The 66,881-nt window shown below is 42.1% G+C and overlaps 1 protein-coding gene across 1 annotated transcript; it reads left to right on the forward strand.

Annotated features, from left to right (window-relative positions):
• Nucleotides 1-30,226: 30,226 nt before the first annotated feature.
• On the forward strand, nucleotides 30,227-59,324 carry CRHR1 (corticotropin releasing hormone receptor 1). Its single transcript, XM_053454110.1, has 13 exons — nucleotides 30,227-30,964; nucleotides 49,499-49,577; nucleotides 51,448-51,567; nucleotides 55,065-55,150; nucleotides 55,315-55,421; nucleotides 55,538-55,658; nucleotides 56,408-56,561; nucleotides 57,035-57,095; nucleotides 57,552-57,624; nucleotides 58,145-58,230; nucleotides 58,386-58,521; nucleotides 58,864-58,905; nucleotides 59,165-59,324. The coding sequence occupies exons 1-13, from the start codon at nucleotides 30,926-30,928 to the stop codon at nucleotides 59,303-59,305; spliced, it is 1,245 nt and encodes a 414-aa protein (XP_053310085.1). The 5' UTR covers nucleotides 30,227-30,925; the 3' UTR covers nucleotides 59,306-59,324.
• The last annotated feature ends 7,557 nt before the right edge of the window (nucleotides 59,325-66,881 follow it).

A 66,881-nucleotide genomic window follows, 5' to 3' on the forward strand; every position in this document is an offset into this window, starting at 1 on the left:
GCTAAATTGTTTTAAATTAAAATCCTTGAGGTATACTCTTGCTACATCGAAAGTGCTCTTGAGGTCTCAAAGGTATAATATTAAGGCTGTCCTGTTCGGGGAGATCCCCTTTATCACCGAGGAGCCCCTGAGTGCTTCATTGAGTCATAATGCTGCCTCCGACACCAGTTGGATATTTCGCCAAATGAATGGGAGAACCTTTTTTGCTTATACTGCTCCCTACCTGGTATTTATGCACAAAAGCAGTCATTATTCATATTATATTTCGAAGAGATTCAATTTATCCACCGACTTTTACTTCTAATGGAATTATAAATCAAAGTCAACGTAGCTTCCCATCTAAATATAGCACTGAACTGGTATAGAGTGTAAGAGCGAATAGTAAGGATGGAGCGGGGGGGGGGGTTGTAGGTAATTATCCCTCCTCACAACCACCCACCCAAAGTACATAGTTATCTTTCTCAAGAACTTTTAACTGTTTGTCTGCCAGTTGGCTCTCATCTATCTTATTGGTTAGGTGTCGATTCTGTAGAACACTTTAAACATATGTTATCGGTGATGGAACTCATCACCAAAATGGCTAGACCAAATGGCTAGCTTAAGATCATGGAAGCTGTGGTGTCCAACAGAATGCAGTCCAGAGGTCAATCATAATTGATATAAACAGTTTACAACATTGTTTGGCTTGCGAAGGGTTTCTGTGTAGAAGTCCAACTCCAGCTGAAGGTTGGTAGGTCGTCTACTTTTGGGTCTGCCATATGTGACATTTAATTTACAGACGGAAACATTTTGTATGAAACGTAAAAGACAAGAAGCTTTTAGAATCTTGTGAGTTGTAAGAGGTTAAGATCCAAAAACCGAACCTCGTAAGAAATTATTCACGGTACCCTATCACTCTTGAGATTACAGTCAAGCGTTTCTGATCCGCAGATCCTGTAGATCTGAAGACAAGATTTGTGAGGTGGGCAAATGGTGAATACAAATGACATCTGCGCGGTGCTAACTGGGTGCTCTGACTAATTTGTCAAAATCTACAACGTATCTGTGGCGTGTACTCAAAATAGCTTCGCCTGCAGACAAATGTCTCACGGGGGAGTTGGTAGACCTAGCGAAGGACGCGTTAAGTATTAATAAAAACCATAACTGGAAATGCTGTCTGCAATGTGTATGATGTTCTAAGGAGCCTGTATGGAAAGGTGTCCAGAACCTTTGTAAATAAGACTTTATACAGTAATACAAGACAAGGGAGTTGAGGATCCGTGGGTCTTTCCATGAAGGACATGTCGAAGGTTTCCACCCATGGTCTATCACCACATGTGTCCTCCATTCTACACCTTGGTTCTTCTATGAGAAAGTAGAGGTCCTCCAAAAACTAACAAGGCCCCCACGTTCTTTGATCCATGCCATGCATGGTCCCACGGATCAAGAAAGCTTCAAGCCATGGGGTTTTTCTTTTACCCCATCGCCCTTTCTTGTGCCACCACCTTGTGTATAAAAATAAACAGACCGTTGTAATGAAAATTGATGCTGGGAAAGAAACAGAGGATGCAGCGAAAGATAAAAATACTTATATGGCATCGCCCAGGGGGGAAAAAATCAATAGTAATACATTAAAGCATTTAGTGTACGCACATATGTAAATCACGCAACACGCTATGAATTCAGATGTATCTTGACTGTTCGATTCGATGCCAACCAAAGCGACGCAGGAGAACGTTCTCTTGAATTGACAGTAACGTCCAATAACTTATTATTGGAATTCAGCCCTTTGAACTAACACCAGCGAGAGTAGGATTTATTAGACACTGTCAAATTAAAAAGACTAACGACGCTCCCCCATTTCTTCCTGACGGATGTTGCGATCGATCGATACATTTCAGGGTTTAGTTCTGTGTCTGTAACCTCCTCTATTCCGAGGGAGAAAGACAGTAGGAGATGCAACGACCAGCTCCGTATGCCACTTGGAATTACGGAACCGGCACCGTGGTTGGGTATCTCAAAGAGGGATCATAGAAAGGGTCTAGGTATTACCGGCAGTGGGCATTACTGAAACAGTGTAAATGTGATCAGAACGTTGGCAGCTGCCGGGGGATCATGGGGATTGTAGTTCTTTGAATGGCTAATGAATGTGGTCCAATAACGGTCTATGGCAGTGTCGGATTGGCCTTACAGGACCCCCGAATCTGTCAGATACTATAAGGGTACTTAAAGATCAGGCATTGAAATTGTTCCCTTTAATTGGGTTGCACGGTTTGGTAATTTGCAGAATAAAAAGCCCGCTTTTCCACGCTGGTGCATGATGGGTACGGGAGGATATATGTCAAGGAATACATCAAATCTACATTCGGTCTCGGGAATACGTTTTGACAGAGGCCAAGAGATGGCAGAGGGAGAAGCTGCTTGTATTTCCGCGCAGGTTGTGAAGTTTGTGTTAATCTCGTGCCGTCGCTTGTCTCTTCTCTGTCGGCTGAGTTAAGGGTCAAACACCGAGATGACTGCGCAGCGATACGGAGATAGCAGTCTCTACGGGAATCAGATGATGTGACAGTCATCTGTCTATTCAAAGAGATGGATGCTGAACACTGAGACGGGGACATGAAGAGACAGAAAGAGACAGGAGTAATATATATTCATTCAGAGAAAGAAACCCTGCTGTCAGATCGGCCCCATTTGGCCCCCGTCTAGTTGCCCGTATGTCTATCCCATGCATGTTTAACTCCCCTCGCTGTATTAGCCTCTAAGACTTCCGCTGGGATGCTGTTTGACGTATCTACTACCTTCCAAGTAGAGGGTGGTAGAAAAGTGGAACAGCCTCCCAGGAGACATGGTAGAGAAGAGTATTATTGAATTATAAAACTAGAAAGGGCAGGTTCTATTTCAGCTTTTAAGATGCCAAAATCTGTAGCTGTTTTTTTGCAGCTCACCTCTCTGGTACCCAAAGGGTTTAAAAGACACTTTCTCTTTTATTCGTTTTCTCCACATATACCGACTGTAGCAGAAGCCAATGATCCAATCTGTTTTTACTGTCTAGAAACCATTTCTCTTGCTTCTATTCCTTGACCCTGAGAAAATGTTATTCTCAAGGGTATACGGGTTCTGCTGACTTATTTGTGCCGTTATCAAGCACGGTGTACGGGTCTGAAAGCACGGAATGTGTTATCCGTTGGAATGCACGGCCGCCGCTATATAGAAAGTATTATTTTCCCTGCCATTATTTCATTTGCATAAGATTTACCTGCCCGTATTAACAAAAACTTCCAAGTTTTAAGTAACTTAGTAATTAATTATAATTTTTTTTAATATAATTGTGTTTTTGTGATACCATTTATTGGCAAGAATTGTTCTACAGCCATCTCGATTGGGAAAATGTATTTGTAGAAATCTCCGAGACACGCTGCTATGCCTCTTCTTTCCTTTCCCATCCCGGGATTTAGGTAAATGACAATCTCAAGGTCCTTTATCCCCTACGTTGTGTCACTCAGCACACTATTGTGTTTTGTTCATGTCACATTTTGTTACGGATTGTGACAGATGTGCCAGCGGTCAGGGCTGTGGCTGTCTGCGCGTTTCTCGGGGAGCAGGAGGAACATTTGATAGACTGCGTGGCAGCTGTTGCTGAGCAGAACTGGATGGGGAATTAATGTACAGCGCGTTTCGGAGTGTAGGGAATTTTCACGATGGGGTCATTGTCACCTTGAAGGAGGAGGTCCACGTTTCTCAATGGAACTATGGAATGAAGACCTCACACCAGCCAACCCAACCAAGAGGGATGAAATTATGTAAATACATTCTAGAAAGCCTCTCAATATTGTCTAATCAGGTGGTTCTTGAAGGCAATTACATAGAAACATCTAGTCTGCCTATTTTTTTTAGCTGTAAAGACTCCTTCGACTGATTTGGTCTAAAATGTTTTAGCGTATTCCTCCTTTGCAATACAGTACATTGTATATGTTTTGATTGTTCTCTAGATACCTAATTGACTTGTGTAGATTCTTAGGAATCAGTTGAGTTCCAACATGGATTGGACTCCAAGCTGAGGAACCTCAGAATCTGATGAGTTCAGGAGAACACACATCTTAAGCTGGACCATCGGTAGTCAAGAGGAGAGTTGAGTGAAAGTTCAAAAGGTTCTCCTGCTGAACATTACTGTGAAAAGCCAACTTTTTCCACCTGCTTCGGTGGTAACTCTTCATAAAACTATGCGTGCTTTTTGACGTCACACGTGATGAAAATGCCATAACCCTCATGACACAAACGAATGTAGACGTGTATCTGGTGCTCATCTCTAGTCAGGGCAGGGTATGTAGTTACAGAATTGGAGAATCATGGAATTCCGTGGGGTTGATTGTGTTAAGAAAGACTGAATAGTGCAGGTCGTGAGCCCAACAAGATACAAAGTAGATGAAAGATGGAAATTATTGTTATAAATTATTGTTATAAAGCCATGGTACTAGACCCGGACAGGTTAATTAGATGGTGTCTAGAACCAATTATTACTCTGAGATCAATAACAGATCCAATCAATTTCCTTCGCTTATCAATCTGCTTATATTAATTTCTGGTGTTGCCAAGACAGCCCCAGGTGAATAAGCCACATTTCTTTCTAGCTCCATTATCCATTCCCGCCTGTAAGACATGTCCTACGACGTCTCTCCTGCCTGTTTGTGTTAGCGAGTGTCCTCATCCATTCTCCTCCCTCCTCCTTCCCTGACATGGAGCTTGTTTTGAGCAGAACGCCCATTTCTTAATGCAAACTGAAATTAGTCAATTAGGATCCAATTTTCTGCAATTTACTTTACAAAGTAACTACTGTACCAATAACGCGTGATGCCCTGTTCTACAGAACAGTATTACCAGAAATTAAAGAGATATACAAGTTCAGCTAGGGGGACAGGCTTTCCAGATCAAGGTCATTCAAGGACAAGTTGAGCCAAATATGAGTATATTCTTGGTCAATACAAAGTATGCCACCCATGTAACATCAAGGTTTCAGAAAGAATCAAGTGTATATTGTATATTTCCTTTTGGAGAATGGAAGCCAAGTGGATTTCAAGTGGTCTGCAATGGCCCATGGGATTACAGCAGAACCCTAATTCAGTTAGCTGGAAACTAAAATAGTCAAGGCTTTGGTTGTCTCCATGGGCTTTGCTGTTGGTTACCTTTTTGTCCTTCTAACTTTCCAGGTGTACAATGAGTTTACTGTTATGTGGCAGAATTCTATGATGTCATCAAGATGTAGTCATATGTCGCTTCTCTTTAAAAGGGGAGATGTTTTTTACAATTTATGGACAAAACTAATCACAGTCTGCCTACATGTCTACCTATTCTCAAACCTCAAAACATATTCGGCCCTTGGACTTGTTTTAGGATCAGGCTACCCTTATGTCTTTTCCCATCCAATAACTCCAATCTGCAATCAGAATAATAGCATGAAGTGTACACAGCGACACCATGAATAAAGCTTAAAAAAATTGGTTATTGAGATGAAAAATAGAATTAAGTGAAGAAAAACATCACTTTTGTCCAAGATGCATCAGAAACATATAATGAGTTGGACATCTGTGGAAGCATGATGGTAAAAAGCATGAATGTTATTGGGAATTCTATATTTAGATACTATACATGTATATGGATAAATATAGACAGGTCGGTACTCATTGTACATATGTCATACCTTATGCTTCTTGAAAGTATTTCTTTACAATTCATTTAGAGTTTGGAATTCTGGATTTTGGCGTAATTTAAACGACTAAACAAACACGTTTTCTATGAAATGGACTTCCTTTGTTTAGCTTTAGCTCCAACACAGTAAATACAAACTTATTACTAGAGGTCGTATTTTGAGAAACATCTCGCTCCCGTTTCCCGAGAACCTTTAGTAGCACCATTACGGTCTTCGATTATTAGGAAAGTTGGTTTCTATCTTAATTTTCCCCAGAATCGCAATACGTTTTGGACCAGGTTGCATGAAGGGATGGGTTTGAATGGATAACGTTGGCCATCTTCGAGGTTTTTCCAGGCTTTAGTGACTATTGGTCTTCAAGAATGTCCTTTCCAGAATGTTGAAGAAGACCTCATGTGGGACAAAGGAGCCAGGAAAATGGGACATCCCAAACCGGAGAGGACCTGCAGCCCCTTTTCTTCTGAGAATTACTACTGGTAACAATGTATCCAAAACACCATCTATAGTGCACCCATGCGCCTGGACCATCTCATCTAGGGAGTACACAGATGGAACGTAGCATTTTTGACGGTACGTCTTTGCTTATCTTGGGCTTACATCGACTTGATCGGCGTTTGTCCTCAATAGGACTAGGAAACGCTGGTGGCCGGCATGCATGTCCTCAGAACAACGTGGCAGTCTGTCAGCTAATGTGAGTCTCTTTTCCCCCTAATTACACCTAACAAGGTCTGATTTCCCCAACGCTACATGTAATTGGGGCCTTGACTCTCCCGTTAATGGATCACAATTCTGCTGTTATGTTCCCGGCCTCTTAAAAAGAAGATGATTAAAGATAATTAGTAATAGTGTAATCGCAGACTTACAGAAATAAGGACACTGGGCGTGCAGAAAGATGCTAGTTTTCAGAAGAATGAGAAGAAAGCCTTACTAAAAAAAAAAAACCTATTACAATCTCCATTCCTTTTTTTTTTAATTGGCAAACTGTTGAAAGTTTTGGGCGCATGTAATCTATCAAACGAAACGATGAAATTTGGCACGTTATATTAGTTAGGTGTGCAAGAAACCAATAAATCAAGAACGTAAAACTTTAAGCCCGTGTTAATTTTAATAACATCTTTTCACTGATGTTCGGGGGGGGGGGGAAATCACTCAAAATAAATGAGAACATTTCAATGTTTTAGCAACGTACATAAAATATTCACCAACACGATGGAGAAAACGCTTAATTATAATTCTTTTTTACGTCGTAAAATATTTTTCTAATGAAGATCAAGAAAAGTTATTGGTTTTACGTTAAATTAACTATGGGAGTATAGTATGCTTGGGGAAATATTTCTTAAATGGGAATTGTTGCTGCCATAGCTTTTAGTTAACCTATTTATGAAAACCTACTTTTTTTTGTCAATCAAAATAATTATTTTAGAGATATTTAGCTTAAAGAATGCTGTAACGTGTCATTTTTCCTGTCCTGAAGATCTCTCCCTTCTTCTCCCCCAACCTTACAAGTTTTCCCCAAACCTATCAACAACAACCAGCAACTTAAACAAAAGAAGATAACATGACATTGTAGACTAGTCTTTTCTATGGTAACCGTGTTATGGTTAGTGCCAAATGGTGTTGGACCCCGGTCAGGTGTGGGGTAGACAACAGCCCCAGAAAAATTAAGGGCACCTCACCACGTGTAATTTACCGGCAGTCTGGCAGGTTGCCGGTAGCAGAATCCCTGATGTCACATGAGTGTCTGAGGTCATGTAATGTCACATGACGCCAGCCAAACCCTAATTCTGCAAAGATGGGTATCCATGTAAATACGTAGATTATGCAATCACCTTAATGGTCCATCCAGTAGACTTTGCATACTAAAGGATGTATGTTTGGCTCCGAACGTGGTTGACATGATCAGCGGCCATGGGACCCTCCTCACAGCTGCATCAATAGTGTTCTGCACAATTCTTTTCATTCTAATAGAATGAGGGGGGGGAAAAGAGAACAGGGACTAAAATAAAGCCTACTTGTGCAAAAAAAAAATGTAATAATAGCAATTAACAGAGAGAGACTCAACGTGGCAATTAGAAAAAAAAGCATAAACCCAGATCAAAGAAAAACTTAAAAGGGTAATTTGTAACGGTGTCTTTGGAAAGAAAGTATGTCAGCTCTGAAAACCTCCAGGACCGCAAAAACTGCTCCTCCTCTGACACAAAGTATGTTCCCTTCAGATAACAGGTTTCTACGTGGAAGCCAATTACTCCGAAGGGATGGACGCGCTCTGTGTCCAGATGGAAATGAAGCTTCAGGCTTACAGCGAGAACATTTATTTTAACTGTTTGAGTGGCCCAATCTCTTGACACCCTCGCGGAAAGCAGGCGGTTTAACCAAGCAGAGCTCGAACACACATGTAGAACGTTAAAAAGCGGGGTATATACATTATGGGAGACTTTTGTGGGTCTTCGGGACGTGTTAAGGTTTAAATGTCCTGTGTACACAGCAAATATACCGATCTCTCTCTTAATCTTTTGAAGTAAGCAATTCTCTAGGGCTAAGAGAAACAGCACTAAAGTTCTTTTGTTTCTAAGATACTTCAGCATGTTCGTAGAAGGATAACCAGATTCACTTTAGTTTGACTTGTGCTATTGATTCTTCACTTCCCCTTTGAGGCTCCTCGTGGGCCGGACAAATGTTTAATTTCTAATTGGCTGCTTTTAAAGCCAATTAAAAATAGAATAAAAAACTGTAGGCTCTGTATTATTAGAAATGTTCTAAGCCTAGGTGGCAGTAATTAACCAAATAGCGTCTGCAAAAACCTTAATTCTAGCTTGTAAGATATTGCGTAACCGTCTTGCTTCATGGCATTGCCCAGTGACAAAAGGGCAATAAGACGAAGTTGAGTTGAGTTTGGTTGAGTATTTTTCGCACCCAATGACTGCTGGTTTTGTTAATTTAAGGAGTCAGGGTTACTTGTTATTTTATCTCCCAGACTGTGTCTGTGGCTTTATATAAATTCTCCCTTTATTCTAACATTCCTGTGCCCCGTGTAATTCCTTTTATATAGATGTTTGGATTTTATACTTAATTACACAATTAAAATAGTGAGTGGAACGTGTCCCTGGACAGCAATTTTACTAATGGACGCAGGAAATGATTTCCTGGTTACTTTGTAATCTTGATGACCTTCTGAGAAGTTTAAATAACTGTTTTGACCCCTGTTTAGCTCCGAGCTCTAGTCGTATACAGGTTAACTGCAACAGAATGCTAAGCGAGATCAATCTTCATTCTACCATCTTCTCAAGAGCTGAGACACCGCTTCCAGGAGTGTAGGGTTGCCTCCACTTATAGGTAGACCCATAATGAGATTGCAGCCTGCGTTCCTACATTAAACATTGATTTTCTGGAATATACGAGACGATGGATCGATCTCGGCTCTCTTTCTCTTTCTCCCGGTGGTGTGGATCAAAGGCAGGAGGCTCAGTATGAATCGGAAACAGTTTTCTGGGTATATCATGACTTCGCCGACCTCTTAAAAAAATCTCCATGTTCTGCACGCTGGTAAACTATTGACTAACAGCTCAGTCTGGTCGGCTCCCAAATGTCATTTATTCACTGGTTTTGGATGCCGAGGTGGTTTTTATTTTTAGATTCATTGAAGCTGATGATGTGGAGGGACCTTAGAATTATGGCAAGTCTTTGAAATGGGACATCACTCGCAAGATTGAAAGACCTTGAGGGCATTGTATTATGAAGCAGCTACGTGAGATATACAATTGTATATAAAGTGGAGTCTATAAGGAGAACTAGCATTCTAGACCTTCAAAATCTGGATATATATATAAATAATATATACATTTAAAAAACATATATTAATAAATCCACCTTTTTTTATAATCATGGATTAGGTTCAAAGTAACTAAAACGTGGGCCACAAGCAGTAACTCCCTAAACTGCACCAAAAGTTTGCCCAACAAACACAATGGAATCCTTTATCGCAATGGAAGGGTTGGGAATAGAATGAGTGGCGGGCGGTGGGGTCAAGAGAAGAAGTTGAGAAGATAGATTTGTCCAGTAAGACATTGACGTTCTCAAGCATGCGCTGGGTTTACTCATCTCTGAGTATTGTCTAGATACAAAAACAATCAGTCTTGCTATGACTCAGTCCATGGTAAGTTCCGCCGGGTTATTGCTTGCATTTGATAATTGCTTGTCATAAATTACATTGCCTGGGATGGCAACCCTAGGCAGGCGGCTTCGAAATGTAAACAATTAATTTGAAAACCGAATACGTTTTGATGTGTACATCATCTAGTTGTTCTTCTAACGTCATATGCAGGTCAAGAACTGTGTTCTGTAGAGGAGACCCCAGCCATCTCTGCCTGATGGGTGCACTTTTATTTTCCGCTTCTCTTATAACCCTCGGATGGGAGATCACCTTCGTTTTGAGACCTTTCTAATCCAGCTATGTTGCCAGGCAACATTCCACCTTTGATACAAAGAGACAGGATAAACCTCATTGCTTTGTGTGCGAAGATATCATCTCTGGTTTCTGAAACCTTTTCTTAATCTATTCTATTAATTCTATGGATAAGGAGACGAGACGTTGATGGACTACGAGTAACCCGAGGCATCGGGATAAGCTGGGGTCATGTACGAGAGACGGTGTTGTTCTAAGCAATCAAATCAGTTTTTGAGGGCCACCATTCAGCCAGAATGCCACGGTTTTCTCTCATTTACATATAACGACGCAATTGAAATTTCACATTAATAAACATCATTTTAGGCATTTTGCTAAAAATCTTTCTCAGCATTTTCAAATTTGCCAAAATTGGAAGAGTTTATATTAACCCCTCTAAATATTCCTATTCCTTTTTATTTTTGTAGATTTTGCAATTTTTTTTGCTTTTTTTTGCTTTTTTTTTATGAACTTAGGGAAGTTACGTTACACATTACAGGATTCTTCTTTAGAACTTTGCCAAGCAGTAAACACATTTAATAACCGTTTTTGCTAACTCCTTTTCTGTTCTACCTGAAAAAAATATGTATTTTATTCAATATTCATTTATTGATTTGATGTTCTTTATAACTAAAAGGTCAACCCATTTTCCAAGTGCCGAATTAGTACTTAGCATGCAGGCTTTATAATGCACCATGTGGCCCTTGGTAGGACCCCCTTTAAATTCTTGCATGCCCTTATTGTTACTGTTTGTCCTGTTTATCCATTGTACAGCGCTATAGCATATGATGGTGCTATATATATATATATATATATATATATATATATATATATATGACCCTGGCCAGGAAGGCTTGCAATCTAATGACGTATGGAATATAATATTATATGGCAATCTCTTTTTGCCTACTCTTCATAGTAATTCAGAGGTCCAGCTGCTTGTCTGCCCCTTCTTTGCTCTATACATTTCCGCATCCATTAGACAAATATCTCACGTGCATGTTAACCGACGCATTTCACCTACATCATACGTCCCCCCAACCCCTGTAATTAATAGGTTAAAAGGACTAATGGTGCCTAGACTTTGAATGTAAAGCTTGATCTATACACTGAAGTGTGCAGATCAAGAAAAAAATGTTTACTGGCTGCTCCACTTGGTGACATCACTACGCAGACCCATCTTCAAAAGAACCACCACAACGGCAGTTAGTTCATTTGCATATGGGAACGTCACAAAGTTAAATGTGCAATTGATCGAAATTCTTTTGTTTTCCCTTGATCTACGCACCTAATTAGAATTCTACAAAATGTTTCTTATGCTTTTATATTGTTTGGGCGAGCGTCTCTTCATCTACGCGCTAAAAGAAAAGAGAGGGGGGTGACGGAATGGAAGAAAATAAAGAAAATTGATGAAAAAAAGGCTATAGAAAAGGTAAAGAGCCGAATTCCTAGCAAAACCTCTGGTCCGTGCTCTTTGGCAGCGTGTAAATTCAGCCACCAATTTCTAGCCGTGGAAAAATCAATGCCAATATATGACGGGGACGCTCTGGGGACAGGAATTTAACTTTGCCGGTATTATATGTACTGCAAATTAGCGCAGCGGCTGCAGTCTCCCCCGCCGCCGGTTGGCTGGCGCTGGAAAGTTTATGCTGTTTTGTGTTAAAAAACTGGGGGGGGGGAAACAGGGATCGTTAACTTCTGATAGCCCTGCATGAAGATAAGCAGTCAATTAGCATGGGTAATTAACAATTACTGGTTGTTATGGCAACCACGATGCAGTAAACTGCTCGTTAGAGTTGATCCTAACTGGTTATGTGATATTACTTTATATCATTGGTGTAAATGTGTCCCCTGTAGGAAAATGGGTGGAATTAAGTCTTTTTCCAGTCGTCACAATGGCCAATGGGTATCGATATCGAAGGGGTTAAAAGTCTATTTTATTTGCATGCTACGAGGTCACTTAAACCCGCAGCAGATACTGAAATTGATGAGCGCGCTATCTATGCCCTTTGTTGTGGGGACAGGGTGCAAATTAATTGGTTTTTCGGTCGTTATAGCAACTTCTGCTTGATATTAAAAAAAAACATTACAGGTGCCAACCTCCAGCGAAATTAAATAAATCCCGAAAAACATATTTATTTTTTTCTAGATTAATCAATAATCACGCGGCTATTTTTAGTACATCACATGCAAAGAACGCTGCTTTTCAAACATTCGACCCCAAAGGAAGGAGGTAGGTTAATAACATAGGGGACCACGGATTCCAGGCAGGGGGAGATTTTAAAGGCACCTAAAAAGAGACCGTTTTTTGTGGAAAAGAGGGATTTCATTAATTTAATAGAAGAGATTTTTGTTTGAGGCAGGTTTGGACAGCGCTCTCATGATTGATGCCCACGGGGGGGCCAGCATGGGCTATAGTGGGCCTTGACTGTTGTGTGGAGGAGGGGTAGGCTTTTTGGCGGGAATTTCGGGGGTGGAGTTGGGGGAAGATTATATAAGTGGCTGCTTTCCCGGGCTCAGGAACCATTTTTTGTGGTTAGCTTACCTGGATGCGTGTCCCACCCTCCCTCCCTTTTTCTTTTGTTTGTAGGTTTGTGTCATTTGTCACAGTCTGTGGGGCGGCAGCTTGCCAGGTATCCAGGGGGTTAATGTGGTGGTAAGTGAATGGTTGGTAACATCTGGTGGGAGGTTCTTGGCTGTCAGTGCCGGAACCTCAGGTCAGGGTGGGGGCATCTCGGTATGTCCCTTCCTTAAGTGGTATTTGGTTATGGTACCTGGATTACTTGGCAAGCTTGGTGTGTTTATTGTATATATTTACATGTTGGTGTTTTGAGTCATTGTCCTTGTTAACGCACCTATGTTTATTGTTTCAGGTTTTGGCGTGACAATGACTCTAATAAATAAAATTGGCTGTGGCCTTTTCTCATCCATATTTATGGTGTGGTGTCATTATTGGGGGGTTTTTAATGGGGATTTAAGCCTAGCCCGGAGAATCAAAGCTACAACAGTCATAGCTTTTATTATATTTATTATATTCATTTTAGTATATGTACTGAGTTTTTTGTTCATGGTCTCTACAATAGGTCACATGAACTATAAAGCGTTAATATATATATATTTATATATATTTAACAACAACAAAAACAAATATTTGAATATTAATTCTACCAACAAAGCTGGCTCTTACTTATACTTAACGTATAAGACTTGTTCTTGTGTTCTTTCCCTTTAATTTGAAGAAACATCCCATTCGTGGCTGGTGAAAATTTCCTTTTACCTAAAATAAATTAAAGAATCTTCAGTATTTTTTAATCTTTGGGATACAAAGCTTTCTGAAGACGTCGCTCTGACCTTAATATACTTGTGAAAGTCATTTTAATCTGTTAAAGCTATCACTTACCCAATGCAAACAAAGCCGAATTATTTACTTTTCTCTACTGAAATATTCATAACCGAAATCCTCTTCTTCCTTCCGCGATTCTTTTGGGTGCAGAAAGTATTTTTAGACGCCAGTCCCCGAAGCGCTTTCACGTGTTCAAGATTCTGATCGAAGACTCTGACTTTTAAAAAATAGATATATTTTTATGAATGATGTTATATTATAAGCTTTCACTGCCCCAGCCTGACTCTGAGAACTTTTTCACTCCATAGGCATTGTATAGAAACAATATCCCTTGAAAAATATTGGCATACATTTTTGCGATACTACAATTTAATTAAGAAATAATGAAATATGCATTATCATTTGGGACAACAATGCATTTGGTTTCAGAAAACAGGATTCCAACACCTACAGAACAAACATAAATTCTCAAACACTGGAATGATTCAGTTGAATCAGGCAAAACACATTAATTGCCACATTAATTGTAAGCTGCAGAACATTACTGCGGTATTTTATACTCACATATGTGTTTATATTCAAGCAGAAATACTCTTTGTATGACTTTGTTATCTATGGATATCTATTTATGTAGCCAAGTAAGGCACTTCAGAAGAATGGGGTTTATTTACCCCGTTTAATTTATAAAGCCGTTTCCTGCTGTTTCTATACACATTATCAGGGTTTTTAGGACTGTAGAACCCTGCGATACCCTCATACCCGGCAAACATTCTGACCTCCTAGAAAAGAGGGGCATCAGGTGAGTAAAGAGGGGAATCAGGGGAGGAAAGAGGGACACATGGACAATTGTGAGGTATCCATGGAGCACTGCCATTATTATTTTGAGGAGACACCATAGCTTCATGTTTTTACCAAACCTGTGATTCTCTGTAGAGCTGAAACTTTGACCCAACCACGATCAACAGGCAAGCCCACACAAATTTAACATTTTTGTTGGTGAACTTTCACGTGTAAACCCAAAAATCAAACTATTGTGTAGGGTTAGGTGTAAGAAGAGAAAGGCTTCATGATGAACGTTTCAGTGAAGGTCCCACAGACACAGATGATCTCCACGAGCCTTGTCTCAGACTCCTTCACCTGTCCCTGTTTAGGACTCATGGAGTAAACCCAACAGCCTTAGATCTTTGGAAATGAACCTATCGGTCTGGACTTTTACAAAAGAAAAGAGGACCTATTCTAGAACCGGCCTGAAAATGTTTAAAGTGATTCCCTAACTTTCCGGCGTTCTCTGTAGACTTTGTTAATTTCTTATCCTCGGAGCCTGTAGTGACCCAGCACCTGAGATTAAATCAATACCCCTGTGTGACAGCAAATCTTAAAAAAATCACTAGTTTTCCTGCCTCCAGACAATAATCAGTCAACTGTCCAAACCTGTCACACAAAAGGAACAGCAAAGTGTGACAACCCATAGGTCATTCTTCTGATCAATAATTAAAAAAGACAAGGCAGGATTAGTCTGTTGCTCCGTGGCGTGTTATTGTATTCACGTAGGTGACCGGTACGCACGCTTTTTAATGTCGTTATATAGGAATGCTGTGCGATTGTGGATGTTGTATTTTGCCGTGTCCACGTAACTCGGCTTTGGGCTTGGATGATGTTGTGGTTTCTCATTGTGGTACACTGGTTCTAACTGGACTCTGTCACTTAAATAAGTTTTGCTGCATCTGAACTGACCATTAAGTAGGTGACGTTCACCAACCTACGAGAGTGGTAGCAAAAAAAGTAAACTAAGCTGTACCAAATACAAGAAGGTGTCCATCTTCCTCAGCTAATGGGGCTTCCGGGTCCACAGCAGTTGAAGTGTCGGAGCTTGAATGAAATAAAGAGAATTCGGAAGAGTTTACGATGTTATGACGTTGCTCCAAAAACCTTGCCTTAGCCAACAACAACCTCTAGGTGGCACCTGAGCCCCAGTGTGAATATAAGTAGCTTTAGGGTGCAGGCAAGTCACTGTACATATGGAGCTTGGCTATTTATCGTTATTCTTTGGAGAAGAACCGTCCAGACTCTCCAAGTCTAATACTTGCAATTACTTTCTTGTCAGTACAAAATTACCCCTACCTCCCATCAAGTTAGAAAACTAGAAGCTAGAGAACTATGGCTGAGGATGGGGACTGTGAAGTTCTGTATTGTCCATCAGCTCCTCCATACCTAACTCTGAATGGAATAAGATCATTAGCCTACTGGAGATTCGTAGAGTTGGGTAATCTCTACAGTTGATGGTTCTGGAGTCTTCTGAGTAGGAATTGTGGCAAGTTTAAAAATGTTCCATGGAACTTCTTTAAAGCTTTGTTTTAGTTCTTAAGGCCCGGTCCAAGATACCAACACTCACTTTGGTAGAGCCAACAACCATCACTTGTTCCACCTTCCTCAACCAGTCTGAAACGACTCTCATCACACTCTCTTATTCACTCCAACACGGCTGTATTATTCTATTCTCTTTGCCGACACTCCAAAGTCTCTCTCATTTAAACTGCTTTAAAGTTAAACCCGCATCCCTCTGCTCGCTTTTAAATCACTCAGCCTCTCTCTTATTCAGAGCACACCCCTCCGTCCGCCAACTGGGTTATTGGTATTTATCCCGTGCATTCTATCTTCCAGAGTTTCTCTTTTAATTCCTTGCACACTCCAAACACTCCAGAGTGTCTAATACATCACACTCATTGAGTCTGCAGATCTCGTCTTATTATTCATCAGTCTCTCATTCCTCCGAGCGTCTCTTTCTCATTCATAATAAGCTCCTCTCTTGGACACTCTTGGACCCTCCATTTCTTCTTAATTTTATCTCGCTGCCGGTCGGTTGGAGTCAGTCTTTAATTCGGCGCTCACTCTAATCCCCCCTGAGTCTCGCTCGTCCTGCACGCTAATCCCAGTGAGCCTCACATGCTTAGCAATGATTTATTTTGCTCGCGTCCCGCGTCCCCCTGTGGCTTCCCTTCCTCATCTCCCTCCTTTTTTCTACTGTCATGTTAAACATGCTTCTTGGTTGTTCTGCCATTTTCTCCTGTCACAATTCTATTTAATTTCCCCTTTCAAGTGGAACATTTTATTTCCTCCCTTGATAGATATGTTCTCTCCAACGCATGGTGAGGGGGGAGAGTTACACGAAGAAAAGAAAAATACCTATTAGTGGCAGAAGATTCCCCAACATCATCTCTGCTCCAACTACTCCCGCGGTCCAGACATGGCCTCACCTCCTTGGGTACCAAAGACAATTCCCCCGTTGGGAGATATTTTTTATCAGCATACATTTGCTAGAAAAACCAAACTTTTTTACATTAAAGTTGATTTCATAAAGGGGTATTTTTGTTTTAGGGGTGCGGTTAGAGGTAAGCTGGGGAGGGGGCTTTGTTTCTATACATATTATTGGGGCTTTTAGGGCTGTAGAACCCTGTGATACCCTCATACCCAGCAAACATTCTGACCTCCTAGAAAAGAGGGGCATCAAGGGGAAGAGAGAGGGACATCGGGGATTTGTGGAACAAAGAGGGACTGTCCACACTAAACAGGGGGACTTGGGTGGTATATTTTTAAAATGTTGGTGGCATCTAAAGACAGAGACGAGGAAAAAAAGATATTTAACTTCTTACAATTTTCCCAGGAATGGATATGAAGTCAATTAGGATATTAACCGATAATATTTTTAAGTCCAGTTATTCACAGAGGAGATTGAATTTATCTCCGTATTTGAATTGCGATTTATACATTGGGTACAATGGAACGGCGGCGTTCCAAAGTCAAATATATATTAATTTCTTCAATTAGCTCTTTACTTGTCATAAAGAATTACTTCAACTGCGGGTTCATTCTCCTCCTGGCAGGAAAAAAAGGGTTAATATCCCGGGTTATTGCATCTAAAATGCTCCCCCCGGGGGGGGGGACTTGCCGAATTGACCTGTTTTAGCAAAGGTTTGGGTACCCCCCCCCCGACTATAAATACCGCATGAAACGAGCCGGGCATTTTATTCCTGACATGTATTAGCGTCTCGTACCTTGGGCCCCAGGGGAGATGAAGCAATCTCATCTTATGCAATTACTGGTGGCAAATATGAGGGAGATTTAACCCCTAGAGGGGGTGCGAGACACTTTAAATTGTTAAAGGGACAGGACGTCTCATAAGCCTCTGTTCTCAGAGCATTCTGTGCTGGAGACGCAGAGGCCTCGGATGGAGATCTTGAAGACCTTGGAAGGTGATGGATAGGAGACCTTCAGCCTTGACTTTAGGGTCACTGGTCACGTTAAGGGTTGTCACCATGGAGAACGTTAGAGATAATAGGTAGACCTCGGGCTGGGGTGGAGATACAGGTTCCATGATTTCTCAGCAAGCTTCCTAAAAAAAATCTGGAATTGGTCCAACCTAATCTAGAGTTTTCACCATGAGAATCCATGAGGCATCAAAAGGGGATTACTAATATTAGGCTCCTCCGCTTTTGAATAGGAATTCTATCAGAACTCGGTTCCTGCAAAGAAAAAAAAGTAGGAAAATGTTGCCTTCAATTAATTTCATATCCTGATATGTTAATTGGGGTTCGTTGGAAGTCAGGTGATAAGGATAAGGTATAGAAGGCCTTTTCTGGAAAGCTAATGGTCCCGGAATGATGTATCTTCACACGCCATGGGTTAGCATTTGGTTATGTAAAATACCATGGCGTTCCCCAGGACATTTTTAATAGCAAAAATTCTATATTTTGGGTATTTCTAATTTCTTTAAGGTTCTAAGGTCTTTAGCTAAGAAGCTCTCCTACGTTATAAGCTTATCTCATGCTGTTGCTGTGATGGGTGCTTTGATGGAGCAAAAAATAATTTTTTTGCATTTGTGCTCCCCGCACCCCTCTATTTACCCATTTTTTATATTTAATAGTTTATTTCTTTAAGATCGGGTTTATGGATTCAAACCGTGATGTCCAGAGGAGGCTTTTTTTTTTTTTTCTAAACGTCTCTCGCCGAGACGCTACACAAAGCTTTTGAAATAATGAAAAGTGACACAAATGCATTATTTTGCCTGATTTATAGGAACAATTGTTTTTTTTTTTGTTTTTTTACCATTTTTTAAAATAAAGCCTGCTTGGTAAAAGAAAATTTGTTTAGGGGAATGGTATTTGGCGGTGGGGGTATAAATCCACAAGGGGAGGTGGGAATCAGTATTTAACAGTCTTATAAGTTTGAAAAAGGGTCAAATCGCAATAACACATGAAATACGGCGACCCATTAATTTACGCACCGTGACCGGCCTGGTCCTATCTGATCCAGAGATTTTTCCATTCAGGATCGAGTTTTTTTAATTCGTTTGCTATGTTAACCCTTGTTAACCTCTGCTGACAACCGTTTGGTTGACTCAGAAGCCAGAATATTAATTCCCTTGAATGCCTATTGAATATAGACTGGAGGACAATGGGGTAAAAGGAAGAGCGGCCATCAAAAAAATAAATGTCATTATTCATTTGCTTATTTAATTTGGATTTATGATGTGCAATTACTTTTTCATGCAGTCTATTTACTAACATATTTTATTTGATGCATAGACATGCGTGCGGCCATTTTGGGATACTGATGAGCATTACCTTCCATCTCTACGTGATCGCGCAGCACCTCCACCTCACTTTGTGTCTTTGGCTAGCTGAGACTGAATAATGGTGCCACTTCCATACAAATTTAAAGCATTTGGGGCTAGCCCTGCCCACATACATTATCGGCCCCCCAACACATATCAATGGCCCCACCCATGGACATCATTAGCCCCCCAAACAGGGAGGGCTCAGGGTTGGTTCCCAGGTACGGTTGTGAGTGAAGGCGCCATTAAGATATTAGACGGAAGCCCCAGAGGACCAGCAATCTTCCCACTCCATACAATATACCAGATGGGATGTGAGTGTGTGAATTATAACATTATGTTGCCACTCAACATCTGCAGGCCGTAATCATGAGATTAAAAGGAAATAACTTTCCTTTTAAATCTATCTTTACTGTGTCTGAAAATGAAGCAAAACATGTAAACATAAATCCTCGAATACTTATTCATTTCTAAATTCACAATAAATTAAATCCGACCTTATCTTAAGCTGAGCGGCCTGTGACTGCCCTCGAATTTTATGGGGTCTGTTTATTAAAGGTAGAGTTGGCCACAATGCCCCCCAAGGGCAATTTTCTAATTTTTCACCAATTAAATTTACCATGGTCTACATTTTTAATGAGTCAACCATCCTGTTTCTATTACACCTTCAAATGTTCCAAATATTATCCTCAGGAGAAGACATCTTGGAAGTACTATCTTCGTTCTTCGTATAGTGGAAACACTCCCTGACCTCCCGCTGCTCTGTAATCTAATCCATCTTCTTCTCCCTCTGGATGGCAAGAGGTGAATCCATGGAGGCCTCATTGATAATTACAGAAGCTCATTGTGAGTTCATCATGTAGACCTTTCTATGGTTCTTTGGGCTATCAGTCAAGGGCTATATCACTCCTGTCAATCCTTCTCCTAGATGTTTTATTGCCGTCCTTTGCTTTTAGTGGTTCTCCGGTGCTTCCCATATCACCATGTGCAGCCAAACCTCTTGAGACCATCCATGATGAATTTCCCTAGCCTTTCCTTTCTCGTTTCTTATGCTTACGCAGACCCATTCACCATTTTCAAACAACCGTACGGAAACCTACCATACTGTGTGTGAACATCCAACATGGACAACATATCTTACTTTAGATTCCAAAGCCCTTTGCCCCTCTCTATAGCTGAGTATGGCTTCGGAGCGTATAAAAATAAAGAAATAGGTGGGAAAAGTTTTAATAAAGAGATGGATACTTTAATTCCTGGAGGAAGTTAGTGCACGATTGGGCAACCTATAAATTACACGTGTCCGATATTGAAAAAGGTCAATTTGTCATGACTCAGTAGGGTTCTTTTGGGGCTTTTAACTGGTTTAATGACATTTTCCAAGCAAGAGACCTTTGGCTAATCACAATCCTATCATTAAGGTTTTTGTGAGCTATATAAATAGTTTTAGTTAGTCCCGGGTCTGTACCGAGCGACGTGCAACAGCTAAATTAACCGGTAGAAAAAAAAAAGTTGGCTTCGGAAAGCAAGTAAGTGATTTTACCGCGGTTGGATGTCCCTGGAAGAAGAAAGCTCTTACAAGTTAAAATCTCTACTACTTCATATTCACATGCACAAAAGTTATATGACAATTTATAAATTTATAAAAAAAAATAAAAAAAAAAAACATTAACAAATGTCATGGAAAGTGAGTAGAAAGCCGGTAGCTGTGTAGCATTGACAAGGCAATCATCTGTCTATGGGAAAAAGCAGATGCTGAGGTTTCAGATGGTTTGATACAAGGTGACTAGTAGGTCGTTCTTCGTTTTCTTCACCTGGCAGATAATTGTGTGTCTCCAGGAAGATTAAATAGCGGCTTTGTATTATGTTTATGCATTTGTACTAAAAAGCTTATATAAAGCACTATTAGCATAAAAAAAAATTCTGTATAAGCATAACCCCCAGTGCTGTATACAGTAATATAACCCCCAGCGCTGTATACAGTAATATAACCCCCAGCACTGTATACAGTAATATAACCCCCCATTGCTGTATACAGTAATATAACCCCCAGCGCTGTATACAGTAATAACTCCCCAGCGCTGTATACAGTAATATAACCCCCAGTGCTGTATACAGTAATATAACCCCCAGTGCTGTATACAGTAATATAACCCCCAGCGCTGTATACAGTAATATAACCCCCAGCACTGTATACAGTAATTTCGGTATTGACAAAAACCTGATTTGATCCCATTTTGTCCCAATAACCTCCCTTCATCTTCAGATCTGGAGCCGCCATTTTTGTCAGCCAAGCGATATTTTGGGTGACTTTCTCGGCTCAAACACCACACTGAGCAGATGCTTTATGGCGATGCTAATGAAGTATTTTCCCCCATAGCTCATCAGTAGCCAAAGAGTCCGACTGGGTGACTAAGACTGAGCCATTCTATTCTTTCCCACAGACAGGATGATAAGGAGTCGGGGTATTTGTCTAGAAGATTGGGGCTCAGATAAAAGAGCGAGAACTATTTTTGTCCGATGCTGGCAACAAAACATTTGGTGGGAGCTGGGCCTTGACCAATGTACACAAAGTCATATGTACAATACTCAACCCGCTGCATCACTGGAGAGATACGGGAGGTGTCCTTACTTAAATAATGCATTTCAGCTAAAAGGTTAATGTGGCTTACTATAACTCTTCTCCATATATTTCTTTCTCAGAAATTCTGAGAGATCCTCCCACCCAAGAGACCTTGCTCATAGATAAAGCTGACAGATTTCCTATATACATAAAGAATGTTCAATAAGTAACTCAAATCACATCTTTTGTCTCTGGGGAAAGGCTCGTTGTATGATCAGCTCAAACCCAACGCGCTTCTCTTGTCCACACACCCCCGCATGGCACAGGAACAGATGCTGGATGGGGTTTATGCAAAAGAACACGCCGTGGAATATGGAATCCATTGTCTTGCGGTGGTGGCTCTGTTTAGAAATTCCAAGACAAGGATGTCCACGTTCCACCTGAAGACCACCACCATAGACGTCAGAGCGAAATTATCGAATAATACATTCCATTAGAATGTTAAAAGCTCTCAAAGGGGTTCAAATATTCCATAATAATAAAAAATTTCTGTTGAAATCTTGATTTTCTTAGCCCAACGTCAGAAGATCGATAAGTCGAAACTTTGTGGTGGTTTCTAGTCTATAAATATTTAATATTCTAATAGACCTTTTACAAAGTAAATTAAAGATTTAAATGCTATTAGTCAACCAGAAATGATTTGGGGACTAATTTGTATTTTTATATATTATATAGCTATATATATTATATTCATATTAAATGTATTATTATGTATGGTTTTATCCAATCAAAGTGTCCGTTAGGTGGACGGACCGCAATAAAATCTTTAAGACAATCACGCGTTTTCTTGACACGTTAATATTTTTAGCACCAGAAGAGAGAGAATGGCTTCACAGTCTATATCCCGAATCCCCAGCATACATCCCGTTCTCCGTGAGGTTCGATGAGGTCAATTAACCAGGGCTTATGAGAAATGGAAAAGGGGATTTAGCTAAAGCCGACGACCGCAGGAAGCCCATGACTATTTTTGTAGCGCTCCTCGGCTGCAGTAATCAGGGTCCAAGCTTTTTTTCTTTACATTATGTCTTATTTACAGAGTGTCAGCCGATTCCGTTAGAGCGGTATTAGAATAAGGAGGAAGTGAACAATAACATTAAAATTGACAATATGCAAAGGCTGGTACAGAAGGTGAAGGGAGCCCTGTTCGCATGAGCTTACAATCTATTTAGAAGGTTGAGGGGGAAGGAGACAGAAGACGAGGTAGTCAGAGGTCTGGAGATGTCGAAGGTAAGGAGGACGGGTGGGTTCCTTTAGAATGCAGGTTGCGGGTATGTAGCGGGCATATTGGAAGCTGCTCTGAGCAGGTGGGATTCTAGCGAGTGTTTAAAGTTAGAATCTGTAGGGAGAGTCGGACAGAACAATGTACGGAGTTCCAGAGAATATATATATATAGCACCGGTAAAGGCTGGAGAGTCTTCAGCAGTGACATTTTTGGAAGCCACGTCTCTAGCCTCCTGGGATCTGTAGAGTCATGAATCAGTGGGACAGTCTTCATGATCATTAATGCCGTCACCTCTGGGGTGAGAGCAGGATATTCTAGGGATATTAGTGCCGTCACTTCTGAGGTCACCTCTCTGGGCAGGAATTTTCTTAGTAGACGGTTTTGTGTTTTGACCACATCTTGTCTGTGAGGTCCGTCTTCTGACTCATTCCAGCTCCTTGGCAACCTGCTTTGTTTGGCTACAAATATAGCTTTGTCCTGTGGACGGAGCGGGCGCTCTCCCCACGTCTACTAATTACAGAGAAGGATTGCACTACAATGTTCATTTTCCTTTGTACTTAAAGGTCACTGCAACATCCAGGAACACACACTACACCTCACTGCATCAACCAGGAACACACACTGCACCTCACTGCATCAACCAGGAACACACACACACACTGCACCTCACTGCATCAGCCACAAACACACACACTGCTCCTCACTGCATCAGCCACGAACACACACACACTGCACCTCACTGCATCAGCCACGAACACACACACACTGCACCTCACTGCATCAGCCACGAACACACACACTGCACCTCACTGCATCAGCCACGAACACACACACACTGCACCTCACTGCATCAGCCACGAACACACACACTGCACCTCACTGCATCAGCCACGAACACACACACACACTGCACCTCACTGCATCAGCCAGGAACACACACACACTGCACCTCACTGCATCAGCCAGGAACACACACACTGCACCTCACTGCATCAGCCACGAACACACACACACTGCACCTCACTGCATCGGCTAGAAACATGAACATGAATGTGATGGATAAATCTCCCCAAACTAAATGATGATGTTACGGAGAAATTATGTCCCTGTTTTTGCCTGCAATGCCTGAGACTGGAAAGTACAGGGAACAGAGCTATACGGGTGACTTGGCCAGAAGCACCCAGTATATACACCTGAGTCACAGGACTATACACTATATATATACTATATACACCTGAGTCACATGACTATACACTATATACACTATATACACCTGAGTAACAGGACACAAATGCCACACGGGCCACAGAGCTGGGAACAGAGCGCGACATCCACAGCGGGGTAAAGCTGGCTTTTCTACATCGTAAGTGAGTGAACGTTACGGTCTCCATTGCCGGCTAACATTAACTAGAATACGGCTAGAAGTGTTTTATTAACTTTAATTCCCGTGTAATAATCTCTCCACTAAAAGAGCCAAGCAAAGACGGCGAAGCAAGCCTGGGGCCGAGCCGCGCTTTCCCCGCGCGCCTGTCTATTTTTATACACGTGCTTTGGTCTTTGGCCACGGAAGCAGCAGCCAACAGGTAGGTATTACGGGACATGCCCCGCGGCACCAGAGCTTTGAGATCATTCTCTATGCAGACAGCGTTGTATTGAACGTCCTAAACTACGTGCCTGTCTACCATGTCTAATGCAGGTCTCTCGTCACCTACGGGACGCTCTCCAGTTTGAGAGTAACCCAGGCAGAATGTGAAGACGTCCCCGCAGGACCCAGAATCAGCGGAGCTTCATGAAAAATCCTCTTTTCTACAGTCAGAGGGAGATTTAAAGGAAAATACCCACCCCAAACACTGATTATTTTCATGAATTCTCTCTGAATTATAGAATTCTATCTATTCTGAACTAATTTGTTGGGAGATCAGACCCATTCAGCCAGTCCACTCTTCCTGCAGTAAAGACTCGTCTTAGATTCAGGAGCCATAACCCTATCCCATGCATGTTTAAATCCCATCACTGTATTACCCTCTACCACGTCTGCTGGGAGGCTGTTCCACTTATCTACATAAATCTTCATTACATTCCATCAAAGCCTCCGATCCTCCAGTTTTAGATTCTCTGGTCGTATCTTTTCTCCTTCTTTGAAATAAACTTCTCTCCTGTGCTTTGTTAAATCCCTTTAAGTATTTAAATCTCTCTCCCCCCATATTGAGATCTCCCCGTTTTAGTCGCCCTCCTCTGACCGCTCTCCAGAATGTCAATATCCTTCTAAAGATGGGGGTCTCCAGAACGGTACCCAACGCTCTACGTGCTGTCGGACCAGAGATCTAACGAGCATGAAGATACAAAACAAAATACCGTTTTTTTTAATAAAGCCCCCGCTCCACCGCTTCCACTTTCCTTTGTGTAGAATAACCAGCCGACGGCAGAAAATTAGAAATGTTTAGATAATTAAATGTTCTTTAAAGAATAAAGCGTCTGGCTGCCCTCGGAACCACCGAGGGACTCTGAAAGCAAAAGGGTTCACGCTGATTTACAAAAGGGGTGATTAGCTGAGGTTTTTAGAATTTCGTGTAACAAGGTCCTACGCGGAGATCAAACAGAATATTGATGCGCAAGACGAGCAAGAAAAAAAAAACCACTATATTTCCTGGAATAATAAAGTCTAGAAATTGCCTGAATACGTTCGAATTCAATCAAATAATTCAAGGAAATGTCCAATGGTTCTTCGATTATATGAACTCATAAATATACATAGTTTCGAATGAATAGCCGATTAAGACATTTAAATACTTAAAGGGATTTAACAAAAGTACAGGAGGGATCTTATTTTAAAAGAAGGAGTACAGGATGAGAGGCTTAGATGGTATGGAAGGAGAGGGTGGTAGATAAGTGGAATAGCCTCCCAGCAGAAGTGGTAGAGGGTAATACAGTGAGGGTATTAAACATGCATGGGATAGGCATACGGCTCCTGAATCTAAGACGAGACCAACGACTGATTAAGGTTTGGGTCTTTACAGCTGGAGAAACAGACAGAATAGATGGGGGCCGAATGGGGCCGATCTGCCGGCAGGTTCTTGGTTTCTAGTCTACGTCTCTGCCATTTCTGTATCTTAAGTGTTAAAGACTTCTGATAGATAGTATTCCCACGGCTTGACGGTCTGCCTAGTTCTGAAAAGATACATTCTTGGCCCTGGGCTGATAGTTTTTCCCGACGTATCTCACGGATTGCAGGGGCCGCCTTCGTTCAACAATCAGCGCTCGATCAGGAACAAACTGTTGCGGGTTTCGTGTTAAGAAAAAGCGTACAAAATGTGGCCGTGAGAAGGTAAAAAACAAAAACCTTGTACCACGACCCTAGGCAATTTTTATTCTTCCCCTATGGACAAGACAATCCTATCTGTACACATACTAACACCGGACTCAGAAGTAATGTTTCAATCCCAAAGAACCCCCTTTATCTGCAGACCTGGAGCCGCCATTGCTGTCAGTCATGTGATATTTTGGGTGACTTTCCTGCCCATTCACCACACTGAGCTGATGCTTTATGGCGATGCTAATGAAGTCCCTTCCTCCATAGACTTTCATTAACCAGTGTCCAGCTGGGTGATTAACACTGAGCCATTCTATTGTTTACCACAGGCAGTGTTATAATTGGCCGGGGTGCTTGTCTAGTAGATACTTTAATCATGAAAATAATTGGCTAATTGAAGGGATACCTGGTTGGAGTGCAATTTGTATTGTAAGTGGAACTCCACCTTTAACGCAACGTTTAGTGGGTTTGAAGTGGATCTTGGGAATCATTAAACAGCATTTAGTGGGTTTTGAAGATGGCTGTTAAGAAAAAAGTGAACTTTATCCCATTATTTAAGAATTTTAACATCAACGCTATCCGATAAGGATTCCAGATTATTACGCTCCACTCTCGATTCCAGTTTCTCGTATGTTCTGCGGGCTAAGCGTTGAGCGGTACTCGTAAAAATAATTATATTAAAGCCCAGTTTTTTTCTTTTTTTTTTTAATCCTGTTAATTAACTAACGGTGGAGTGGCCACATCTGCATTAAACAAAACCTTTTAAGATCATTTACTTGTAATAAAGAAAATCTGCTGATTCAGGAGAGAGAAAATCCTCACGGCTCAGAAAATTAAAAAAAAATAAAAAAAAAAACGCCCCGGCCGCTATTTAAGTAAATGTCAAGGAATCTCTCTGGATATTTCCAGAAACGGCATCCGCAGAGAGTTTGGGGGCAAAGGAGAAGGGCACTGGAAGTTTGTCGAGGACAATATCCAGGGGGCTCCTCTGCTACAAAACCCCCAAAGACCCCCAATGCTTTAACGCAGCTACACATCTCCGGCTACATGATTTTGAGATGAAGGAGGCAAGGGGTTAAAAATTAGGGAAAGATAGGATGAGATTGAAAGGATCGGAGGAGAATGAGGAGGTCAGCGAAGATAGTAGGCTGTGGTCTTCTGGAGATAAAATGAATTTCACGGAAGGATGGGGGTGACCCCATAAAAGTATTTTAAGGGGAAGGGGGCACATTCCGGCGGTGTGGTGTACGATGGCGCAGCTCTTGAAAATGCGGCGGCTGCACACACAAAAAAAAAACCAGATATGAGATATATAGGGTGTCCTCGGCTAGGGGAGAGTTGGCGTGTAAGAAATAATTAGAATTTTAAAAGAAATGGCATGCGATTCGGGTTAATTGCGTGGATGGGGGAAAAGAAAAAGATGAATTTGCAGCGTGATACGCGCAGAGTGGGAGAGAGGAGAGGAGAAAAAGATGCAGAGAAAACAGGGGGGGTGTTAGGTGCAGAGAGGGGGAGAGATAAGGAGAGAGGAGAAGAGAAAGGTGCAGTGATGGAGAGGAGGAGGGGGTTGTAGAAGTAAAAAGAGCAGCCACTGGGAGGGGTGAGGAGAGTTGGGCTGAAGCCAACATTAGAGTCAGAGGCAAAGATGCAGGGATGGGGCAATGGCGCTGCTCATTTTTTTTAAGGGAGGGGGAGGTATTCCCCCAATGTGAGAGGAACCCCCCCCCCAGGTAGGAGACCAAACAGCTGATGCCTCTGATCTGGCTGCTGTCACATGGCTGCTGTCCCTCTGCAGTGCGGGGACGAGCGCTGGTATAATATGTCAGGGGCGTCAGGGGCTATAAAGGATCAGCTGAAGACCTACAGACGAGCTGGGGGGGGGTGTCTTTACACCAGCTAGGACAGCTTCCAAGCTCACAAGGGTGAGACCTTAATGCATCCAGGAGGGGCTTTGGTCGTTAAGGAGTTAATTCTAGGCAGGTGGTCCACTACATGTCTGAGAAGCCATCTGCTGCCGAACACAGACCGAAAATAGCTTCACACGGGCATTGTCCCTTAAATAGCAGAACTACGGCTTTTTTTACAGTACGATTTCAGCACTGGGTTTGCCCGCGAGTAGATTCCCGGGTATTCCCAGGGTTCCAAAACCCGGTGCAGCGAGTAGCGCAGGTTTAGGGAATAAACCGGGGGGTTCCTGTGATTGAGCGTGAAGGAATTTTCAGTAATTGGCATGAATAACCATCATCAAGCTGTTGCAAGACATGACATCGAATGCCCAAGATGATATAAACCGCTTTGTTAACGGTGGGAGGACGTAGAGATGGGCGCACTTATAATCCAATCAGATAGGCAGATCTACGAATGGAGTCCTTTTTGGGTTAAAAATCCAAATCTGATAAAAGCTCTGACACTAAATCCAGCTGTTAAGATAACGAGAAGCGCGAGAATCACTCTGGGAATTGGATTCAACCAGAGGCTGGGGTGGGCTGTATGTGTAGGACCTTCTGACCCAACAAACTCAGGATTAACTAAGGAGTCAAGGACAAAGTGGATTTCCAGAGCAGGCTATATCTCCGAGCCGACACAGCCTCGCAAGTAGGGTACGTTTAACCCTCTTCAGCTCTTACCACGTAATGCCGGGTGCAGTAAGTTCTCCAGACAATTGTATCCAAGCACTTTTGATCGAGCAACGTTCCAAAGCGAGTCTTGAGATCTTCTGTGGCAAAGAGCAGTCCCATCGTTTTTGTTTCTTCTTTATCTATTAGAAAAGGCAGAATCAATTTTCAGAGAACGAATCCCTCAAGAAAAGAGCAAAACCCAAAGGTTAACTTGACCAGAGTTAGAGTGCCCTGGGGTACAGTTACTAAGTAACATCTTATCTAGATAACTCATTTCTAGAGTTTCCATCTCCTAGACCTTACTCCACCTGCTTTATAGACACCATTACTCGCTCTATAGACACCATTCATCTACCTGCTCTATAGACGTCATTATTCTACCTGCTCTATAGACGTCATTACTCTACCTGGTCTATAGATACCTTTCCTCCCCTGCTCTGTAGACACCATTACTCGCTCTATAGACACCATTCCTCCACCAGCTCTATAGACACCATTCCTCTACCTGCTCTATAGACACCATTCATCTACCTGGTCTATAGACACCATTACTTTACCTGGTCTATAGACACCTTTCCTCCACCTGCTCTATAGACACCAATCCTCGCTCTATAGACACCATTCCTCCACCAGCTCTATAGACACCACTCCTCTACCTGCTCTATAGACACCATTACTCTACCTTCTCTATAGACACCTTTCCTCTATCTGCTCTATAGACACCATTACTCTACCTTCTCTATAGACACCTTTCCTCTATCTGCTCTATAGACACCATAACTCCACCTGCCCTACAGACAACATGCCTCTACCTGCTCTTAGGACATTATTCTATAGACACCATTACTCATCCATTAACTCTTTTAGTACAAAAAAAACAAGGTAGAGAATGCCTTTCCCAGCCCACTGTCATTCAAAAAGCTAGTTATACCCACATTCAGACTCCTACATGATGTCTCAGTGTAGGCATCTCTAGCACGTTAAATGCCTGTATGGTGACACATCAACTTCTCCTCGACTTTATCAGTGAAAGCGACCAAAAAACTGATCACCTGGGAAATGTATGTATAAACTCTCCCTGGATTAAAATTTTGAGGCTAAATAGATAATGTTCAGTATTTTAACCAAAATGTAAATCACATCTTAATATAAAGGCATATGAAATATGCTACCCAGGAATGGGAGAAACATTCTAATAGAAAGTAAGATAATGTATAGATGGCTTTTCTTACTGGATATACAGAAATAAATATAAGTTTTAGCTTTTAATTTTTTATATTAAAAAAAAAGCTCTATCAGATTTATATTTTTTACGGGAACGTAGAATGCTGCAAGGGTGGGAATTGTGGATGAAGATACAGCTGAAGGAGGAGAGGAGAACAGTGGGATCATACCTTGGGAGAGAAGGGGACAGAGGGAGGGAGAGTAAAGCGGAGGAGGAGGAGGAGGAGGAGAAGAGAGATAGGAGTGCAGAGAGAGAGAGAGAAGAGGGAAGGGAAGAGAGATGTGTATGAAATAAACCACAGAACAAGTGATGTAAGAAGGGAAAGAGACAGATTGCGGGGAAGGTAGTGGCAGCAATAAAATATAGCAAGTAGAGAAAAATAAGGATAAGAGACAGGAGGAGAGAGAAAAGAAAGGTGGTGAATAGTGAATTAGAGAGCAGGGAAGACAGAAGGTCGAACACTGAGAGAAGAAGCCGGAAAAATGTAGGTATAAGGTTTTTTCTAGAAAAAAAAAAGCAGGAGACGAGGAAATGAGTGAAAATATTGAGGATATAGGACTTCCCCGGCTTCTATCTTCTTGCTCCATTCAACCTCCTATCCCATCCATCCTTGGGCACACCTGCTTCAAGATGCTTCTGCTCTTCTGACCCCTTTCATCCATAACGCCTCAAAGTGCTTTTTTTTTACCCCCTTTTCTCTACCCCCCAATTGGAATACACCTGCTCTTCTCTTCACCTGAAACACAAGGACAAGCTCAGCCGGTTCATGGGTTTTTGAGGGTCCATCGTTGAGGAGCACGTTCACCCTTTGACTTTTTCGACTGGCACCATTGTTAAGCACTTAACGAAAGGATGTTGTTGGCCAACGCTCCGTCGCTGCTTCTGGTCCAGGTAAGAAATACTAATATATATCACTCGGAGCGTAGACTTTTCCACTATGCATGTTACCGACAATTTTTTGTCCTGGACGATGAAAATAAAATAATGATTTTACCTGCATACCCGTCAGAGAGACGTAAAGGTATGAAAGCTAAATTATTTGGGGGGGTTTATTTGTCGGGGATACATTGTATGGATTGGGATCTGGTGAAATCCCACGGGTTCCTTCTCCACCGAGAGCGAAAACTTTTATTTCAAACATTCTAATGGTTTCCATGGTGATTTCTCCACATTAAGAACCTCATCCCTAATTTGCTTTTGGTAAATATGGTTTTATCTGACTTATTCTGAGCTTTGATCATTTTGACCCGGAGAAACATTGGTTTAGATCATACAAAAGGTGGGCTATTATACCCCAATAAATAGAAAATGTGATTTCACGTAAGAAATTGAGAATTGCCGATGAAAACAAAGTCATGAGGGAAAGTTTTTAGGTACATGCATTTTTTTGATAAGATTGGTTTTTTTTTACTCATAATTCCGCGTAAAAGTATTTTCAGATATCTGAATAACCCCCAAAAAAGTGAAGGATTTTTTGAACATATCTATATATAAGTTTATGTATACTGTATATAGATCCCGCAATGTTTTATAAAATGTGTTTTGCATATTACATACTGATTTTTATTACTCTGTAACCCCTCCTCATACTCCATATAGCCGCTCCCTATAACCCCTCCTATTACTCCTTTTAACCACTCCCCTATGTCCAATACTTGCTCCATTCAAAGGCCTGCCCACAATATATGGTGGTACTGTGTCTCTTTGATACCCTCTGCCCGTGTCGGGTGGCACCATGACCATATCTGGGAACTCTTCAGGTTTGACCCAAAGTCTCCGGTTGAAGCTCTGCTTCCCTGGGTCTCTGGATGACATTGATCTTTCTACTGGGAGGGGAGCAGCATTTGTCCATGCCCTATTCCCTCCTGTCCCCGCCCATGTCCACTCCCACTCCCTACCCACAATATATGGTATGTATTGTGTCTTCTTGATACCCTCTGCCCGTGTTGGGTGGCACCATGACCATATCTGGCAACTCTTTGGGTTTGACCCAGAGTCTCCGGGTGAAGCTCTGCTTCCCTGGGTCTCTGGGTGCAGGGCAGCAGTGTTTGGCCATGCCCTATCCCCGTCCTGTCCCCGCCCATTTCCACCCCCATGCCCTGCCTACTTAAGAGTATATATATATATGGCTAGCCCTGCTCCACACTTCACCAGGTATAGCCATGTCTTAACATGTAGCTTCACCCTTGGAGTTCACCATTTCCTACATGTACAAAAGGCTCAATCAGAGTGAAATCTGTCTGAAGTTCAAGAAGTAGAAATTTACATAGACAGTTGGGACAGTCCCAGTAAATTTGAGACTGTTGGTAGCTATCTTTATAACCCTATGTGCACGCTCCCTGACATTTCTGCTATGATGTCACACATCCTTTCCATAAATGAAACATTCTCTATAATCTCCCAATAGAGAGAGATTTCATACATCTTATATCTGCATCAATCTAGATGAGTTGTGTATAATACAGATACACTCCCTGCTCTCTGTATAATACAGATACACCCCCTGCTCTGTGTATAATACAGATACACTCCCTGCTCTCTGTATAATACAGATACACTCCCTGCTCTGTGTATAATACAGATACACTCCCTGCTCTCTGTATAATACAGATACACTCCCTGCTCTGTGTATAATACAGATACACTCCCTGCTCTCTGTATAATACAGATACACTCCCTGCTCTCAGTATAATACAGATACAATCCCTGCTCTGTGTATTACACAGATACACTCCCTGCTCTCTGTATAATACAGATATACTCCCTGCTCTCTGTATAATACAGATACACTCCCTGCTCTCTGTATAATACAGATATACTCCCTGCTCTTTGTATAATACAGATACACTCCCTGCTCTCTGTATAATACAGATACACTCCCTGCTCTGTGTTTAATACAGATTCACTCCCTGCTCTGTGTATAATACAGATACACTCCCTGCTCTCTGTATAATACAGATACACTCCCTGCTCTCTGTATAATACAGATACACTCCCTGCTCTGTGTATAATACAGATACACTCCCTGTTCTCTGTATAATACAGATACACTCCCTGCTCTGTGTATAATACAGATACACTCCCTGCTCTCTGTGTATAATACAGATACACTCCCTGCTCTCTGTATAATACAGATATACTCCCTGCTCTCTGTATAATACAGATACACTCCCTGCTCTCTGTGTATAATACAGATACACTCCCTGCTCTCTGTATAATACAGATACACTCCCTGATCTCTGTATAATACAGATACACTCCCTGCTCTCTGTATAATACAGATACACTCCCTGCTCTCTGTATAATACAGATACACTCCCTGCTCTCTGTGTATAATACATATACACTCCCTGATCTCTGTATAATACAGATACACTCCCTGCTCTCTGTATAATACAGATACACTCCCTGCTCTCTGTGTATAATACAGATACACTCCCTGCTCTCTGTGTATAATACAGATACACTCCCTGCTCTCTGTATAATACAGATATACTCCCTGCTCTCTGTATAATACAGATACACTCCCTGCTCTCTGTATAATACAGATATACTCCCTGCTCTTTGTATAATACAGATACACTCCCTGCTCTCTGTATAATACAGATACACTCCCTGCTCTGTGTTTAATACAGATTCACTCCCTGCTCTGTGTATAATACAGATACACTCCCTGCTCTCTGTATAATACAGATACACTCCCTGCTCTCTGTATAATACAGATACACTCCCTGCTCTGTGTATAATACAGATACACTCCCTGTTCTCTGTATAATACAGATACACTCCCTGCTCTGTGTATAATACAGATACACTCCCTGCTCTCTGTGTATAATACAGATACACTCCCTGCTCTCTGTATAATACAGATATACTCCCTGCTCTCTGTATAATACAGATACACTCCCTGCTCTCTGTGTATAATACAGATACACTCCCTGCTCTCTGTATAATACAGATACACTCCCTGATCTCTGTATAATACAGATACACTCCCTGCTCTCTGTATAATACAGATACACTCCCTGCTCTCTGTATAATACAGATACACTCCCTGCTCTCTGTGTATAATACATATACACTCCCTGATCTCTGTATAATACAGATACACTCCCTGCTCTCTGTATAATACAGATACACTCCCTGCTCTCTGTGTATAATACAGATACACTCCCTGCTCTCTGTGTATAATACAGATACACTCCCTGCTCTCTGTATAATACAGATACACTCCCTGATCTCTGTATAATACAGATACACTCCCTGCTCTCTGTATAATACAGATACACTCCCTGCTCTCTGTATAATACAGATACACTCCCTGCTCTCTGTGTATAATACATATACACTCCCTGATCTCTGTATAATACAGATACACTCCCTGCTCTCTGTATAATACAGATACACTCCCTGCTCTCTGTGTATAATACAGATACACTCCCTGCTCTCTGTGTATAATACAGATACACTCCCTGCTCTCTGTATAATACAGATACACTCCCTGCTCTGTGTATAATACAGATACACTCCCTGCTCTCTGTGTATAATACAGATACACTCCGTGATCTCTCCCTGTTCAGATTTACCTCTACCACTTCTGCTGTGAGGCAAATTTGTAAAATTGTATCTCTGATTTTCACATAAGAGCGCTGCTGCACCTGCTGGCGCTATATGAATAAATGCGACATGAGGCTGAATCCCTAAATTCCACGTAGAATAAGAATAAATCCTTCGGCAGCTCCATGTGCAACTCGGTAAATGATAAACACTCTGAGCTGCGTCCCCACGTTCCCCCGGGTGATGCTATTTCGTGTGCCGCCTGTACATCTCTACAGACTATGGTGGTGCTATACAACCAAAAAGCGATGCTGCAAATAATACATTACAGCATTTTACCACCACTACCTGAGATTAAGCGATGGAAAGAGCAGTTTTATCACTTTATTTCACCAAAGAAAGAGTGGCAGTTCGGCTCGGCTATGTATGAAGTGCAATTCTGGTGCAAAATTCTTAACTGGAGCAGGGTTTTTGCCTCGGTTGCTATGGCGACTGCACCGTGTCACACAAGACTGCCCTTTAAATATAATCCCCTAATTCTGTTCACCGGAATAAAGTGTTCCATCGAGATGAGCGTTTCCTGATTAAGTGGAGAATATATTTCAGTAAAACCCAAGTCATCCGATCCCGTCGCCTTCTGCATGTTTATTCCGATGCCCCATAGGATCCCGCATCTGGTTTCCATTCATAACAAGCATGTTACCTGCGCGGGAGCGCTCTCTCTCTTTTTAACCTCTTAATCCCCCCCTGATCTCCGTGCCTTCTCATGTTTGCAGGGACTTCAAATCCAAGCTTTGGGAGCATTTTATAAACGTATTACTGCCTGCGATCTTTACACAAGGAAATTAAAAAGTGGACGTTTTTTTTTTCCCGCCAGCTGCCGAAGGGCAGAGGAAACAACATTAAAAGCTTTGTAAAAAATCAATAAATACATGTTTATAAAGGAAATATCACACCATGAATCTGGGCTTGTTTCTTGTGACCCATAACTAGAGATAGATATTTTTTTAATACACAATATTTATTATATAATAACTAGAATTTCTATATAACCAATAATAATGTATTATATATATATATATATATATATATATATATATATATATTAGAAAATCTATTATTATATCTGATATATATATAAGTTATTATTAGATCTATTCTGTATTTAGAGGTACTATATATAATATACATATAAAATATAATACTTATTATTATTATTATTATTATTATTATTATTATTATTTGTGTTATATAATATCTGTTCCTCGCTCAGTTTTATTCCTCCTACCCAGCTGTCTCTGTTTCAGTTAATATAATATTATATTATTATTATTATTATTATTATTATTATTATTAAAATCGAGACATTTAAAATTGTACGTGAAGGAAAACGGATCCTCTTTAGTTGAAGTTAATACCTTTTATTGGGTAAACATAGAAAAAGATTTAGTTACATAAACTTTCAGGACCTCGGCGGCCTCTTCTTCATATGTAAGAAAGAACACCTGAAAAGGAGAACTCTGAGGTCCTTATGTAAATAATTATTTTTCTAAAGAGTCCATATATTATTTTTGTTACTTTTTGAACAATTAATTTTTAATTAATTTTATTATTATTATTTTTTATATTTTATATATATATATTTATTCAAAATAATACATTTAAGTCAAAATAGTAGCGCTATTAGAATTACATTTCGTTGGTTGCCAATGTTTTTTCCCAACTTCATACCAAAACTGCCCCCTATGCACCCCGCCTCCATTATATGTATTTATCATAAAACAATTCTAGTGATTCGATTCAGGTTCTGAACAGAAATGGTTGCTCCAGAAGATGCTGGTCCAAGTGGACAGACCTGGGAACTTTCTAATGACCCTCCAAATGTGTTACCCAAAAGGCTCTCATACCGGTCCTCATGGAAACCTTGACTTGTCATTATTTAAAGATACACTTAAACAGTCACCTGCATTCAAGCAGGGATATCAACCATAACATACCAGGGGGCAAAGGCACCAATTGGGAGTCTTAAAAATGATCACAGCGGGGGTGGGGAGAATAGGAAGGGGTCAGCCCCTTCACCCTCAGACGCCCAGACTGGGGCAAAAACCCTGAGTGAGGGGGAAAACCTTGAGTTCCTGGGTATGACAATGAGGTAGAAACGTGCGTTATGAGTATTTTCTGTGTAGACTTGCCTTACACACTGGATATGATTGTTTTTTTGTTTTGTTTTTAAGGGTTAAATGAATGTATTTATTTCCTGATTATGGTTGAAATCTTATCATGGCGCTTAAAGCAGTAGGCCATATAATCCTTAAAAAAAGGTATTTCCCATTGATCAATGGACTAAGTAGATCCAGGGAAAAGAGGGCTCGTTGGTCTTTTTTTGGCTTTGGCCTGGACCGTCGCTGATCCCCTGCACACTCCCTGTCCGCATGAATAGAGATAGGAGGCTATATTGATGCTCTAATCCATGGATTATGCCCATCGAATGCACGGAAACAGGAGACGCCGACGCAGAGAACCGATACCCAGCTTAAATATTCCACCCCCAGAGCGTTTATTTAACCCCCGCGGCCCCACGACCCAGTCACAGAGGGCCATAGGAAGCTATAACCAATATTTCAGGCTTCGCTCGTGGAATTATCTAGCGGAAAGATCTTCCTGTTGTCCCTACTGGAGAGAAATTTGCAGTCTAATTACAGAAAGCATCTGTTTCCTAAAGCCCTAATTGGCAAAGTAATTAACCCTTCAGGTTCTGTCGCCGCAAAGCCCCCCCCCCCCTCCGCAGTCAATTTGCTAGCGGCGTGAACGTTAATATATCGGAAACATTGCATTTTCTTTACTTCTCTGAGTCTCAAGTAAAGCTCCCTTACATTCCCTCTAAGCCTCTGATCAATTGGCCAATAGATTCGTTGACTGATTGAAGATGAATAACGATTGACGTCAATACAATAATTCAGTGTAAAAAATGATTCAACTAGAATTTTGCTCTTCAATCCACTTTCTGTGCAATTTGTGAATAAAGAAAATGAAATTTATATAAATTTATATAAAAGGTAGTTTTGGACCCAGACCGCCAATCCCACAGAATGACTCTCCAGACCGTGCCGTCGACTGATTTTACGAAGGGAATCTTGTTTGTATATGAAGCGAAATCCAATTTATCATTATTTCCGCACATGCACAGTATTCACGGAAAAGAAAATTATAAATCAATAACAATTTAAAGAAGAAAAGAAACCCTGTAGAAGACATAAACACTATTTTTCAATATCAGACATTCCTTTAGTTATGTACGATCTGTTTTTTTCCAAAAGCGGTAGAAAGTGTAGAAGACATTGTGGTGTCAGCTTCTGGTTTCCATGAGACTTCTTCTGGTGGCACATTCTGGCCTAGGCTTGGGAGACAGGTTCAGCGAGGGTGGCAGCCATACCTGGGAACTCTCTAGGCTTTGCCTGGAGACTCCGGGTGAAGCGCCGTTTCTCCAGATCTCCGGGTCACCACAGAGAAACCCCGGCTCACGGGAGCGGTGTTGCAGCACGCGCCACCAACTTCTTCTCCAAAAACGTGCAATTTTCAGCAGGACTATCCACCGATGTCAGCGGACAGCCCACCGTCGTGAGTGGGACCGTCCACCAACGTTAGCAGGACTGCCTACTCGCATTCCAAAAAGGGAGGGATGTTCCCTGGTATAGTGGCAGCCCCTCTGCCCAAAAACCAGGAACCAATAAGCCTTTTGGTCAATCAGGTTCCGGGTAGCGCCATTGTTCAATGAGCCGGTGAAAAGTTTGACAGGGGCACCGTAAGACTGTTAGAAGCTGAAGACCTACTGTATGTTCTTGAAGTCTGGTAATCATCACCTCTCCTTGGGTGATTGCAAAGTCAATAAACAGCCAATTACGAATTTACAGACCACTTTAAGAAAGGGCCAGGAACCTTTAGGAGTTCTTTATCTTGTAAAAGCTGTATTCTGCTAAAATTAAACACTGGCATTCCTTAAATTGATTCCCAGCTTGCTGTCGCGTTGGCAGGTCAATTTGAAGCTCGCTTGACCTTTCTGATTGTGGTTCGCCTTTGGGCCATGTTCAAAAGTGAGTTCCAATTTGCAACGTTAATTGCGAACCATGCTACTTGAAGACGCGGCTTCACATTTTTTTCTGCCCTGTGAACGGTTGACCTTATCGCAAGTTGGCCACAGATGCCTTTCTGAATCATATTTTGAGGCACCCATGGACTCTATAGGTGGAGGCCAGATCATCGAGGGGACAGTTCGCAGAGATTGGCAAAACAATTAAGCAATAGACTAACATACACAGATGCAATGGACTAACAGATGCACACGGTAATGCCATATAGTAACACAAACTCATTCTCACCCCATTCGCTCACTCACTCCGTACACCGTACACTAACACTGTAACCCATGCCTACACCACACACTAACACTTCCACACTCTAATACTATACAGTAACACAAACTCATTCTCACTCCATACGCTCACACAATAACGCTGTAACCCATGCCTACTCCATACAGTAACACTTCCACACTCTAATGCCATACAGTAACACAAACTCATTCTCACTCCATACGCTCACACACACTAACACCACACACTAACACTGTAACCCATGCTTTCACCATACACTAACACTTCCACACTCTACTGCCAAAGTGTAACCCACACACTAACACCATACATCATCACACAGATCATTGATACACACACACACTAACTCACTCTAACACCGTACACTAACACTGTAACCCATGCCTACACCATACACTAACACTTCCACACTCTAATGCTATACAGTAACACAAACTCATTCTCACTCCATACGCTCACTCACTCCGTACACCGTACACTAACACTGTAACCCATGCCTACACCATACACTAACACTTCCACACTCTAATGCCAAAGTGTAACCCACACACTAACACCATACATCATCACACAGATCATTGATACACACACACACTAACTCACTCTAACACCGTACACTAACACTTCCACACTCTAATACTATACAGTAACACAAACTCATTCTCACTCCATACCTTTTGTTTATGTATATCCAAATTGTTGAACAACTAATCCTGTTCACCCATTGTACAGCGCTGCAGAATATGATGGCACTATATATATATAAATATATATATAATTTTTTTATGTATTACCGGTATTTTTAAAAAAATAAATAAAAATAATAATAATAATCCTCCATCAAGTTCTTTGCTTCTCTGTTAGTACATTTACTTACTTTGGTATAACAGTATTTGTTCGATAACCCGCTGCCACTCATAGATGCAATACCTGTTTTGTTTTAACTCTTAGCGTCCCAGAATTCCAAGTAAAATATTGTCCAAAAAACACACAATTCTTTAAAAGAATAGTCATGTCTTCCGTTTGATCATCGAGGATATACAGATGAAACCTTAAAGTCTTTGCCACTTAACCCTATGAATCTACCCAATTGTTTTATTTATCTACGACTCCCCTTAAATCCCGAGAATTGCTTTATGATACTGATGGTCTTGAGTTCATTAACCCAGAGAGGATTTTACAATCGATTTAAGTCAAGTTTTCTTACTGCAATGTTTTATTTCGATTACTTTGATATGTTGCCAATAAAAGGTATCTTAATCCAAAAAAAAAGAAAGCGAAGACATCTCTGGTTTGATTAGATATCTCTAGACGAGTTGGCTTGAATCAGGTAACATTGTTACTTTTTAATCTTTCATACTTGACTTTCGAATAACATCATAAACCCTAAAAATTAAGGGGGGGAAAAGCTCATTACGTGAAGCAAAAGAGGAGCAATCAAATTTCCCTGGGAATTTATTTGGCAATCAGGCAATTTAAAATCACTCATCAAGGAACATAGATTAGTAATTCCAGCTTCAAAACACATCAAGGCTTGCTAAAATGAGTTTAAAAACCAAAAAAAAAGGTGAAAACATATCCCGTGCAGAAAGTCATAGACTTTTAAGTCTCCGGCTTAGAGGGACACCCCAGCTATCACATACCCAAATGCCAGACCCAATGGGTTAGGGTAGAGGAGCAACCACGGAAAAAACAAAGATTGTCCAAGGTTTAGGTGGACTATAGATAAGATCCATACCAACGGGGCAGGAATCCATCCCACCCAACAGTCCTGTGTTTTTGCAGAGCATTTTTGATTTTCAAGCTACTGTCCCAGTGTTCTGCTATTGTGGGGCAAAATTGAGGGCATCATCTAATCTCCACTGATCGGTCCAGGAAGCTGTAGGACATTCAAGCACAGAGCTCCATCAGAGGTCCCAAGTGGCTACCTCTCGACATGGAAACGATTTGGGTAAGGCGGTAGGCGGCCATGTCTCTGATTGGTTCACAGGTTACAGGGTACGTGGTACAAAACTCCAAAAATCTAGTATTCCTAAAGCAATCGTCACGGGCCCTACAAAGGGCCACAAGTAGATTTAACAGGGCTGGGTATGGTGACTACAGGCCTGTATTGTGAATATCTTAATGAGGTACCCCACCTCAATATAGTTATTTACAATAATAATGTACTATTTAGCAAGTGCTCACCAACCGATTTGTTAAATACATGTAAAATTCTCCTTGATTTTTCATTTCCGTTTTCCAACATTCCATCAATAGCTTTCGCCATCCCAGAAGCCTCATTAACTGCCATGACATTTGAATCAGCAATTATTATGAAAATACGTTTGCTACGCTGGCTGAGCGCCCCTTAAAACATGCAGAAAAAAACACGAGGAATGAGACATTACTGTTTAGTTAATTTAAAGTCAATAAAACGACTGATTTTTCAATATGCCACGATAATGGTCTTCAAATAATGTCAGAAAACAATTTCATTCTAATCTCGTGTATCAATCCAAACCAAGCTGTGTATCACCCATAGAGACTGAGATGACTTGGGGTCTTCCTACCGTCTGTACAGAATGCCTGGGATCAAATTGATGAATTCACATGAAATAATTTCATCTTTGCATAAATTATTCTGCGTTTTGACGCCAGCATGAAGATCTTAGCCTTTTAAATTTGGAATTACAATGTCCACCTTCTGACATAAGAAAGCCCGCCATCATTTAGTGTTAATGCTTCAGCATACCAAGACATTGTGGACAATGCTCTGCTTCCAACATCGTGGGAACAGTTTGGGGAAGAGCCTTTTCTATTCCAGCATGACTGCTCCCGGAACACAAAGCCAGGTCCATAAAGACATGGTTGGATGAGTTTGGGGTAGAAGAACTTGACCGGCCGCACAGAGCCCCGACCTCAACCCCATCGGACATCTTTGGGATGAACTGGAACGGAGATGGCGAGCTGGGCGTCTCGTCCAACATCGGCGCCTGACCTCACAAATGCTCTACTGGATGGATGGGCAGCAATTCCCACAGAAACGCCCCAAAATCTTGTTAAAAGCCTTCCCAGAAGAGTGGTGCGTTATAGCAGCAATAGGGGGACCAACTTCATATTAGTGCCCATGATTTGGAAATGGGATATGAAGGCCAGGTGTCCATATATAGTATAGGTGTCAACCTTTTATCTGTATTATACTTTGAATATCGTCCAGAATATACCTGTAATTACAATCAGGAATCACCCGATCCCTTTTAAGATGTTGTAGCCTAATACCGTTTTTTTTTTATTTGAGTTGTAAATTTTATAGTAGTATCAGGTCTTCCAAAATGATAAGTAGTGACCAAATGGTAAAAAGACGTAGCTTTTTTCCCGCTAAGTACCAAGATATGCACCGTTTTCAATGGCAATGACGAAATCTATACAATGGGGATTCATGCCTAATGTTCAGGGATTCTGATATGAACTTTAAGGTCACCATTTCTTATTATAAGTTACATCACGCCCCTCCATCTTCCAACCCAAGATGAATCGAGGCTGTTCGAGTTGAGGCTTTCTGGGCCAGTCCATCAAACTCTTCCGATGTTCCATTGAAAAAAATGGAGATTCTTTGGAATTTTGGGAAAACATATATCTGTTCTGAGGGCTACTGTTGTTGGGAGGTTGGATCATTCTTGGAAAGCACAATAGACATCACGCAATGACAGCAATGTCTCCCAGGCATGTTTGTCTCCTGTGACAGCAAAGGGCAAAACCCTGTCTCACTCTACGAATTAATGGAAAAAGGGAATCGGTGATGATTTAATGTAAATTTATGGAGACAACACTTTCAGATGCTCCAGATGTTGTTGTGCAGTCACTGCTGTCCTGAAGAAACGATGACATCACAAAATGTCTAGACCGTTTGAATGTTCATTCCAAATGTCATGTACAGAGAAATGCTTTCATATCAGCCAGCTAGGAATGATATTTAATTACATATTAATTCACGTAAGCAGAAAATTACACTCTCAGGAGACAGGTTGAATATCCATGTTCTAGTGATTAATTTCATGTCAAAATACCCTAAAGAGAAGACTCTGCGTAGTCCTGAAACACTGAAATAATAAAATGTAACACCTTCTAGATGCAGGACTTGCCCTGTTCTACTGGATCCTGTTCCAAAATATGTTGATATAGTTCAATTTAAAGTTATGGTGGCCTCAAAGACATAATGTTTACTTTCTGATATCATCGGGAGGAAAAAGAGCCAATTACCGTTGTTTTAGTAATTCGGGAGAAGCTTCCTAGATGCCTCAATGATAAAAGCCTTTGTACCAGATTTACAATTTCCGATGGAAGATCAAAAAAAAAACCTGGGCGTGGATGGTGATCTCTGGATGAAGAAGCTTACAGGCAATTATGCAGATGGGATTAGCGTCACTCGTTTAACCTTTGACCCTGCAGAATCGGCAAACTCTTCCATAATATCTTCTGTGCTAAATTCCTGCAATCAATATTTACACAGACGGCTTACAATGTTCTTGCCTCGCAGCGTTGGCTAAAACAGTTGAATGATCTTCAATGGTTTTAAGAACAAATGCACTGGGGTAAAGCCTTCTCCGGGTTGTTGATCCAAGGTTCCATTTCTTAAGGTTCCATTTTTCTAAAGTTCTATCACAATGCGATTAGTAGTAGAGGAAAGAAACTGGAAGTGAGAGGATCAAGGTGTAGATGGGCCGGGGACATGGGCCTCCACCTTTCTAGAGACTGAAAGTCTGAACCTGGAGGCCCAGTGATCACAATTTTTATGGGGAGCCCCCCGGCAGATCCAGGAAGCTGTCAAGTAGTAAGCCGGCATATTCCGGCAGACTAATTCACTACTAGATCAGCCCAGAAGGGTTGGAAGGGGCGGCAGAGCTCTGTTCCTTTATTAAATACCCTGCAAACCCACCGATAAAGGATGAAGAAGGAAGTCTCCTTGGATCCTTAATAGTGATCCAGTGACCAAAGGACAATGTATTTTAGTTATTAAACATAACCCCACAATGCTTCCACTTTAACCAGAATAAGTACTCTGTTGGCTCCCAGAAACAAAATTTCAAGTCTAATTGTTAAATCTTCAGAGCTCCTGCTTTGCTTGACACCCCGTGATTTCCAATTGTAGCTCTCATTGTGTCCCACTAGATCTTTGGGGGCGATTGGGTTAATTAGCTGCTAAAAATATCCCTAATAATAAGAGGGAGATATGATATGCCAGCGGGGGGTACATATCCATGAGCTGTACTCGTAGGAGGCCCTCTCTGCAGCTGCCGAACACAAATTCATATCGCACTCCTTAATCTTTGGAACATCTGCTCTTTTCACGTCTCTTGCTCTCCCAGAGCTCTCCAAAAGCCCCATCGCTTACCCCGTCCACCCAGTCATCCCAAGACTCATGACTATTAATAATAATGTATTTTGTGTCTGAGCTTTGAGTTGAAGGTAGAAGCTGTCCTGATGTCCATGTGTAGGGTAAGAGCGGGGTGAACACCAGGGGTGAAAAGTGTTGTTGTCCCTCTAGATTTATCAGCCACAAGTTCTCCTAGCGGGAGGACTTCTGAGCTCCTGGGAAAGAAAGTCCCAAGAAGTGACCGTTCAAACTTTTTGGAGGTATGCACACGTATGCGCTGTATTTTCCGGATTCAATGGATTGATTTGGTGAACCCACAGCTCAACGAGGAAGCTGGGAGATAAGAAACAGAGGCCCGTATAGCATTTGAATGCCGTCTGTGACTATTCTAGACAAGAATAATGAAGCAAAAACACGACAATAGGAATCAAGTTCCCGCCTTGTACCATTTCTACCTTGAATCGTGCTAATTGCTCACTTTCCTCTGCGTCCTCCTACCTCTGTCCTCCTTAGTTGACTCTGTCTCCCACTCATCAGTTCTGACGTTCCCTGAAATCCGGTGTTATCTCCGGCTCTTACAGTTCATACCGGTAAATTTTACCCCCGTTGAAAACCCTCGGAATGACGCAGGTACCCAATCAGGGTGTCTCTTTTGTGTTCAAGCTAATGAAACCTGACTTTGGGAACGCGTTAAGTGTTTGCTAAACATTGTTATTACCTCGTGAGGACCATTTTTGCAACAAGACCACAAAGGTTCGGGTAATTGCACTCTGGCATTGTGAAAGTAATTGCCGTTTGCTTTGTTACGCGTTGGAATCCATCTTAAGTGCTTTCCGTGGAGATAAGGACAAACGCGAGGCTTATGTCATCAACGAAACAAAATGGGAACTTAATTTCCAGCTCGTCATAGAAACCAACTTAATATTTAAAGTTCGCGAGAACTATGCGGCAAATACTGAGCCGAGCGGATCGGTCCCACTAAACCAAATCGATCCCATTGGAAAGCCTCTTGGCGATTTATCTCCTTTCATTCTCCATTGAAAATAATGCCCCGGCGGGGGGCAATTCATACCGTTCATTCAGTTACTGTCTACAAAGTCCACGTGATGTTTAATGTAATCTGCTGATTAAAGACTTCTAGTTTTTTTTTGTGGGGGGGGACTCTTAAAAAGCCACGTTTAAGCCGTTTCCATTTATCAATACAAACTGAAACAGCTATTCTCGTCTTTTTCTGGAGTGTCTGCAAAGCACCACTTTAGGTACTATATTTATTCTAATTAATCCTAATTTAAACTGATGAAGGCGTCGGATCCAGGAAGAAAGCCGGCTGCGGCTCTTTAGAGGCTCCCTCTCTCTCTCCTAAATCAGGCAAAATTATTTCTGGCTTTAGTCTTTTTTTTGACGGCCTTCTGTTTGATTGACGCTCCGGGATGGGGTGACATTCAGTGCGTCTTTTATTATCGCGGTTTAAATGTGGCGCTCTGTATACGTATTGAGGCGCCATCCGGCGTTCTCTCGGTTTGTTACGTGGGGCAGTCAGTTCTCTTTCTATGTTACATGGGGCAGTTGGTTCTCTGTCTCTCTGTTACGTGGGGCAGTTAGTTCTCTGTCTCTCTGTTACGTGGGGCAGTTAGTTCTCTGTCTCTCTGTTACGTGGGGCAGTTGGTTCTCTGTCTCTCTGTTACGTGGGGCAGTTAGTTCTCTGTCTCTCTGTTACGTGGGGCAGTTGGTTCTCTGTCTCTCTGTTACGTGGGGCAGTTAGTTCTCTGTCTCTCTGTTACGTGGGGCAGTTGGTTCTCTGTCTCTCTGTTACGTGGGGCAGTTAGTTCTCTGTCTCTCTGTTACGACACCTGGAGAGTGTTTTTAAGGGTTGCAGCTGTGTATTCAGCACAGTGAAAAGAAAGGGAAGTTATCCTTTATTTATTTATTTAAGATTTTCTCCGATTTTCTAGACTTGGTTTCACTCCTTTTTTGTTAAATATCTCTGTTACGTGGGGCAGTTAGTTCTCTGTCTCTCTGTTATGTGGGGCAATTGGTTCTCTCTCTCTCTGTTACGTGGGGCAGTTAGTTCTCTGTTTCTCTGTTACGTGGGGCAGTTGGTTCTCTCTCTCTGTTACGTGGGGCAGTTAGTTCTCTGTCTCTCTGTTATGTGGGGCAGTTGGTTCTCTCTCTCTCTGTTACGTGGGGCAGTTGGTTCTCTCTCTCTCTGTTACGTGGGGCAGTTAGTTCTCTGTCTCTCTGTTACGTGGGGCAGTTAGTTCTCTGTCTCTCTGTTATGTGGGGCAGTTGGTTCTCTCTCTCTCTGTTACGTGGGGCAGTTATTTCTCTGTCTCTCTGTTACGTGGGGCAGTTAGTTCTCTGTCTCTCTGTTACGTGGGGCAGTTAGTTCTCTGTCTCTCTGTTACGTGGGGCAGTTGGTTCTCTGTCTCTCTGTTACGTGGGGCAGTTAGTTCTCTGTCTCTCTGTTACGTGGGGCAGTTAGTTCTCTCTCTCTTTGTTACGTGGTGCAGTTAGTTCTGTATGTTGACACTGAAGCTTTTCTAGACGGACACTATCTGCTCTCCCCCTCATTCTCTCTCCCTCTCTGTTAATCCATCTTCATTTTCTCTCTCCCGACTTTCCACGTCACACACTCTTTATTCCTCCCCTTTGCCTATACACCTTCTTCTATCCCATCTGAGCCTCCTTCTCCCATCTGCCAACGTCCTGCCCTCGACCACCTTTCTCTCTATTCTCTCCTTCATATCTACCTCTCCTCCTCATCTCTCTCTCTCTTTCTATTCTCTCCTTCACATCTCCCTCTCCTTCTATTCTCTCCTCCTTATCTCCCTCTTTTTTCTATTCTGTCCATCACAGCTACCTCTCCTCCTCATCTCTTTCTCTTTCTATTCTCTCCTCTTCATCTCCCTCTCCTTTCTATTCTCTCCTCCTCATCTCCCTCTCTTTCTATTCTCTCCTCCTCATCTCCCTCTCCACTCTCCAGATCTCTGGCACTTAGACAATCTGTATGCATTGCCGGGATGACAGGGCTATCAGTCAGGCTATGGAGAGAGAAGAGAAATGTATTCATTACCAGTCTTTCTGTTTGCGAGTTAAAGAGAGGTCCATCATTCATCTTCACAACGCTCTGGCAGCTCACCCAACGTACGACTAGCCACCTTTCACCCCTGGGATGGAAAGGGGTTAATGTTCTCTGGTTTACAGCACCTACCGCCTACAGGGGTAGGTTTTATGGAGCGCTTTTAACATTTAGCACTGGATAACAGCGAGAGACGGTGTTTAACACCTCTAGGACTAGACACTTTGTGGAATGATGGATGGCTCCTCACACCTCTATGACAAGATTCGCAATAACACGTAGTCCTCTGTAATAATCCATTTTAGGATGGAGGCCGGAGATGTTGCCTCTCGAGCTGTCGGGTTGGGCATTAGGGCTTTGGCTATTAATCGCGCACCCTGTGCAAAAAAAAAGGTCTGAAATTGGTCTTATCACCATAGCGACCATGTTGCACCACAACCATCTTTTTCTATATAATTCTAGTTTAACTCTATTTTTGCCAGATTGACTCAAAAACGCGACCTGTCACCATTTCAGATCCTCCCCACAACAGAGTAACGTAGTTATTCCTCCTCATTTACTTAACCATTCTACCATTCTGATGGCATTTTTCGGGAATAAAAGAAAAAAAACAAAAAAAATCACAAACCCCAAGAGGAATTTCCATTATCTCAATGGTCCATTTGGGTTGCAAGGTTCTTGGAAAGTTCCTCCAAGAAATCAGGGCATATGAAAATGATCATGAAGGGAAAAAAAGATGTTTCTGTCCATTCTTGGTGTGGATCAGGCTCGTCAAAAATGTTTTATTATGAAGGCTGGTACCATTTACAATCCTTGAGTCCAGTTGGCTTCTAATTGGACTTATTGGATCCGTGTGCCTATCGGTGGTCTGATGGCTCTGTGTGGCTTGTCTGTAGGGCTTACACGGCATGGCATAAGGAGATATGTCTCTCTCGGTGGTGGCAATGCAGAATGAGTCCCTTAGAGATGGCTGCTCATGCATTTCCAAACCTGATTTGGATGATTAGCAAGACGGTGACTTTTAACGTCCCTGTCTGGGTCCAATTAGGGCACAAATTGAGGCTTAATGGATTGATGGGGATGCATGTCACAAACATGTAAGACACTGACTATTTAGAGCACTAAAAAGTGTCTTCTTGTCCATTCACTGTCACGGGAGCCTGGAACAGATTGAAGACGGATATAGAAACATGTAGAGGGCTCAAATATGCAGAGAGATCTAATTAGACAGTAATATATTAGCATGCAGAATAATACGCCGCGCACAGTGATCTAATACCACGCGTGTTATCGTAACATAAGACGCAGTCATGTATCATAATCACTTGTGATATAATAGCATGCCGGGTTGTCCTGAAACATGCGTGACAATTTAATAACATAAGGTTCTATATAACAATAATCACAGAGGCATGCATTGTGGCAATTGTAATATGCATGCGCTGCCATGATAATAGCTTTCTGCGATACTATACAATATCGCTATAGAATAACAGAACGTACAGAGCCAGGGCGACCTGGCCATCGCCAGTCCGGCTCTGCCATGGTATGTCAGCTTAGTTGTGATCAATACAAATGAAGGGTTAATAGTAATATTTCCTCTTTAAGGGTTAATAGTGATATGAATGGTTTAAATAAGTAGAGGGAAATAATGAACAAGACCACATAAAGGAACAGATACCTCAATTACTGGATGATGCCCTTACAAAAGACGACATTCTTGCTATATATATATATTTGGGGCTAAAATCAGAAAATAACAGTTTTAACATGTTTTTTTTTCATCCCCCCTTAAAGCATTATAGGATGTAAGTAATATAACCAAAAGGCCTATTTGCGCAGGTTTAATGTAAGACGAGTATAACTTCCACTGCGGGACAAGGTTTTGGGTGGGAAAATGCTACATTTACATTCAAGTGGTGGAGGCCACTAAAAAGCGACTTTCCATTTAAAATGCTGTGGCTGGAAATTTTCGAATTGTTGTTTATCTATTTATATACAACGTATTACACAGGACATTAATCTTTTGGGTATTTTTGTAGGTCATTGCAGTGGGAGTCAGTCTCGCCCTCACTCTCCAAGACCAATGTGAGAACCTTCAGTATAATCCAAATATTACAGGTAAGAAGACATGCCAGATAAGGATTTGTTTTAGTAAACTCCTTTTGGGCTGTAGGACAGAAACGTCTGGGGAGGATCCTGGCTGAAGGACAGAAACCTCTGGGGAGGATCCTGGCTGTAGGACAGAAACCTCTGGGGAGGCTCCTGGCTGTAGGACAGAAACCTCTGGGGAGGCTCCTGGCTGTAGGACAGAAACCTCTGGGGAAGCTCCTGGCTGTAGGACAGAAACCTCTGGGGAAGCTCCTGGCTGTAGGACAGAAACCTCTGGGGACGATCCTGGCTGTAGGACAGAAATCTCTGGGGACGATCCTGGCTGTAGGACAGAAACCTCTGGGGACGATCCTGGCTGTAGGACAGTAACCTTTGGGGAAGCCCCTGGCTGTGGGACAGAAACCTCTGGGGATGATCCTGGCTGTAGGACAGAAACCTTTGAGGAGGATCCTGGCTGTAGGACAGAAAATTCTGGGGAGGTTCCTGGCAGTAGAACAGAAACCTCTAGAGAGGATTCTCGTTGTAGGGCAGAAACACCTGAGGTGGGATCCTGGCTGTGATATGCGATGTCAGTGTGTCTGCGTTTCCACTGGTTTCGGTGCTTATGTGGAAAGTTTAAGGTGAAGTAGAAAAGTCTTTATGTGTTGCACATGCTAATCCAGGAAGAAAGGTTGACTCTTACCTTGCTCTAAACATGAACATAACACAACACCATAGACCAAGTGAAGCTGAAGGTCTTAAAGCTGGTAGAAAAATGGGCAGACTGGGCTAATGGCTCTTATGTGCTGCCAATTTTTTTTTAATGTCTCACCCTTAGGCTGCTGATACAATAAAGTCCATTCCCAGTTTTGTCCAGCCTGAAGACATCTGTCACTGGGACGCAGTGCACCTGATTCATTTTATTGAGCTTTCTACTGAAGCTTCTTCCTTGCCTCTCCGCTGTAAACACAAGATTTACGACTCGAACATCAAATGGTAGTCTCCGAGACATTGTATCCTGATGATAACAGGCCTTATATTTTTAGTCTTGACTTGCAAAGCATTTTTCTCAACGCACGTGGCAGCAATATTTTCTTGCGTCCTCGCCCTGACACGAAGGCAGCTGCCCCAGCAACTTTGATCTGAATGATGGGCAGTGTTGGGGAACCAAGTACAATTTTTGTGTCCACTGCCCCCTCTCCAGCAGTTTTATAAACCTCTTGCAACTCCATGTAAATTGTTGCCTGAAATTAACAAATTGTCTGAATTTTAGTAAGATGTTATGCAGGTCAGTCTATTCACTAAGATGTGAGTGCTTAAGATTTTTAAAAAAATGCTATATATATTTATAGGGGAGGGGGTACATTTTGTGAGTTTCAGGCAAGTACATGTGAGTTCAGACCTTGCATGTCCTTGCCTGAAACTTGTTAAAAAAAAAAAAAGGGCACTTACATACCCTCCTGAACAACTCATTGACCAGTGAATATATGAGTTGGTTTGTGAGTGTAAGATAAGAGGACATGCAACCTAAATTGTCTGAGCGACCCTGCCTATATTACATAGAAAAAAACCTGATCCAGATTACGCAAGCCGTAAGCAGGCTAACAAACTGAGGTGCACAGTCCTATGTTACTTCTTGAGGCCTAAAGTAGAGCTCCATCTTTCCGACGTAGTAACTTCGTGGTCAACATTCAATGCTTCCAATAAGTGGTCACAACCCAAAATGTTAATACATGGGATCATACAAACTGTCTATGTATATGTCAATAAAAGTGAATAATATTGATTAGTGTGCTTTATGAAAAGCGTGATTATTTATTAATAACATCTTATTAATGTGTATATGTTCTGTTGGTTCCATGTTCATTGTTCTTGTGCCGTTCTTGTTACTTCGCCATAGGTCTTGCCTGCAATAGCTCCATAGACATGATTGGGACTTGCTGGCCTCGGACTGCAGCCGGACAGCTGGTGGCCAGACCGTGTCCTGAATATTTCCAGGGGGTGCAGTATAATACTACAGGTAAGATAGTGCAAATAATCTAAAACATGTGAAATAAAAGAAATGATTGGCAAAGGCTATTAGTAGACAGATAACAGTTATAATACATGACTAACCAGCGAGGTTGTCTAACTGCGGCAGAGGATCCCATATTGCCCCAATACCTGCCCCCAAACACGGGGTCCAAGATAGAATTTTGTACCTTATGATAAATAGCATCAGGGAATTAGGGAGATGAACCTTCATTCCAGCCAAATATTACCCAATCAATAATGTATATCCAACACTCACTCACATAGAGGAATAGTATTACCATCTACCATGTCTGCTGGGAGGTTGTTTCGCTTATCTAACACGCTCTCAGTAAACTTCCTTACATTCCATCTAAGCCTCTGACATTTCACTCCCTTCAAAATAAAGAAAAAAAAAATTAAAAATAAAAAGTAAAAAATAAATAATAAAAAAATATAAAAAAATAAAAAGATAAAAAATAAATAAAATAAACTTCCCTCCTGTTAAATCCCTTAAGGTATTTAAATATTTATGTCATATCGCCGTTCTCCCTTCTTTCCTAAGACGCACTTTCTAAGCAGTTCCTTTCCTCCTCATCAGGAGGAACAGAATGGAAGGTGTGTAGGAGGTACTTGGAAAGGTTCCATTCATGGTGGAGAAGCTTCCTATAGATCTTTCTCCATGTTCCTCTACAACCTAACCCTGACAGCTAAAATGACCCTGAGGACAGAGGTCCAAAGTCTCCAACAGGGGAATCCAAAGACAAATTGCCCTTTGGCAGCCACCACCTGCCTCTAGCTGCAGAAATAGCTACTGGGACTCTGTTTTGTAGGATATAGAATCGTAGGTCAGAGTTTTGGGCAGCAAATCCCATCAAACATCTAAACACTAAGTACAATTACTCTTACGCCTTCCTAACTATGCAAATCTGCGATTGTTTTTCAATGTGATGCTTGGACTTTTTATGTTTAAAATGACCCTCCTGACCCCAAGAAAATGAGACACGACATGCCTTTTCTCATTCCCAGTCTCAATTTCCGAAACAAACTGCCAGCAAAAATACATTTGTCTGCTAGTAATGAGAAACCAAGGCTGACTGGAAAGCAATTATTTCTGCGTACGTTATAGGCAAAGTTTGTAACCAGGGATTCCATACAACGGTAGATATTTATAAAGGGTAATTAGGGTTTGAGGTTCGAAATATGGAGAAGTCTCCATGGAAACCAATATAGAACTTTGCACCAGAAGTATTTCTCATTGTTTGCCCCTTTTTTTCTTCCTCTGGGGCAGAGATTGGTGAAACATTTTAGGTTTGGGTTGGTTGGATAATTTGTGTTTATATCATCTACTTAGCCTATTTAATTAATATTCAACACTTAAGCTGAGCTAGAATCCAAAAAAAGAGTTTGATTGTGGCTATGGGTGGCTGAGCGTTCTGGGAGTTGCGTTGTCCAACGGATGAGGATTCGTAGACTACCTGTGTAGAGTATCTAAGCTAGTATGATTGCTGTGCGTTGTACACTTTGCTTAAAACTGTCAGGTATTCTGTATAATTCCTCAAATATTGTGTAGATACAATGTTGCAGTGCATGAATTATACCGGGAATGGCATGAACAGCATGTTAATGTGCCGTAAATAGCAAAAGATAAATGAAAGATGGCCGCTGGTGTGTGGATAGTTAATGTAGCCTTGATATTTTGTGACACTTCTCCAAATTGATCATGTTCCCATCACAAAGGCATTGTGGAGTATTGAGATGGGAGTGAGGTCCAGTTCTTGCCCCTTTGCTGGACTCGGAGTCTTCCCACACCCATGCTCTTGGCTTTTTATACGTTCAGTCTTGTGGTGATTTGCAAACAGCTTCAATCTTCTTGTCTGGCACATGGACCTACGGGGTCCTTGGCTGCAAGAGGTGACGGCAAAGAGGATGACATGAAAGGGAGGGAGAGAGCGAGCGTGGAATGGAAATCACAATGTCACTCTTTGTCACTGGGTTAGAACAGCCGCATTGTATCACTTCGCTGCCAGGGGTAACGCAGGAACAATGTTAGCGCTATGACAACAAAAAAGAGAAATGGGAAGGGTCCAGGTCTTGGACCCTGATGTCCATGAGCGGTGGTCCATATGAGCAGATACGTAGTTTCCTGAGGCCCACATTCAGAGTATGGAAAAGAGAAACCAAAGCAAATACTCCAAAAATTCTGCTTGGAAGTCTAAGACATGAAACATCACATGGTGCTCTGGATAACTCCATTTGCTTACCTTCTTTGCTGTATAAGAAATGACCACATCGTAAAATAAGCCCAGGCTTGCTAAAAGGCTTGGTGTTGGGAGTGCCTGCAGACCAAAGAGAACTCAATGGCTCATTCAATGAACGGTGCTCAGCTCCATTTACTTTCACGAAAGTGGCAATAGGAGGCTTTTAGCTTCACTTGACAAAAGCAACTGAGAATTACAGCTGGTGAACTTTAATGTGTGCCAGTCGCAGAGGTTGCCAGTGCCTCGGATCCCTTTGTATCCCAGACTCACGTACTGTTCCGAGAGCCTTTAGTCCGGTTTTAAGGTTGCCCAACATACATTAACTGATTACATCAAGAATAAGCCACATGCAGCTCTGGAAAGAAAGAGTTAAGTGGCAAACGCTACAAAAATAGTGAATTTACCAACACTGCGAAAAATCCTTCCATTCAATGTCCCCGCAGAACTGCATAAAACATTCTGTATATGGTTTCTAAGCTTACAGTAGTTTTTCACTTGCCCCTTTGGGGGGCCGATTTGTCATAGTCCCCGTTGTAAGTACAGCCTTGAGGAGAGGGACACTCTGCTCGCCCTTTCTCAGAACTCACTGGACACTTACAGTAAAGCCTACAGTTTAGCTAATGAGCACGAAGACCTGAGGTCGGGACCTCCATTGCATGGTCTGCTAATTAGGAGGAAGCTAATAAAAGTGATGAGTGAAGCCGATATCTCATCCCGCCATAAGCAGAAAATCGCTTTAATCTGCAAATGCATTGATGTACCTCGTTGTCAATCTTCCTGTGGATATGTTAATATGCATTACTAAAATAACAACGATCCTTCCTCATGGTGACCTTGTTGACCCAGATCCCATATTTACCCTCTGGTTCACAGGGTGGTCCTGTGCCTGAATTTATATTCTGTAATAGATGGTAATAGATGGTTGGGACACATTCCACATTCATACTCTGTACAGAGAGGGGTAGTACACATCTTGTCCATTTTGCGGTGTCACGTGGTTGGAAAGTTGGCCCATAATTCTCTTCTGTAGCCTCGTGGGGTGGGATGGTTAGTCCATATCTCAAAATTCTATTCTGTGGGACACCCTATGGTAGAAGTGGAATCCACAACTCATAACCCTTCATATCTCACCCTACAATTGCAGGAAATGTATAGAAGGACATCTCCAGTATTCTGCCCATGGTACCCAGTCAATAATTTAAGGGATGCTCATTGCCTCTCATCGTTCTTCTTCCTCTGCTCCCAGGTAATGTGTACAGAGAGTGCCACCTCAACGGTAGCTGGGCAGGGAGAGGAGATTATACCCAATGCCAGGAAATCTTGAAGCAAGAGGTAGGTGGACCTCTAAAGTCTTCCAATACCTAAATCTGGTATTAGTGAATAAATCCCTAGTTAACGTGTACCTACTAATACTGTAAAACTCTGTCTAAGTAAGGGTTGGCTGAGGATTACGGGGAAAAAAGATTGAAGTTAAGATAGAAGTTCTTCTCTTGCAGAAAAAGACTAAAGTGCATTATCACATTGCGATCGTCATTAATTTCCTGGGTCACTCCATCTCCTTGTGTGCCCTTCTTGTGGCTTTTATCCTGTTTTTGAGACTGAGGTAAGCACTTTCTAAAGCTCTGATCTTACTAACGGTCCAGACCAGCATCAGCCAATCGCAGGCTAAACACTCTCCGTGCCCTAAAGCTGACCCTCTCTAAACATCTTCCTTTCCAGGAGCATCCGGTGCCTTCGCAACATCATCCATTGGAATCTAATAACTGCTTTTATTCTACGGAACGTCACATGGTTTGTGATGCAGCTCACGCTAAGCCACGAGGCTCATGATAGCAACGTGGTGAGTAGCCTCTGAAGATCTATGACCCCCACAAAGAACGTTGGGTCCACGTTGCTTTATAACTCGTTACTAGACATGAGCAAAAACATGCGTCCGTACCCAAAAAACGGCTGAAAACGTGCGTGAAAAAGATGCGCTTCCTTGGCAGAAGCCACCTCTGAGGTCCAGAGACCTTCTGATTCACCATTTTTGTTTCTTTGAACGCGATGGCCCACAGAAAGGTATAACAAGCTACAAAACACGCGTGTAATCGGTGCAAGTCATCATCGTCCTTATCTCTACTTATTTTACTACAAGTGAACTAAAACATCCTGAATATTTTCAATGTAACAATCGATTGCCGTCTCTGTTCCTGGCAGTCTCGCGCTGCGGTCTGCTAGAGATTCTTTCTGTAATAACGGCTGCAGATGTCGCTCAGCACCCCGCAGCACGCTCAGCAGTTTCCTGGGTATATATCAAAAGGAGAATTTGCGCAGAGATAGCGAATACCAGGAACTGGATCCAGAAAAAGGGGCCGGGAGCTTTAGACCTTTCGGTTAATAAAGAACCGAATTACAGGGGTCCTGTTTACTACCGGCCTCAGGGTTCCAGAGAGAGGTGGACCTTCTATTCCGCAGGGTTCCGTTTCTTTTGTAACATGTAAGAAAATGGCCACGCTTTAAAGGGTTAAAAAATGGATTTTTAAGCCTCGATCTCCCACAGTATCCTTTTTTTTTCAAACCCTTTTCTTTCCTTCCCCGTGTCCTCAGGTTTGGTGCCGTCTGGTGACTATTGCTCACAATTATTTTTATGTCACAAACTTCTTCTGGATGTTCGGGGAGGGCTGTTATCTGCACACGGCCATTGTTTTGACTTACTCTACAGACAAACTGCGCAAGTGGATGTTCATCTGTATTGGTTGGTGTGAGTAACTTTCACTCAGGGGTTCTGTGATCATGTCTCATGTCCAAGAACATCCACCAGTTCGTGTCTCATTGAGACGTGGTCCTCAGCCTGATTGACCCAGATTTCATTCTGTGTAACGTAAGAGAGTGAGATCAAGGAGACCCCGTTCCAATTGGAAAGAACTCCTATGTCCCATAGCTTTATTCTGATTGTGTGAACCCACAATAACAACGAGAAATCATATTTCCCTTCGTTTTTTACCTTAATCGGCTATAATAAAAGAAATCCGGTAGCCCGCAGTCCCATTCTTTCTATGTGAACCTACATAGGAAGAGAGAGATTGTGTCCCACAGCTGTATTTTGTCTATACTACGTTGTGGGGTCGGTATGAAGTATGTGCGACATCACATTCAATTCAACTAAGGAACGAGCAAAAATGTATTTTTATTTGAAAAATAATAGTGCATTAAGAGTGCATTCTGCCTATGCAGGTATACCGTTCCCCATCATCGTGGCCTGGGCCATTGGGAAGTTGTACTACGACAATGAGAAGTAAGAACCTGAGAGGAGGACACGGACAGAAACAAATTATTGGGGAACACAAACAATAAGGAAGAGAGAAGAAGACGGGGGGTAGTAGATGTGAACACCTTATATATGTTACAGTGTGGACAGTCAATGGGATTTTGGGGAGAGGGTCAATAAAAGGGGGTAAAGTCAACCACTTAATGGTGGGGTGGAAAATGGGCATGTAGGGGCTTAATAGCTGGATCCATAGCCTACAACAGTTGGCATTCCACTTGTAAACCTTTAAGGATCTAATAGTATGGGATAAAGACAGAGGACCAAGAAACAAGAGTATCAAGTGAAGGTAGGAGAGGTGGTGAAGTGAGATGGAGGGAAAATACAACAAGAGACATGGACATCTAGAAACAGTGTTTATAAGTTTTTTAAGTGGGGATAATAGAGGATTTGGGCCGTTGGTTCTGACTCCATGTGCTTGTACAGGTGCTGGTTCGGTAAGAAGGCTGGAGTGTACACGGACTTCATCTACCAGGGTCCAGTAATCCTCGTGCTGCTGGTGAGGACAACTATCTGTTACTAAGTCCATGACAGATCCGTGGATACAGCCATCTCTCACACCCAACCCATACAGCTATCTGTCTAAAAGTTATGGTATATTTTCAGCATGCCAAGGCTATAGCGAACCTCTAACTATCTAAAAATATTAGCGCTCTGTCAGTCCGGTAAAAAGCCTGTTCAATCCCGAGCTGATTTATCAGCCTTGACTCTCGGACGGGTCTGACTTCTTAGCTTAATTTTAACCACACAATGCAAAATTTGATTGGCAGGGCATATGGTCAACACATCAAATGATGTAGATGTGGATTCCAAAAGGGTAAATGGGAATCATTTTGCCCCCATGTGGAACCCAGAAATTTCTGTTCTACCCCCTTCACCCAAAGGAGACAAAACCACGCAGATGTTGTGCTCCTTAACCATAGAATCCCAATTCTCTGCCACTCTACTTGAACGAATACAGCGCGCTTGACCTGTTACCCGTCATTTTAAAGAATAGCTCATTTGTTTTCTCCTTTCAGATAAACTTTATATTTTTATTTAACATTGTGAGAATCCTGATGACGAAGCTCCGTGCCTCCACCACTTCGGAGACCATACAGTACAGGTACAGCATGAGACTCTCGCTCACCCATCTACCTTCCCTTCCCCAATTCTTCCACCCTCTAGGGCCACCAGTTCCTCCATCTCTTTCACGAAAATGAAGTCTACATTACTTTGTTACTGACTTTTCGTTCATCTCCACTTTGTGCACCTCTCCAGAAAAGCCGTTAAAGCCACTCTGGTCCTCCTGCCTCTCCTTGGCATCACCTACATGCTGTTCTTTGTCACTCCTGGAGAAGATGAAGTCTCCCGCATTGTTTTTATCTACTTCAACTCATTCCTTCAGTCCTTCCAGGTAAATGATGGGACAGATTATTGATAAAATGGTCCATACTGGTAACGGAAGACTCTCCAGCTGCTGTTAACTACAAGTCCTATCAAGCTCCAGATCACCAAGATTGTAGTTCACAGTGACCAGAGTTTGCTAATCCCTAGAAGCAAGTATTTAGTGTATCTAAAATCTAAATTATATTTTGGAAAACAATGTTCCTCGGCCCCTATAACTTACATCCAGTAATCGTCATACCTGAATTTGCCTTTGGAGTTGTTGGAGCCACCTCTGTGGTGGTATCCTGACGTGATACTGTCTGTTCCTGAAGATGATGTCTAACCTTTTTCCATCGGTTTGCCTTCACAGGGTTTCTTTGTATCTGTTTTCTACTGTTTCCTAAATAGTGAGGTAAGTGCGCACGGCCAGTATTCTTCACGGTGGGCCAGTCTGGTTTGCTCAAGCATGGAATAGATGGGGGCTTAGCTGATATCGGAGGTGTGCTCTTGGTTGTACCTGCCTCCCTGGGCCAAAAGGTGCCAACTGTCTCATAATTAAGCCTCATTTAATTTCTCACAATTCCATACATAACTAGATATTCTATGTTGAGACAAGACTACAAGAGTCCTCCATTGTCCATCTTGCCTAATGACCTACTTTGTGTTTCTAGGTGCGTTCGGCGGTCAGGAAGCGGTGGCACCGTTGGCAGGACAAACATTCTATACGAGCCCGCGTCGCTAGAGCCATGTCTATCCCCACGTCGCCCACGAGAGTCAGTTTCCACAGCATCAAGCAGAGCTCCGCCATCTGACTCCCCTGCGAAAGGGGTATTCCCCGCACCTTGTTCCTATCGACGTTTTCAGACTCCGGGTAGGAATCTTATTGTTATAATTGGCTGCGGGGGACAGAATCGCCCGCGTGGTCATCGGACACATCGAGGCCGTCGGATCCGGCGCAACCTTCACAACATGACAATCAATAAAGCGTTGGCAGGAAGCAGGAAGGCTCGTAAAAGTGCAATATTGTTTGTGTCCAAGGCTGGCGCGCATGCACAGGGACTGGCAGTAATTAAGAAATATATATATAATAAAACACCGATAGGTAGGACTACGTCCACAGCACAATATATCGACGACATATCACCAGCCAGACGCAAGCGATCTCTGTAAATCGTGCCTCCCGCTGTCTATGGCTACGTATAGAAAGAATCCATTCCTTCGTGCCTCAGTTGACCAATCAGAAACAGACCCAACCATTGGACGGGAAAGTGGATGGTGGGGAGTAGAACCTTTATCTTCACCAGTCATCATTTTTCTATAAGGAATACATATGAGCACAACATGTTACTGTCACAGGGAACTGCCCTGGGCTAAAATCCCGATGATCATGAATCCCGACGCAAGGCGAGCAGACGAACGTACGAAGGGAATTAAAGGGACCAACAAAAAAAGTGGATTGACGGGTCCGCCTTCCAGCACAGATGGTAGACGTTAATGCAGATTTTAGAAATCAAAGTAAATCTAAAATTATATCACAAATATGTATATTTTTAGTAAAAGGATTCGAAAGGAGCCAAAGGAAAACAGGGGGGGGGGGCGCTTTGGCCGGACAAGTTAATTATATATTGTGTCTTATTTTATGGTTCTGTTAGCTTGCCAAAAACCTTATCACAGTTTAACCAGCATCCCCCTTTCTATTTATATACAGCGCATAAATAAACTCTCTCCCGCTTTGCAGCCGGTACAATTAGCAGGGAGTCTCCGAAATGAGGGCATCACGCGGCTAATTCCGCAACGATCCGAACGCAGCAAACGAAAGCTATATATTATATAAATATACCGTATGTATATCTCTGTATAGATTTATTGGTTGCACCTTCAAGTCATTGGCTGAATTTAGGGGGCATTTGCTGCGTCCGCGTCGCCCGCCACCGTCTGTGTATTTTTTTTTAACCACGGGGGGGACGGGGATCTCCTGATATTCCGCGACCCCCATCAGCTGATTGGAAAAACTCATTGAGGGGATTGATTGAAGACGTTGGGGGCTGGGGTCGCAATGTACATGTGAAAATGCCTTTGTTTACATGTGGATCATACATGTGATATTGCACTGAGAATATGAAATAACAGGGAAACTACTAAGGGGAATGATCGGGGGGTTATTAGAGGGCACCGAGATCCAGGGGCACTGCTGTGACCCCGAAGACACGGGAATTTAGCGGCACCGCGGTTTGCCTTGATCACTGAGTATGTCTTGGTGTGTCCTGCATATATGATAAAATGCTTTCAGTGACTTCTGGCTAACGTCTCTTTCATTTGTCAATCTCACCTTGGGTCTGATGTAACCATACCTGGAACTCTCACGGGGTCTCGGGGTGAAGGGGCAGATTCTCCAGGTTACACAGTCTGACTCCTTCCTATTCTCCCCCCGCTGTGATCATATATAAGACTCCCAGTTGGTGCTTTTACTTCCAGTATGTTATGGTTGATGTCCCTGCTTGAATGCAGGTGACTCAATTCAGTGTATTGTTAAATAATGACAAGTCAAGGTTTCCATGACGACCGCTATTAGAACCATTTGGGTAACACATTTGGTGAAAAGAATCTTCATGATGGGCTATAAACGGGTTAATATTTCCAGAGTCAGGCTCAGGGGCAGCTCATTGAGAGAGTTCCCAGATATGGAGAAAACATTCTGTATCATGGGCAATGTTCGTTTGACCTAAGAGCTTGCGATTATCATTTTGGTCTGTTGAGTTCTTTATGCCTAGGCATGTTTGCAGCGGAAGCTGCACTTAAAAGGTTAAGCACCACATCTACCCAAAACAAACATCTCGACCGTCAAAAAATATAAATTAGGGTTCTGTCCTTTTCTGTAAGTCGTGGAGTCAGTGCGTATCAAATACAAGACCGGGAAAAGTATCACTATGTAGCCCTCTGGAAATATTACTAGCCATAAAAAAAACATACTAGTCCACCAGCTATATATATATATATATATATATATATATATATATATATATAGCGCTACACATTATTTCATTGGAGTGAGAGCTACGTATAAACATAAAGTATAAAACTAAAATAGCTTTAAAACTCTTAAACCAGTTTAAAAACAAAATGAAATAAATTACAGATTTTATGACTATTTTTTAAAAGAGAAATCAACTTTTAATAACAAAAGTAAATCAAAAGTAATAAAAATAATGACTTTTAAACCATAAATGAATATATAATGAGTCACTGTTACATTGCGTGTAGATTTTACATGTTGCGGATCTACATATGTACAGAGCTGTATGTATGACGTGGGATGGATGAACTCACCGGGGGGAATCGATGACTCAATTAACTAATTGGTTCCCTTCTGTGAGTTCACACGCGGCAGCGCTTTACATATACTGGAAGGCAACATAAAGCAGCCGATGTATTAACCCTATGATCACACAGTCTGTCTCAAAGCAGAAACACAGAACCTGCCGGCAGATCGGCCCCATTCGGCCCCCGTCTATTCTGCCCCTTTCTCCTGCTGTAACGACTCAAACCTAAATCAGTCGTGGATCTCGTCTTAGATTCAGGAGCCGTATGTCTATCCCACGTATCTTTAAATCCCCTCGCACAAAAAAGTGATTTTTAAAGTTATCGACCAAACTACTATAAATCAATCATCATGACTCAATGAGTCACCGGCTGACTCACCTGCCGCCTTCCCTGATCTCATTATCTCGGCTTCCATTGTTTTTTTAGATGTAAAGATATATCTACTAAACGTGATCGGAATGTAAAACTTTATACCTGGGAAAGAGACTTAAAGACACATTTCAACTTAAAATCATGACAAATGTCCCCTAAACACTGACATGACTCCAGAATTGTATTACTATTATCAGTAAAAATATATTTTTTAAAATATTGTACAGTTTTCTTTTTTAAAAGTTAGTTTTTACATAATATAACGATACATGACAAACATTCAGACTTTTCACCATAATGTCTGTTGGAAGAAATAGAATGGCTCAGTCTTAATCATCCAGTCAGACTCTCTAAGTAATGAAAGTCTATGGAGGAAGGGACTTCATTAGCATTGCCATAAAGCGTCAGCTCAGTGTGGTGTTTGAGCCGGGAAAGTCAGCCAAAATATCACATGACTGACAACAACAGCGGCTCCAGATCTGCAGGTAAAGGGAGTTTATTGGAACAAAATGAGGTTTTTGTCACCAACCAATACTACTGTATACAGCACTGGGGGATATTACTGTATACAGCGTTGGGCGTTATATTACTGTATACAGTGCTGGGGAAGCTATTACTGTATACAGCTCTGGGGATATTACTGTATACAGCGCTAGGGGGTTATATTGCTGTATACAGCGCTGGGGGGTTATATTACTGTATACAGCGCTGGGGGTTATATTACTGTATACAGTGCTGGGGGTTATATTACTGTATACAGTGCTGGGGGTTATATTGCTGTATACAGCACTGGGGGTTATATTACTGTATACAGCGCTGGGGGTTATATTACTGTATACAGCGCTGGGGGTTATATTGCTGTATACAGCGCTGGGGGTTATATTACTGTATACAGCGCTAGGGGGTTATATTACTGTAAACAGCGCTGGGGGTTATATTACTGTATACAGCGCTGGGGGGTTATATTACTGTATACAGCGCTGGGGGTTATATTACTGTATACAGCGTGGGGGGTTATATTACTGTATACAGCGCTGGGGGGTTATATTACTGTATACAGCGCTGGGGGTTATATTGCTGTATACAGCGCTGGGGGGGTTATATTACTGTATACAGCGCTGGGGGGTTATATTACTGTATACAGCGCTGGGGGGATTATATTACTGTATACAGCGATGGGGGTTATATTGCTGTATACAGCGCTGGGGGTTATATTACTGTATACAGCGCTGGGGTGATTATATTACTGTATACAGCGATGGGGGTTATATTGCTGTATACAGCGCTGGGGGTTATATTACTGTATACAACGCCGGGGGTTATATTACTGTATACAGCGCTGGGGGTTATATTACTGTATACAGCGCTGGGGGTTATATTACTGTATACAGCGCTGGGGGTTATATTACTGTATACAGCGCTGGGGGTTATATTACTGTATACAGCGCCGGGGGTTATATTACTGTATACAGCGCTGGGGGTTATATTACTGTATACAGCGCTGGGGGTTATATTACTGTATACAGCGCTGGGGGTTATATTACTGTATACAGCGCTGAGGGTTATATTACTGTATACAGCGCTGGGGGTTATATTACTGTATACAGCGCTGGGGGTTATATTACTGTATACAGCGCTGGGGGTTATATTACTGTATACAGCGCTGGGGGTTATATTACTGTATACAGCGCTGAGGGTTATATTACTGTATACAGCGCTGGGGGTTATATTACTGTATACAGCGCTGGGGGTTATATTACTGTATACAGCGCTGGGGGTTATATTACTGTATACAGCGCTGGGGGTTATATTACTGTATACAGCGCTGGGGGTTATATTACTGTATACAGCGCTGAGGGTTATATTACTGTATACAGCGCTGGGGGTTATATTACTGTATACAGCGCTGGGGGTTATATTACTGTATACAGCGCTGGGGGTTATATTACTGTATACAGCGCTGGGGGTTATATTACTGTATACAGCGCTGAGGGTTATATTACTGTATAAACCCTATTCAAGGATAAATAATGCTAAACGAGATGTTTTGAAATCAAATCTCTCCTGGTTGAAAGAGACGACTCTCACCCAACTCTACCCACCCATCAACTCCATCCTGGGTTTATTACAGAACGAAGGGGTACATCTGTCAAAGAAAGCAATCCAATTGTCATTTATTACAGAAATATATACGGCTATTCTAAAGAAATCCATAGGCCCAAGAAATAAGAGGTTATCTGAAGAAGGGACCTCCGAGGCATAACAAGCTCCTCCTCACTTTCTTCCACGGGGCCGACTCTGCATTTTTCATGCCCTGAAACATCGACAAACCCTTTGCGGAAAAATGGATACCAGTCGGATATTAGTTGTGACAAAGAACATTTATCACCCCCAACACCGAACGCACAGACGGCAGCTTTTGGTGTTTTTTTTTTGAACGTGTATTTACGGAACGGATCCCCGGTGGCGGCCGAGCGACTTAACTCGCTTCTACCTATCGCAGGCAGAGAGTTATGTATTTATGAGAGAAATTATATCACGGCTCTGACGCCATCGGCAGCCTTTATTTATAGTTTACGCTCTGTCTTCGGTTTATGATCCGGACAGGACCCCGCTGCCGCAGAATCTCGCCCGCGGGGGGGGGGGAGTGGATGGGGGGGAGTGTGTAATAAGCTTGGTGGAGGAAAGAATGAGTGATGGGAAGATGAATTAAAACACGGGCTGAGGTAAAGGGAAAAAAATGGAAAGACTTATCTCGTGGGACTTCTCTCTGATTTTTTATTCCACTACAATCACAAGGAGGCCCAGGTAAACGAGTCTTTAGTTTGGTCAGTATCTAACCCCCTGTGTCCCTTTTTCCTCCCCTGATGCCCCTCGTTTCTAGGAGGTCAGAATGTTTGCTGGGTATGAGGGGATCGCAGGGTTCTACAGCCCTAAAAGCCCCAATAATGTGTATAGAAACAGCAGGAAACGGCTTTATAAATTAAACGGGGGAAATAAAATACATTATTCTTACTCGGTTACATGACTAGATAGGTCACAAGAGTCACATGCAATGCCTTAGCTATACCTCTAGCCGCACACACTAGGAAGTGAAAGGCCCAATCAGACTCTCTAAGTAATGAAAGTCTATGGAGGAACGGACTTCATTAGCATTGCCATAAAGCATCAGCTCAGTGTGGTGTACATTTGTGTATACAGCGCTGGAGGTTATTACTGTATATAGTGCTGAGGGTTATTACTGTATACAGAGCTGGGGGTTATTACTGTATACAGCACTGTAAGTTATTATTGTATACAGCACTGGGGGTATCTCTACAGTGCTGGGAGGTTATTAATGTATACAACACTGTATACAGCGCTGGGGGAGGTTATATTACTGTATACAGCGCTGGGGGAGGTTATATTACTGTATACAGCGCTGGGGGTTATATTACTGTGTACAGCGCTGGGGGTTATATTACTGTATACAGCGCTGGGGGTTATATTACTGTGTACAGCGCTGGGGGTTATATTACTGTATACAGCGCTGGGGGTTATATTACTGTGTACAGCACTGGGGGGTTATATTACTGTATACAGTGTTGGGGTAACTACTGTATACAGCACTGAGGGTTATTACTCTATACAGCTCTGGGGGCTTTGCTCAAGGAGAGAAATGCTTTCTCCATGGAACGTTCTCTTTAAATACGCCTCCAACGCAAAGCGTTCTCTTAATGTATGATTATTCCCCCCCGTTATGGCAACACAAACCTGTTTATTAGTTTAATGGTCTTAAAAAAATCCAAAGTCTCCCTCCTCAATCATAAACACGAAAGTCATTTTTATGATAATTGCGCTGCTCTTGGCCGTTGTTTACAGCTCGGGGGGGGGGGATCAGTTTTCTGAAGATTTAAGGAGGGTTCAAAACCCTTAAAATGTATTTGGCCTTTGAGTAATCTACACGAGACCCCCCGACGTATTCTATCAGATCACTTTTATGTTCTCAGGCGAGACCTAAAGTGTCCGTTTCGGATTCATTTGCGCCTAAGGTGAGGAGACCGGCTCTCACATTACTAAATCAGTAAAAAAAAAAAAAAAAAGAGCCTTACCCATCACTCCCCATTATCTCCTCATCGTATCTAAGCAACCGGCGTCTCGAGTCACCTTCAAAAGGAAAATGGGGTCTCATGCAGGGTCCAATTACAGCCCACCTGGGCTACAAATATTATCTGGGTTGGGTGGAAAAAAAAAAGTGCCTTTTTTTTTCTTTCAGGTTTTAGAATAATTACCCCGTCATCATCTCCAAAGTAGGACGGAGATACTGCTCTGATTTCAGAAAAGGGAGATAAGTGCCTCTAATGCTCGGTTGAAGTTCAAGTTCAGCACTGAAGATCCTTTGGGGGCTTCATTAAAAATGGCAAAAAGATCATAGATGGCAATGATAACGCTGTTGGGAAGGCATTGTGGGACGTACGCTAACTGCCCCAGGGGCAGCGGGCTGTAATGCTATACAGTAATGATCGCCATTGTTTTGAAAATGTTGGCCCTCCGGCAAAGGGTAGCTGTGGACCATGAGACGTGACCTCGGAACTGGACACGTTTTAGAAGGTTACAGTGTTGTAGAGAAGATTGGAAATTCAGCTTCAAGGGCAACACTTGAAAACCGATGACATCATGACAGAAGAGGTCAGATAGCGAGGTCTAATTTTGACC

This window comes from Spea bombifrons, chromosome 13, assembly GCF_027358695.1.
Source record: "Spea bombifrons isolate aSpeBom1 chromosome 13, aSpeBom1.2.pri, whole genome shotgun sequence".
Classification (NCBI taxonomy): Eukaryota; Metazoa; Chordata; class Amphibia; order Anura; family Pelobatidae; genus Spea; species Spea bombifrons.

Excerpts from the sequence above, each read along its gene's own strand:
- CRHR1 (XM_053454110.1), top strand. The coding sequence starts at position 30,926 with ATGTTGTTGGCCAACGCTCCGTCGCTGCTTCTGGTCCAG. Across the intron at positions 30,965-49,498 it reads CGTCGCTGCTTCTGGTCCAG|GTCATTGCAGTGGGAGTCAG; the intron begins GTAAGAAATACT and ends GTATTTTTGTAG. Across the intron at positions 55,151-55,314 it reads AGGAAATCTTGAAGCAAGAG|AAAAAGACTAAAGTGCATTA; the intron begins GTAGGTGGACCT and ends CTTCTCTTGCAG.